This window comes from Chrysochloris asiatica, unplaced genomic scaffold (genome assembly GCF_000296735.1).
Source record: "Chrysochloris asiatica unplaced genomic scaffold, ChrAsi1.0 scaffold00184, whole genome shotgun sequence".
NCBI lineage: Eukaryota > Metazoa > Chordata > Mammalia > Afrosoricida > Chrysochloridae > Chrysochloris > Chrysochloris asiatica.
Window position 1 is genome coordinate 3,951,999 of NW_006408702.1, and position 55,105 is coordinate 4,007,103.

General features: G+C 40.6%; 1 protein-coding gene and 1 pseudogene across 1 annotated transcript; one reads left to right on the top strand and one right to left on the bottom strand.

Annotated features, from left to right (window-relative positions):
- The first annotated feature begins 16,839 nt into the window (after positions 1-16,839).
- LOC102833575 (putative GTP cyclohydrolase 1 type 2 Nif3l1-like) lies at positions 16,840-28,791 on the top strand. The gene is given in 8 exon segments (XM_006872158.1): positions 16,840-16,921; positions 25,119-25,337; positions 25,340-25,363; positions 25,366-25,674; positions 25,677-25,940; positions 25,943-26,021; positions 26,023-26,203; positions 28,663-28,791. Coding segments are annotated over 8 exon segments (1,287 nt in total).
- Positions 28,792-41,640: 12,849 nt separating this feature from the next.
- On the bottom strand, positions 41,641-42,303 carry LOC102820833 (annotated as a pseudogene).
- Positions 42,304-55,105: the final 12,802 nt, after the last annotated feature.

The window sequence follows — 55,105 nt, forward strand, 5'->3', positions numbered from 1 at the left end:
CGTATGATGTTTTTGATGTCATCCCACAACTTTCTGGTCTTCGGTCTTTAGTGTTTAATGTATCAAATCTGTTCTTCAGATGATCTCTAAATTCAAGTGGGATATATTCAAGGTCATGTTTTGGCTTTTGTGAACTTGTGTTCATTATCTTCAGCTTCAGTTTGAATTTGCATATGAGCAATTTATGGTCTGTTCCACAATCTACCCTTGGCATTGTTTTGATAAGGACCCTTTCCATCGTCTCTTTCCGCAGATGTAGTCAATTTGATTTCTGTATATTCCATCTGGCGAGGCCCATGTGTATAGTCGTGTCTTATGCTGTCTAAAGAAGGTATTTGAAATGAACAAATCATTGATTTTGCAGAATTCTATCATGTGATCTCCAGCATCATTTCTATCACTAAGGCTATATTTTGTAGTACTGATCCTTCTTCTTTGCTCTCATCCTTTGCATTCCAATCACCAGAAATGATCAATACATCTTGATTGCATGTTTGATCAATTTCATATTGAAGAAGTTGGTAGGATTCTTCTATTTCATCCTCGCTGGCTTTAGTGGTTGGTGCATAAATTTGAATAATAGTGGTATTAACTGGTTTTCCCTGTAGGTGAATGGATCTTATCCTTTCACAGACAGTGTTGTGAAGATCCTGTGGGCTTTACTCCCATGGGCTTTATTCCACTGGCATCATCACAGTCAACTCTACTTTGAGGACACAGCTCTTCCCCAGTCACATTTTGAGTGCCTTCCAACCTGAGGGGCTCATTTTCTGGCACTATATCTGACAGTGTTTCTCTGCCATTCATAAGGTTTTCAATGACTAAATATTCGGAAGTAGTTCGTCACTCCTTCTTCCCAGTCTGTCTTTGTCTGGAAGTTCATCTGAAATCTGTCCACCATGGGTGACCCTGCTGGTATTTAAAATACTGGTGGCATAGCTTCCATAATCACAGCAACTCACAAGCCACCACAGTGCGACAAACTGACAGATGAGTGGTGGGGGATTTTCTATATGTAAGATCATATCATCTGCCAATTTCTTCTTCATTGCTAATTTAGGTACCTTTAATTTCCCTTTCTTGCCTTATAGTTCTGGCTAGAATTCCAACACAATACTGAATAGGAGTGGTGATAAAGGGCATCCTTGTCTGGTTCCTGTTTGTAAAGTGAATGTTTTCAGTTTGTCTCCATTGATAGTAATGTTCACTGTTAGATTTGTTTATATGTTCTTAATTATTTATGTTAATGAATTTCCATTCAATTCCAATTTTGTTGAGTGTTCTTATCAGGAATGTATGTTGGATTTTGTCAAATGCCTTTTCTCCATCAATTAATATGATCATATGTTTCTTTTCCTTTTTTTTTTTTTAATCTTATGTTTTGGTATGATGGTTATGCTTACTTTATAAAATGTATTTGGGATTTTCTATTATTTTCTATATTGTGGAATACTTTGAGTAAAGTTGGTGTCGGCTCTTCTCTGCATGCTTGGTAATATTCATCAGTAAACCTCAGTGAAATTAATTAATTACAAAAGTACAAATATTGTATGAGACTATTATTATAAAAGCTTAGGAAACGATTTCCATAATAAAAGAAACAGTCTTTGATGGTTGCCAGCGTTGGCAGGGAGGGGTTAGGGAGGGTGGTATACAAAGAGGGGGAGGTGAGAAGACAGAGAGTGGCAGATGAACAGTGATGATAGGTGAAGACTTAGGAAGCTATGCTTGAGTTAAATGGGATAGAGGTATGTAGTGATTTATATGCAACCTTGGAACAGCAGTGTTCTGTGATATAGAGCTGGAAACAGTCTGAATGGGTAAACAGGGAGTGGGGGTGGGGTGGGGATGTTAAGATGCTTGACTGTCCTGTGGATATTGCTTTCCCCTGCCTACTATTGTAAAATAGACATTTAGGTTTGATAGAAATGAGTACTGGGAATTATGATTACAGAAGGCTTGTAAGCCCACTTCAGCGTATAACTGGCTAGGTTATCTTAAAGAAGAAATAGAATTTGCCTAGGGAACTGGCCTGTTGTTAAGCCTTTGTGGAGTAGGGAGTTTTAGGAGGAATCCTGAACCCCACCATGAACCTTTCAGGTGAGAAATTCCCACTTGAAAAGACGTGCAAACCAACCCAGAACAGCTGGGAGAAGAGAAGATTCTTATTGAAAGAAAAAGCAGCAGAAAGAAAAGCTGACGCTTTGTTAGAATATCAAGCATGCTGCTTGCTTTGGAGGCATCAAGGCAAGAAAAGTCAGCCCATCAGGGAAAACTCCCTCCTAAGACTGAGACTCAAAGGGAACCTGTGAGCGGCCTAGTATGCTCGCTGGTGACCACCTTGGTCTACTTGTAAGTGAAAGTGAGAGAAATGCAGCAATGAAGACATGGGTTGACATTTGGCCATGTTCCATTAATACCCATTGGCCTTGAGATGAAAGAGAGAAGAGGAGTGGCTGGTTGGTTTGAAGTTTAGGGAGATGTATAAACTTCCGAGCCCATAAGCACTGACCTAGCCACTGGGGACTAGACCTGAGAGTGAAATGGCCAGCTGGTCTGAAGTGCAGGAGGCATGTGAGAACTCCCAAGCTTGCAGCTAGTACCCGTTTGACCTAGCTTGGATGGCTAGCTGTCCAGAACTTGACCAGATGAAGATAAAGATGCTTGATACTGTGAGCAAGTGTGAATTGCTACAATTTGATGAGCTGGACCTTTGCTTATGGATGCAATTGCTTAAAATTCCAACCTAAATGGAGTCTTCATATCAAGGATCAAGCTTGCTTCCTCTTTACATTGGCTTGATAGGGATGGGAAGTTTAGACATTGGCTATCAAAAATGGGGGGTGGTGGTCTATAAAGTGGCTGGTGTACAAGCTATCACTAATGTGCTTAGTTTCAGAACAAGGTGCTTAAGGTAGAATCTCCACTGAATAGTTTTCTTTTTCCAGATGGATCTGGTGAAGGGGAATGGGGGATCATGGGTGATAGGATTTTATGATTCAATTGTGAGTAATTGCTGGCAGGATTACTTGTGATTATTACAGCTGTAACTGTAAAAGATGTATAACTAAAAGTGGTGAGTAGTTAATCTTTCATATCAGGAACAGAGGCGATGAGTGGAGCGTGAGATCCTACCTAGAAAAACAGTAACGGAAGCAGAGGCAGTGGTGTGGAGAGATAGAGCCGCTTTGGAGTTGAGTCCCATGGGCTGAGAAAGGCTGTGTGTATTTGGGCAGGAGGCTGGCTTAGAAAATACACGATTTGGACATTGAAATGAATATATGTTTTTGTTTTGTATGTGTACATCAAATATCTTTGCTTTGTTGATTTTTCAAAAATAAGTTATAAAAGGGAGGAAGCAGGTGGACTATTGTTGTAGGGAGGGGATTGTAATCATTTAGATGAAATAAAATGTATGATTGGTTAAAAGTAAAGCTGATGATGCTTTCTGTTAACCTTCATTCAATTCATAATCAAAAGTTAAAAAAAAAAAGCCTTCTGGGCCTGGACTTTTTTTGGATGGGAGTTTTTAAGTAACCTGATCATTTTTTTCTTTTGTTATAGATCTGTTCAACTTTTCTACTTCTCTCTGTGTTCTTTTATGTAGGTTGTTCTTTCAAAAAATGTATCCATTTTTTCCAGATTGTCAAATTTATTGGAATATAACTCGTCATACTATTATGTTACTGTCCTTTTATTTCTCTTGGGTCTGTTGTGATGTCACCCATATTGTTCCTTATGTGTGCTATTTGCAGCTTCTCCCTCTTTTGTTTTCTTAGATTTGTCAGTGGTTTGTCAATTTTATTAATCCTTTCAAAGAACCAACTTCTTGTCTTGTTGAATCATTCTATTGTTTACCTGTTTTCTAACTCATTTATTTCTCTTATCTTCTTTATTTCATTTTTTTCGGGTGACTCTAGGCTTACATTGCTGGTGCTTTTCTAATGGTTGAAGATATTTTGTTAATGTGTTGATTTGAGTTCTTTCTTCTTTTGGAATCTATGCATTTATTGCTATAAATTGCCCTCTAAGCACTGCTTTTGCTGTGACTCAAACATTGTGTTATGTTGTGATTTCATTCTCATTTGATTCAAAGAATTTTTATCCCATTTTTTAATTTGTTTTATTACCCAGTAGCTTTTAAGTAGGGTGATACTCAGTTTCCATGTATTTGATCTTTTTCCCTTAATTTTCATATTGTTGATTTCTAATTTTATAACATATTCATCTGAGGAGATGGCTTATTGTGTTTTGGTGCTTTTAAATTTATTGAGGCTTGCTTTGTAGCCTAACATATCGTGTATTTTGGAAAATGTTCCTTATGCACTGGGAAAGAATGTGTTGTTCTGTTGTTGGGTTGAGGGCTCTATATAAATCAATGAAATCAAGTTGATTGATTGTATTGTTTAGTTCCTCTGTGTCTTTGTTGGGTTTCATACTGGTTGTTCTGTCCTTCATGAAAAGCTACGTATTAAAAATCTCCTCCTGGTGTGGCGCTGTGGGTTAATGTGCCAGACTGCAAAGCTGTTTGAACTGCAAGGTCGGTGGTTCAAACTCACCAGCTGCTCCTCAGCAACCCTTTACAGGGTCACTATGGATTGGCATCGACTCAATGGCACTTTACAACAACAATTATTACTGTAGAATTATGCATTTCTTTTTTCAATTCTATTAGAGTGTGATTTATTTCGAGGCTCTTTTGTTGGAAGCAAAGATATTTATTATGGTTATGTCCTCTTGTTCAGTTGACCATATAATCATGACACATTATCCTTTATTGTCTCAGATGCTGGCTTTTGCCTTAAAATCTATATTTTATCAGAAATTAATATTGCCAATCCTGTTTGTTTGTATTTCCACCAGCTTGATATGTTTTTTCCATCCTCTAATTTTTAATGTATGTTTGTCTTTGAGTGTAAGGTATATCTCTTGTATACAGCATATTGAAGAATCCTTTTTTCATATCCACTCCGCTACTTTCTTCTTTTGACTGGTACATTTAATCCATTGTTTCAGCATAATTATTAATAGGTATCATTTGATTGCTGTGTGTGTTTTTCGTGATGTTGCTTGTTTCTTTGTTCCACATGTTTTCTTGTTTTGGGTTCATTTTATTTGTGCTTTTTCTTGTCAATTTCCTTATAGGTTTAATGTTTACAAAATGTTCATGGGTTTTCATTTTCTTAATTTGATGTGGAGATGCATTACGTTTCTTTGAGGTTACCCTGTAATTTATCTATTTCTTCCCCACTTTCAACAGTCTGTTTTATCTTGAAATCTACTTGCATTCCTCACCATTTGGAATTCTATAACTATAATGTTTCCTCTTTTTGCTAAGTAGTTGTCTTCATTATAGAGTGATATCTCTGATTCACTATTTACAGTCTTATAGTTTTACTTTAAGGAGCTCTAGTAGCATAGTGGTTATGAATCGGGATGCGAACCACAAGGTCAGCAGTTCGAAACTACCAGCTGTTCAGTGGGAAAAAGATGAGGCTTTCTGCTCCCGTAAAGATTTGTAGCCTCAGAAACCCTGTACAGGGTTGCTATGAGTAGGAACCGACTCCACGGCACATAACAACAACAACAAGTTTTACTTTACTTTGGATATGTATGTCAGTAGGACCCCTGGTAGTGTAGTGGATATGAGTTGGACTGTTAACCACAAGGTCAGCAGTTTGAATCTACCAGCTGCTCTGTGGGAGAAAAATGAGGATTTCTGCTCCTGTAAAAATTTACAGCCTTGGAAACCCAATATAGGGTCTCTATGAGTCAGAACCGACTCCACAGCACAAAACCACCACTACCATGTATGTTAATCTCCAGTTGTTTGCTATTGTTGGTTCTCAGTCCAAAGGACTCCCTTTAGTATTTTGGTAAAGTTGGCTTGTGTTTTTACAAATTCATTTTAATTTCTGCTCCTCTGGATATGGTCTAATTTCACTGTCATATTTGAGGGACAGTTTTGCTCTGTATATGATTCTTGGTTGGCAGTTTATTTGTTTCAAATTTTTGTATATGTCTCCGCATTGCCTTCTTACCTGCATGGTTGCTGCTGAGAAATCAGAGCTTAGTCTTACTGGTTTTCCTTGTAAATAAAATTTCATTTTTCCCAAGTTGCTTTCAGAAATTTTTCCTTATCTTTGATTTTGGAGAGTTTGATTATGATAAGCCATGGTAATTTTCTTTTGGAGTCTATCCTATTTGGCGTTCATTAAGATTCTTGAATCCTTATTTTCTCATCTCTCATGATGTTAGGAAAATTTTCTTCCAGCAGCTGTTCAACTATCTTTTCTATGCTCTTCTTTGTCTCTTCTTGTTCTGGAATTTGGATCACCTGGGGGTTATTCCTTGTCATGTTGTCCCACACAGATCTTAGGCTTTCTTCAGATTTTTCATTCTTTTTTCTGATTGTTCTTTTAGCTTACTAATGTAGAGAGATTTGTCTTCTAGCTCACCAATTCTGGCTTGCATTGATTCAAATCTACTCCTTTACCATTTCAGTTTATTGTCAATGTCTGATATCTTAGTGTTAATCTTCGGGATGTCTGTTTTATATTGTCTTCAATTCTTTATCTGTTTTTGTTTGATTGTTCCTGTAGTACCTTTTTGAATTCTTCCTGGTTTTCCTTGAACTTTGTCAATCATATTTGTGAGTTATATAAATATCATTCTCCTAAATTCTTTTTCAGGTAGTTTCAGTGCCTCATTTTTCCTCAGAAATACTTTTTCGCTCTGTCTCTTAGTCTTTTATTTGAACTACTCTGTCTTGTTTGTTTGTGTGTATAGAAATTGTCTGCTGCTTTTAAGGCATTGTGGTGTTGATGTATTAGTATTAAGTTTAGGAATGTATCATGGTGTTTTCTTAGGCCCCCACCAACTGCCTCCAGGTGGGTGTGATCAGGAGATGAGCTTGTACACCTCTCTGTTCACTGCTAATGCAGTTCAGTTCTGGGTGGATTCAGCTGATGTTGGTTGTTGTCATTTATCCAATAGATAGCAACTTGGCACTGTCTCTAGCCCAATTGGTGGGTCTGTAGAGGGTAATACAGACTGCAGTTGCTATCTCCCCAATGTTGGCCATGCCTAGAAATAGGAGAGGAATTCACCACTGGTACAGAAGGTGCTGCTCACATGTCTTTACTCTCTGAAGTCATCTACTGTAGACTTGTTTTATATATTTGTTGAAATTTGCTCTTAATGCTGTTGTGAATGATATCACATTGTTGTTTGGATTTGTACTTCTCTTATGGCTAACGATCACGAACATTTCCTCATATATTTGCTGGCTGCCTGAATGTCTTCCTATGTGAAGTGTCTGTTCATGTCCTATGTCAGTTTTTTAATTGGGTTATTTGTCTTTTTCTTGTAGAGAAGTTGTAACTTTCTATAAACTTTAGAGAGTATTCCCTTATCTGGTGTGTCATTACACAATAATTCTTCCCCATGTATGGTCTTCCTTTTTACTCTTTTGGCAAAATCTTTGAAGCACTAAGTACCTGGTTTTTAGGAGGTCCTAGATAGCCATTTTGCCTTCTACTGTTTGTGTTTTTTGAAGTAAATTTAATAGTGTGTTTATTCCATGTTTTGCAGTCTGTAAGTTTGTCCCTGTTTTTTCCATTAATGCTCTTCATTGTTCTAGGTGTTGTACATTTAGGTCTTTAATCCATGCTGAGTTTGTTTTTGTATATGGTGTGAGATATGGGTCTTATTTCATTTTTATGCAAATGGATTTTCAGTTTTATTAGTGCAATTTATTGAAGAGCCTACCTCCTCCCCATTTAATGTATTTTGGCCAAAAATCAGTTGACTATATGTGGATTGATTTATTTCTAGGTTCTCAATTCTCCTCCATTGATCTGTGTATCTTTCATTGAACTGCTTTGACCACTGTAGCTGTTTTCTTTGTATGGGTTTTGTGCCAGCATAGTCTTTTTATTCTTTCAGTGTCAAGTGATAATTATATTAAAATGTAATGGGATTGATTATTATGTTCAGATTATTTTAAAATTTATTTTGACTTTAATACTTTTTGTTATCTGAACAATAATAAGTTTTAAAACTTACTTCAAATTTTCACTCTACTTGATCATGCCATTATAATATTTTTGTGTGAAATCAATGACATCGTATCCTTTATGGCTTTAATACTGATATAGTAGTATATTGCTTTAATACATTTGAAATGTAATGATATAATTTAGGCACAGAAAACTAGGGAGAGCTATTGCTTTAATTTTTTTGTTAATTTCCTTTCCAAATGATCTTAAAATTCAAAGAATATTTGCTAATTTTTTCCCTGTAATTCTAATCTTTCTTGACATAATTTGCTTTAAGGCTTAAAATTTTGTGACAGTGTATTAAACTGGTACTGCATGATCAGAAAGAAAAGTATATCTTTTTAGAAATGTATATCTTTTGAAAGTTAACTAAAATTATGACATTATTGTACAGTATTCTGAATTTGTTACAAATAAGTTTTCCCATTAAAAAGGTAATAAGCAAAATAGTTCTTTCTTTGTAAAAGCATCTATTTTAGCATCCTCATGTCTTCTGGCTAGATAGGACCAGTATTTCCTTTAGTATTTGAGTTAACTAGCTAGCACCCCAAGCCCCTATATTTAGGAAATCGCACATTCTCTGTGTGTCTCCCCAAGTCCTAAGGATCTCTGGTCTAATCCTGGAGAAAGCCCTGCTCACCATGACTTCCGTTTTCTGCCTTCACTGAGTACTCAGGCTTTCTAGATCATGGGCGTCCCAGCACTCACCTCTGCCCACTTGCTCTAGGTCTCAGATTGATTCTAGGAACCAGTTATGTTTCACAGGCATGTAACACAGGTTTGGACCACCCTCAAGGGTACACGCAATACTTCCTGGGTCACTGTGATCATCATATTGTCAAATTCCATGATTGCTTCTTAGACTTCATGTTACTTAGCCTACAGCAATAGAGAATTGCATTCTCAATGTGGCTTTCAGTTCAGTTGAGTCTTAAGAGTTTTTCCCAATATGGTCCGCTAGCTGCTCCCTCTCGGATACTTTCTGGTGGGATACTCCAGAGCTGTCCACAGTCTTCCCCATCTATTCATGTTTTCCCTGTCATCCAACATTTTCCTTAGGATGTGGAATCATGTATCCAACTGCCATTTGAATGTCTAGTAGGTCTGTTGCATTTAACTCATACAAAGTAGAATTCTCTTGAGTTCTCAAGTTTCTTAACTTACTGCCATTTACTCAGTTGTCCAGGTTAAAAATGTCACAGCTGACCTTGGCACCTCTGGTTCTCTCACAGCAAAGGCCATCATGGAGACCTATTACCTCTACCTTCATGATATACCCAGAATTGAATAATTTTTCATCATCTCCATCACCACTTCCCTGAGCTAAGCCACTATGAGAAAAACATACTCTCTCTGATTCCATTTCTGCCTCTCAAGTCTCTGGGCAGCACAGAAGTCGCGAAATCTTTCTGAAACCTAAGCCATGTCATGTCATAGCCCAGTTCAAAGTTCTCTCATAACTTACAACCTCACTCAGAATTTTTATCTGAACTTCTTTGTATACCTTTCCTAGCCCTGTATGACTTGTCTTCTGCCTGTTTCCTTGATTCATCCCTTCACTCTGTCATTTTGCCCTTCTTGTTCTCCTTTGCACCCTCACATGCCCTTTATCTTTAGAGTCTTGGTACACAGTGGTCTCTCCACCATCTCTTCTTTCAGGCTACTGATCAAATATCAGTGGTTTGACAGTACATTTCTTATCTCATGTTATTTTTAGATAGCACAATCCATTTCTTACTTGTTTCTTTCTTTTTCCAACATTTGTAGATTTGCAGAGTGGGAATGGAGATGAGAATCTGGGAGGGAGGATCTATTGTTCACATGAGATTAAAAAAAAAAAAATTATTGCTTTTTCTTAAACAATAAGCCAGCTACTTGAAAAGATACAGGTCTCTTCTTTAATGTGTGAGAGCAGCTAAAGTAATTAAAAAAAAATTTTTTTTTGAATAGTAGTTTTCCCTTCTATCTATATAATAAATGAAAAGAAAGTTCTCAAGATGGTATTCTTAGGGAGGTTGGCCGAGGAAAGATGGGGTGTTGGGAGACACAGGGAAGAATGCAGAGGTTAAAGTGAATCGAGGTCAATGCTGTGAACTGTTGATACTCAGAGGGGATTGAACCATGTCATGAAGCAAAGTAGATGATCTGTTGAATGTAAAACTGATGATCTGCTCTGTAAACCTTCACTCAATTCACAATTAAAAAGAAAAGATGGTATTCTAGCTTCTATCCAAATACTATACAATTCTACACTGTTGTTGTGGTTAAGTGCCGTCAAGTTGGATCTGATTCACAGTGATCCTGTATAGGGTTTCCATGGAACCGCTGGTGGGTTTGAACTTCTGACCTTGCAGTTAGCAGTCCAGTATTTATCCTATAGTGCCACACTCCAGGATTTTATTGTTGTTGTGGTTGTTATGTACTGTCCAGTCCTTTCCGATTCATAGCAATCCTGTATAGGGTTTCCAAGGAGAAATACAGACATTTGGATTCAGTCCAGTGCTTACCCTGCAGCACCACACCAGGAGTCCACTCCAGAACATTGTTGTGGTAACGACTCATAGTGCCCCTCTGCACAACAGAACAAAACACTGTCCCGTCCTGCGCCAACCTCACACTTGTTGCTACACCCGAGCCCATTGCTGCTGCCACTGTGCCAATGCATCTTGTTGGGGTCTTCCTCTTTTTCTCCAACCGTCGATTTTACCCAACATGATATCCTGAGAATATGTCCAAAGTATGAGAGACCAAGTTTGGCCATGCTGGCATCCAAAGAGCATTCTGGTTGTACTTCTTCCAACAGATCTGTTTGTTCTTTTGGCAGCCTATGGTACTTTCAGTATTCTCCTCCAAAACCATAACTCAAATGCATCAATTTTTCTGTCGTCTTCCTTATTCACTGTCCAACTTTCACATGCCTATGAGGTTATTGAAAATACCGTGGTCGGAGAGGTACCTTAGTCTTCAAAGTGACATCTTTGCTCTTCAACACTTTAAAGAGGACATTGTTGTTGTTGTTAAGTGCCATTGAGTCTATTCCAACCCACAGCGACCCTCTATAGGGTTTCAGAGGCTGTAAATCTTTACAGGAGCAGAAAGCCTCATCTTTCTCCTGCGGAACAGCTGGTAGTTTCGAACTGCTGACCTTGAGGTTCGCAGCCCGATTTGTAACCACTACGCTACCAGAGCTCCTTAAAGAGGACATTAGTGGTCACATATTCAAAATTAAGATCTTTCCTGTGTTCTGTGATATTCTTGTGTCCCCTTTCCAGATTTATTTACTGCATTCTAGTATGTTATATGAAGTCCTGGTGTGCCACTGTGGATTAATTCGCTGGACTGCAAAGTCAGTTTGAACTGCAAGGTTGGTAGTTCAAGCTTACCAGCCGCTCCTTGGGAACTCTATACAGGGTTGCTATGGGTCAGAACCGACTCGACGGCCCTTAAATACAACAAGTATGTTATATTAAGAGCTCTGGTAATGTAGTGGTTACGAGTTACGCTACTAATCTCAAGGTCAGTAGTTCAAAACTACCAGCCATTCCATGGGAGAAAGATGAGGCTTTCTGCTCCTGCAAAGATTTATAGCCTCGGAAACCTTGTGTAGGGTTGCTATGAGTCAGAACCAACTTCAGCGCACATAGCCACCACCACCATCATTAGTATGTTATATGATGTCGTGTTGTGGTGGGTAGAACTGACTCAACAGCACTTCACAGCAACCAACCAACAAGTATATTACATAAGGGACTCTGATAGCATAGTGGATTACAAGCTGGACTGTTAACCCTAAGGTCAGAAGTTCAAATCTTCCACTTGCTCAGTGGAAGAAAAATGAGGCTTTCTGCATTTTACACTCATAAAGAATTATAGTCTCAGAAACCTTTTCTGGGTTGCTGTGAGTGAGAACTGACTCAGTGGTACACAGCTACCACCACCAGTATGTTATATAAGAAGCCCTGGTATATTGTAGTGGGTTACAAGTTGGACTGAAAACAGCAAGATCCGCAGTTAGAATCCACCAGCTACTCCGTGGGAGAAAGAGGATTCCTTCTGCTCCCATATAAGGCCCCTGGGACCATCAAGGGAGAAGAGCGGAGTGCAGGACCCTACCTAGAGAAGTAGTGATGCCCGAGATGGAGGCAGAGATGATGATGTGGAGAGTTGGAGTGGCTGGGGACTCTGAACTCAGGGAAGGAGAGGGGCTGTGTGCTGATGGCCAGGGGGCAGACTTTGGTTGTTTGATGATGTATGGAGGGGATTGTAATCATTGTAATTAAATGAAATACAATAGGATGAATGTAAAGCTAATGTTCTCCCATGTAAACTATCACTTAATTAACAATAAAAACTTAAAAAAAACAACAACAGTCTGTTTTATTCATTGCGGTATTGCCAGAGCCTAGACTATGATCTAGAATAATGAAGCATTTCTTCTGTTGAAGAAATGGATGGTTGGATGGATGGATGGATGGATGGATGGATGAGTGGATGGATGAGTGGATGGGTGGATGGATGGGTGGATGGGTGGGTGGATGGATGGGTGGGTGGGTGGGTAGATAGGTGGATGGGTGGATAGATGGCATGACAGCAAAGCCTAAAGAGCTTAGATGTGTGGCACTGCAGGATAATTATTAGACTGCAAGATTGTTTTGAACCACAGGGTCAGCAGTTCAAACCCACCAGTCACTCATTGGAAACCCTATACAGAGTCGATATGAGTTGGAATTGACTCGACAGCACTTGCCAACAACAAATTGGAAAAAATGAGTTAAAATTCTTTGTTCTCACGTGAACAATTACTGAGATTTATTATGCCCTGGTGTGCTGCTTTAAGATAAGGACTGAACTTTAAGATAAGCACCAGCCAATCTTAGATTTCCTTTTAAGGGTTGGTATGAGTTGGAACCTACTAGATGGCACATGAAAAAAGACAATTATGAGAAAGAACACAGTTAAGACCAGTAACTTAATATGCTTCTTTTGTGTACATTTTTCAAACAAAGAATATCTGTGTATATAAATGTGTACTTTATGGAAGTAGTCATACTGCTTAAAATGAAAGTTGTAGAGAGATGGGCCTGGAATGCCGGTGAGAAAGAGGCTAACCTTTCATGTATTTTTTTTGGTATAATTTGATGTCTTTAATCATGCTAAACCTATATTTTTGTTTTAAAATGTCAATGGGTTTTCAAGGTGGTGAAATTATGTGCTATTTAAACAATTTTTTCTTTATAGTTCTCACTATTCAGATAAATTGTTGCAATAAAACTGAAAAACAAAGTTAAATTTTATTTAACAAAATTAGAGAAATGCATGCTGTTTCTTATGGACTTTCTAGAAGTCTTGAAAGGTCTTGATTCACTGAATAAAGATTAGATGATGTTCAGTCTTTCTGTTTGCCAAGGCTAAAAAAATTTCCTTCATACCTTAAGTTTTCAGCAACCAGGGCACCTGCTGCTAGTCTGTAATTTCACTGTAATTTACAGTGTAACTGAATTGAAGTAAAACTAGTAAACAGATAATTTTTTACAATTTTATACTAAGTTTTATCCCAGAGCCTGTGACTCCAAATGTTGCCCTAAACTCATGGAGGAACGGTTGTCGTGGATTTAATGGTGACCTCCGGGAGGGCCCTGATGAGAAGAAGCCCAAGGAGTTTTGCTTGTTGTACTTTTTGTAGTTAGACTCTAAGACTAGGTCTGTGGCCCTTGTGCTTTCCCATCCTCCACATTCACTCAGCTGGTAGCCCCCTTTTACTTTCATCCCTTGCAGTGCAAAATAAATCATGTGTGATGCAGGGTTTGGCTGGCCTTCCTTTCCACAAGAACCTGGTGAGAAAACTGGAGAGGCAAAAACAATTTGAAAAATCAAAGAAGTTATGCAGGACCCTATCCAGAGAAGCAAGACACCAGAGATGGAGGCAGAGATGAGCACATGGAGAGAGGGAGCAGCTAAGGACTCTGGATTCATGGAAAGAGAAACGCTGAGTGCTGGCGGCCGGGAGGCAGACTTACAGAATGTGCCCTTTGGTGGTTTAAACGATTATATATTCTTGAGTGTTTTTGTGTACATCTCCCTTCAATAAATAAATAAATAAATAAATAAATAAAACCCCAGAGGGAATAGAAACAAATACTCTTGAATGATGATGCACGGAGGAGATTATAATCATTGTAGTGAAATGATGAGTGTAAGACTAATGTTCTCCCATGTAAACTATCACTCAATTCACACAAAAAGAAAGAAAGAAAAGAAAAGGAAGGAAAAAGGAAGACAAAGTAAAAAAAAAAAAAGAAGCTATTTTAGAAAATGAATTTGAGTACCATGAGTTCCAGTTTTTCCTCCATTTTTTTCTGGTTTAGAATTTGAGATTTAAGATGACCACTGACTGAAATTTAAATTGTCCATCCAATGAGGTGTGATGCTCAGAGTCAGGGTGGTGATGATTTTAGTATTTTATTCAGCATGTTCTGCAAAATCCTTAGCATGCTGGAGGCAAATAAGAATGAATTCTTCTAGAAGTTGATATGATTTAAACCCATTGACAGCCAGAATACTTTATCTTCCTGTGGTGCAATGACTTAATGTCTCTTCCAGCTACAGTTGTAGTGAATTATTTAATGTCTCTTCCTGCCATAGTCTTTGCAAACTTCTACAAAATGACTTTTTCTTGATGAGTCTGGGTAAAAGTAGGTGGGGGCAGGTGCTGATGGATTATGATTCTGTTGTGAGTGATGGTTAACAGGGATAACTGTGATTCTTAAAAACTCCGGAACTCTAATGCGGGAATAACATGAACCATGAGAAACAGGACAGGGAATCTCACTACTATAAAAGAAGAGCCAGCTATGGAGTGTGTCTGTTGACCTTTGAGATCCCTACCTGTTGGACCTCCTTGACCCAGGGACAGAAAGCTGTGACAGGAAGCATGACAAAGGAGCAGCAGCAGCAAAACCAAGAGCCAGAACATGAGCTAGAGCAAAGGGCCTCACAGTCCATGGAGTGACTAACGCTGAGTGACTTTGTGAAGGGTGCTTACTTGCTGAGTGGGATGGCTCCAGGCATTTAAATGGTGGAGCTGGGTTTCCTGAGCCACAGAGCTAAAGCTGAGTGTGTCTGGGTTGAGGCTTATAGCAGAGTGGAGTGCCCTTTGGGTATTTTTCAGCAGCCCTGAAAGAACTTTGCAACACTGCCTAGACAGAGAGAGGCCTGCTGATGGGCACAGCAGAGGAGACACTGTCCTGACTGGAACAATTGTGCTCTGACCATTTCTGACCATGAGTTGGACCTGCTAATTTCCCTAACAAACCATAGAACTGTGAGTATGACATCTGAGTTCTGTGGCCATTGCAATGCATTCTGGAACCCAGCCGAGTAGAGAGTGAGGTGGGAGGGATGGCTGCTGCCGTATTTTTACAATTAGATTTTCAAATGAATGAAAAATTCATGGAGAAGTAGCTCTCACAATAGCTTTGGAAGAGGCAGATTTGTAACCTTATCCTGCCTGCCAAATAGAATTAAATCCCCCTTTTTGCTCCTGCCAACCATTTAAATGTATTTCACAGAAAATACCAAATAGAAAAGGGGGTTGGTACAAGTAGGTTGTTACCCACAAGAAAGAAAAAATTTGAAAGACTTAATCATTTTTGAACATTCTGTCTTTGAATGTTCCCTTTTGTATGTTTGTTTGCCATTTATTTGCCAAATCAGTTATACAACCTTCATTTCCAAATGTCACAATGACAGAAGACTAGCTTCCAATTTGAGTTGTTTCTTACGGTGCACAGTTGTGTGCTAAGAATCCTGATTGGCTCAGGAGCTGAGATTGACTCTCGTGACGTCAGACCTTACCCAGTGTGCAGAGTGCAGTCTGAGCCCACTTGAGGAGAGGGAGCTGCTTCTACTTAGTCTTGTAACTACTGCATCAAGCCCACTCTAGCTCTCTTCCATATATCTTGCATTTGGGACTTGGGGCCCTCGGACATGTAGTTTCCTTTTTGGCTCCAGTGTTAGTGATGAAAAGGAGAGCAAAAGAGTCCAGTTTCCATATTATTGTCCTCAATTAACGCACGTTTTTTTCAGTTATATGTTTCTCAGACTTGTATGATGTTTTTGACTAATACAACCAAATTCAAGTAAGTGCTTAATGCTGTTCTATGATGATACCAACCAAAACTGATTTTAACTGTAGATCTAAGGGCCTTGGCGAGGTTTTTTCAGATAGATTCTGGACAGATTGAAAAGAAAAGATAATTAATGAAAAATTTAGACATAAAAATTACCATATTAAAAATCAGAGACAAAACCACTGCTGTTGAAGTATTATTAGTATAATCTTTTCTTTAAAAAAATCATAAGACAAGTGAAGAAATAAAGAGGAATAAAATTACAACAAAGAGATTAAAAGAAAAATGAACTGCCTTTCTTGGAAAAATATTGTGACTAGCCATGAAAAAATTACTTAGAATTATCAGGACTTGGGCAGGGGCCATTGCATAGGAAGGAAGGATGGAGATAAGTTTTATGTTGTGCGAAATACATTTTTAAAGAAAGGTATAATTTCTTGGCCTAGTAATGGAGCCAAGGAACCCAGACAATATGAATTGTGATATTCCTTACATAACTGCATACAGCCTTCGGTAAGTATAACATGTATTTGCCATTTTGTTTTTATTCCTGTTCTTCTTCCATGACAATGGTCATTATCTACATTCCCACTGCACTGAGCTGCTGGTGCTCCATAGCACATCTTCCTCTGTCTCTGTTTCTAGGAGACATGGTGATTGGAAGCTGGTCTCTGCCAGCTTTCGGCGCTAAGGAGCTGCAGGGAGCATATGTGCTCACTGCCATTATCTCAAGTCTGTAATTCTTTTTTTTTAAGTTTTTATTGTGAAATGAGTGATACTTTACATGGGAGAACATCGGTTTTACACTCATCATTTCACTGCAGTAATTACAGTCTCCTCCGTGCATCATCATTCAACAGTATTTTCTTCTATTTCCTCTTTTTTGGGGGGGGTGGTGTACACAAAAACAAATGGAAGAAATGAGGAGGTCCAAGAGCTGAACAGAACATTTCAAAGATCAGCTTGAGAAGATAAAGCCAAATATTACAACAAAATGTGCAAAGATCTGGAATCAGAAAACCAAAAAGGAAGAACACACTCAGCATTTCTCAAGCTGGGAAAACTGAAGAAAACATTCAAGCCTCGAATTTCATTATTGAAGGATTCTCTGGGCAAATTATTGAATGATGCAGAAAGCATCAAGAGAAGATGGAAGGAATATACAGAGTCACTGTACCCTAAGGAAATGGTTAATGTTCAGCCGTTTCAAGAGGTAGCATATGATTAAGAGCCAGTGATACTGAGGGAAGAAGTCCAAGGTGCATTGAAGGAATTGACAAAGAACAAGGCGCCAGAAATTGATGGAATCAAAATTGAAATCTCTCAAGAAAGTGAGGCGGCACAGGAGGCACTCACTCATCTCTGCCAGTAAATTTGGAAGACAACTATCTGGACAATTGATTGGAAGAGATCCATATTTGTGCCCATTCCAAAGAGAGGTGACCCAACGGAATGTGGAAATCATCAGACATCTCTTTGATATCCTATGTGAGTAAAGTTTTGCTAAAGGTAATACAGAAACAGCTATAATCATACATTGACAGAGAGCTTCCAGAGATTCAAGCCGGATTCAGAAGAGCCCGTGGAACGAGGCATATCATTGCTGATGTCCGATGGATCTTGGCTGGAAGCAGAGAATATCAGAAAGCTGTTTACCTGTGCTTTATTGACTACGCAAAGGCTTTCGATTGTGTGGATCATGACAAGCTATGGACAACATAGCAAAGTATGAATATTCCAGAACACTTAGTTATGCTCATAAGGAATCTGTACCTGACCCAAGAGGCAGTTGTTCTAACAGAACATGGGAACACTCAATGGTTTAAATTTTAAAAAGGTGTGCAACAGGTTGTATTCTTTCACCATACTTATTCAACCTGTATGCTGAACAAATAATACGAGAAGCTGGGTTCTATGAAGGAAAACGTGACATCAGGATTGGAGGAAGACTCATTAACCATCTGCGATATGCAGATAATACAGCCTTGCTTACTGACAGTGAAGAGGACATAAAACATTTACTGATGAAGACCAAAGAGCACAACCTTCGGTATGGATTACATCTCAATGTCGAGAAAACAAAAATCCTCACCACTGGACCAGTAAACAACATTCTTATGAACAGAGAAAAGATGGAAATTGCAAGGACTTCATTCTTCTTGGATCAACTATCAACACTCACGGAAGCAGAAGTCAAGAAATCAAACGACGTATTGCATTAGGCAAACCTGCAGCAGAAGACCTTTTTAAAGTGTTGAAGAGCAAAGATGTCAGCTTGAGGAGTAAGGTGCGCCTGATCCAAGCCATGGTATTTTCAGTTACCTCATATGCATGTGAAAGCTGGACAGTGAATAAGGAAGACCGTAGAAGAATTGATGCTTTTGAGTTATGGTGTTGGAGGAGAATGTTGAGGATGCCATGGGCTGCCAAGAGAACCAATAGATCCGTTTTGGAAGAAGTGCAGCCAGAGTGCTTCTTGGAGGCCAAGATGGTCAAACTTCATCTCTCATACCGTGGACATATTGTCAGGAGGGACCATTCGATGGAGAAGGATATCCTGTTTGGTAAGGTGGAGGGTCAGAAAAAAAGAAGAAGACCCCCAATGAGATGGATTCGCCAAGTGGCAGCATTGATGGGCTCAAGCGTTGCAACAGTAGTGAGGTTGGCCCAGGATCGAGCAATGTTTCATTATGCTGTGCATAGGGTCGCTATGGGTCGGTACCAACTCGATGGCACCTAACAACAACAATAGCAACACAAAAACTCTCAGGAATATATAATCATTTAAATAACCAAAGGGTACATTTTGCAAGACTGCCTCCTCGCCACCAGCACACAGTCTTTCTCTTTCCATGAGTCTAGAGTCCTCAGCTGCTCTATCGCTCCATGTCCTCATTTCTGCATCCATCTCTGGTATTGCTGCTTCCCTGGATAGGGTCTCACATTCCACTTGTGCTCTTCTCCCTTGATGGTCCTAGGGTCCTCTGTTCCTGGATTGTAAGATTAAGTAGTACTCCCCCATTTTTGTTACAAGACTCCTACCTTTATGATTGTGACAGTTGCAATTAAGTCATGATAACAATTATTCACTATTGAATCATAAGAATCTTATCCCCATCTCCTTTCACCAGACCCATCTAGACAAGAAGAAAAGTAGTCAGTGGGGATTCTACCTTGCCCCACACTCTGAAACTAAACTCCCTCTTGAAAATTTGTAAGCCAGAAGTCTGTAATTCTTGATGGTTTTATTTTCAACATTACTACCTCAGCACCTTCCAGGAATACCAGGTGGGAGAGGCGTGGGTGCCAGTCTCTGCCATTCTGGAAACCCTGTCTTCCTTCCATCTTCCAAGTCTTGGGGAACCCAGTTCTCCATGGTGCCAGACCCCTTCCCTCACCCTATCCTATCGGTACCTTACTCAGTTCTTCAGAGCCAATTCCAGCTTAATACTTGGAGAGAGCTAACATTTCAGACAGGACAGAAATTTGCAGCAGATGATTATTGGTTATATAAGCCAGACGGGGTGCGTTTGCAGAGCCCTGTCAAGCTTTGGGGGCCTCTGGGGGGTGCGCATTGTGCACTGCTAAAGAAAAGGTTGGCTGTTCAAGTCTACCCTGAGGTGCTTTGAAAGAAAGGGATTGCAGTCTACTTCATAATACTCAGCCATCGACAACTCTATGGACCACAGTTCTACACAGGCACACAGGAGGTAGCCATGACTCAGAATTAAATGGCATTTACTGATTAAATGCATTTAGTTATGGTGTTGGAGGAGAATATTGAAAGTGCCATGGCTGTCAAAAGAACCAACAGATCTGTGTTGGAAGAAGTGCAGCCAGATTGCTCCTTTGAGGCCAGGATGGCCAGACTTTATCTCTCATACTTTGGACATACTGTCAGGAGGTACCAGGCACTGGAGAAGGATATCATGTTTGGTAAGGTGGAGGGTCAGAGAAAAAGAGGAAGACCCCCAATGAGATGGATTGGCAAAGTGGCAGCATCAATGGACTCAAGCGTGGCAAGAGTAGTGAGGTTGGCCCAGGATCGGGCAGTTTCGTTCTGCTGTGCATAGGGTTGCTATGAGTTGGCACTGACTTGATGAGACCTAACAACAACAACAACAACAACAACAACAACACTGATAAAATGCAGTAATCAGCCATTATTGTCTAACATATCAAACCCATTCTTGAGATGAACTTTAAATTCAGGTGGGATATGTTCCATGCTACGATCTCTGAGGGCCTTCTTGAACTGACCCCTGCCACCTCTTCCTTCTCTCCTACTTCCTGGTGGTGTGGCCCAGTGGTCTGGTCATTCTTTCAGTGTCTTGGGACCTGGGCACCTTCGACCATCATCCATCACCTTCTTGGATGACATCACCAATTTCTTCAACTTCGAGCTGAAATTGGCCAATCTGTGGCCCCTAGAAAGGCAGAGCTCCCACTTGGCTTGGGGAACTGCATAGTGGCTCATTGCAGTGTTACTAAGGACTTTACCACACACACATGACAAATCACCTGTCAGACAACTCAGGCCTGGACTTTGAGCACATGGATACCTTGCCTCTTTTGTTGTTATTTTCAGGATAATTCTACATTCAATCTACTTTCAGAAGAAGCATAATATTTCCCATTAGTCTCTTTATTTTTCAGATAATCACAGCATTCTAACATAATCTTGGACTGACGGAACCTTCATTCTAATATTTGGCCTTTATTGTTTTATTTGTGCCTGCTTGGTTTCCCAGGTAACAAATGTCAGTGACCAGATAGGAGTCTAAGAAACATTTTGCGAATATCTACTTTTCTACCAAACCTTTCAAGTACACTGCACTTGAGCTCTATGTCAGCAAAAGACACTTTCGTCAGTTCCCCAACTTGGGGACCGAGGGTCCCTCCCCACTCCATTGCTGGCTTATAGCTGCATCAAACCTACCATTCCTGGCGCTTCACTTGAGATAGCAATCCTCTGTGGTAGGGTATCGACTCAGGGAAGGTAGAGTTGGTCACTCCCTTCCCCAGTCCTGGTCACTATGTTTATCCTGCCTCCTGCACAGCATGCCTTTGAACTCCCAGAACCCTGTTGCTATGATTTGTAAGTGCTGCTTTATACTTCGGGTTCCTAGCTGTGTTTAGTGTCCATGACCCTGATTCTCATTCCCGAGGCTCTGAGCTCTGGCTGCTGGTGTCTGTCCAGGCCTATGTGGTCTTGCCCCGTCAGGGGCTTTTTTTGAAGTGATGGGCAGGCTGATTCAGCCCACAACTCTTCTGGTCTTCAGTCAAATATAGTAAATCTGTTCTTGAGATGATCTCTAAATTCAGGTGGGATATGTTCAAGGTCATATTTTGGCTCTCATTGTTGTTGTTGTTGTTAAGTGCCATCGAGTTGGTTCCGTCCCATAGCGACCCTGTACAGGGTTTCCGAGGGTGTAAATCTTTACGGGAGTAGAAAGCCTCATCTTTCTCCCGCGGAGCAGCTGGTAGTTTCGAACCGCTGACCTTAAGGTTTGCAGCCCGATTCGTAACCACTACGCTACCAGAGCTCCTTTGGACGTGCTTTAATTTTCTTCAGCCCCCACGTTTACCCACTAGTTGCCTGTGATGCCCCCACCCTGCACACCCACAGCACCAAGTGGTACCCGCAGGGACCGGTCAGCAAGTGTGCCTCTTCGCCTTGTAGAACCGGCAGAATGCACAGTACTCCACAGGTGCTCTAACCTCGGCCACCCTCAGAGGGGAAGCAAATTCCTTGTAGATCAGAGGCTGTGACCCAAACTGTGACCAGTGTCCCCACCACCACCTGTCAGTGCCTGCCACCCCACGCTGAGTGCTTTGCCCCAATAGTTTTGTCCTGAAAGAGACCTGTTTAAAGTGTTTAAGTGAAACATTGTGACTTGGAGGACTAAGGTGTGCCTGATCCAAACCATGGTATTTTCCATCACCTCATGTGCCTGACAAATGGTACGCCATGCCTCTTGAATTTGTCATTCCTACATAGTAAATGATACAGGAGCTCTGGTAGCATAATGGTTATGAATCGGGCTACTAACCTCAAAGTCAGAAGTTCGAAACTACCAGCTGTTCCATGGGAGAAAGATGAGGCTTTCTGCTCCTGTCAAGATTTACAGCCTCAGAAAAACTCTGTGCAGGGTCACTATGAGTCAGAACTGACCACCACCACCACATCATAAACCATATGGTTATCAGATTCCAAATGGCCCATACCAGTGCATTTCAGCTCACTGGTGCCTTCTAGTATGTCCTCCTTTTTGCATTCTATTTCATCTTTGACAACTTCCAATTTTCCTAGACTAATAAATTGTACATTCCATGTTTTGATTATTAATAGATAGTTACCGGTGTTTCTCCTCGTTTTGAGTTATGCCCCATCAGCAAATGAAGGCCCTGTAAGCTTTACCCCATTTGTGTCATCACAGTCAACTCTACTTTGAGAAGGCAGCACTTTGAGTGCCTTCTCACCTGAGGGTTTCATCATCTGGCACTATATCTGGCAATATTCTGATACTGTTCACCATAGTTTCATCATCTGGTATTATATCTGACCATGGTCCACTGCTATTCATGTTTTTAATGGCTATACATTCAGAAGTAGTCTGCCTTTCCTCCTTCTTAGTATGTCTTAGCGTTGAAGCGCTGTTGAAACTTTCTTAGTATATCTTAGCATTGAAACTAGCGTTGAAACTCTAGTATGGCTTAGCGTTGAAACTTTCCTCTTTCTTAGTATGTCTTAGCGTTGAAACTCTGCTTAGTGTTGAAACTCTGTATTATATCTGACCAGGGTCCACTGCTATTCATGTTTTTAGTGTCTATACATTCAGAAGTAGTCTGCCTTTCCTCCTTCTTAGTATGTCTTCGCGTTGAAGCTCTGCTGAAACCTATCCACTGTGGATGACCCTGCTGGTATTTAAAATATCTGTGGCATAGCTTCCAGCATCACAGCAGCATGCAAGCCACCACAGTAGGGCAGACTGACTAGTGACTGGCAATAAAGTCATTTAAAAAAACTCTGAAGAAATAAAAAGGTCCTGGTCCAGACAGCTTCACTGTATTTTACCAAGCATTTAAAGTAGAGTCGACACTGATTCTACTCAAATGATTCCAGAGTATAGAAAAGGATGGGATACTCTTGAATTCATGTCATGAAGCAAGAATAACCCTAGTATCCAAGCCAGGGAAAGACATCACTAAAAAAAATAAAATTATAGGCCAACGCCTTTCATGAACATAGACATAAAAATTTCCAGAATTCTGTCAATAGAATCTAGCAACATGTGAAAAAATAATAATGCATCATGATCAAGTAGGATTTTACTAGGAATGCAAGGATAATTCAACGTTTAAAAAAAAAAATGTAATTCACCACATAAATCAAGAAAAAGAATCACGTGATTATATCAATTGACACAGAAAGGACATTTGACAAAATTGAACACCTTCTCATCTTAGGAATGCTCAAGGAGACAGGAATGGAAAGGAAATTCCTCAGCATAATTAAGGGTATATATATATATATATATGAAACCAATGGTCAGCTTTAGTCTCAATGGAGAGAGATTAAAAGCATTTCTCTTGTGAACTGGAACCAGATAAAGAAGCCCTATAACACCATTCCTATTCAATATTGTGCTGGAAGTCCTAGCCAGAGGTATAATGCAATGAATGAAAAGTAAAGACATGCAAGCTGGTAAAGAAGAATAAAATTATCCCTATTTGCAGATGATGTGATACCTTATATAGAAACTCCCAATGACACTAAAAAAATAACTGAATCTAATTGAGAGATTCAAGAAATTAGCAGGGTACATGTTTGGTAAGGTGGAGGGTCAGAGAAAAAGAGGAAGACCCCAGCAAGATGGATTAGCCAAGTGGCACCATTGATGGACTCAAGGGTGCCAACAGTAGTGAGGTTGGCCCAGGATTGGGCAGTGTTTCATTCTGCTGTGCATAAGGTCGCTATGAGTTGGTACTGATTCGATGGCACCTAACAACCACAACAGCAAATGTTCAATGTACAACAATCAGTTGGATTCTTTGATATTAATAAATAGATCTTGGATAATGAAATCATGTAAACATTATCATTTAAAGTAACCACACCAAAGATGAAATACTTAAGAGTAAATCTAACTGCAGAAACAAACTTTTGTACAAAGAAAACGCAGAACACTAACATAAGAAAAGAGACCTACATAAATGGAAAAATATACCATGCTCATGGATAGGATGCCATAGCCTGTCAATATTCTCACAAATGATCTACAGATACAATGCAACCCTGATCTAGATTCCAACATTGTTCTTTAGAGACAGAGAAAAATGAATCACTAACTAACTGTATATGGAAAGAAAGAGACCCTGGATATGCAAAACACTACTCCTGGTGTGGAGCTGTAGGATCAGCACTGGACTTCGACAGATCTGATCTTCCACAGCACCCATCAGGTGCTCCCTGGAAACCCTATACAGGGTCTCTGTGAGTCAGAACTGATTCAACAGCACTTAACAACAACAATAACTAATGAACGAAGTAGGAGTCCTCACACTTCTGCTCTCAAAGCCTGCCTACATAGTAATCATAATAGCCTGGTAACCTAGCCATGTTATTCAAAACTGGTACAATAATAATTCAGATCAATGGAACAGAACTGGAAACCTGTAACTAAATCCATTTACTTATGGACAGCTGATCTTTGACAAAAGCTCAAAATATTTTAAATGGGGAACAGATGCCTCTTAACAAATGGTGCTTGCAAAATTGAATGTCCGTTTACAGAAAAGATGAAACAAAACCTGTATCTCACATCGTATACAAAAATGAATTCGCTATGAGGGGGAATTTCCAGGGCCGACACTCATCTTTACCTGATTTCTGTATGTTATCATCTGGTATATGTCTGCTCCCCAGAAAGGTCCATCCAGATCATCATCCATTCCCTGATCTGCGCTTCTTCCCTTTCCTTTTTGGAGTTGAAAACTCTCCTTTCCTCCTTGAATAACTTTGCATCCCTCTCATTTGCTGAGAGTTGGGACAGTGCTGGATTACTGGTAGAGCCACGCCCACTGCATATTGTAAAACACACTCTTCCTGCCAATGACTTGACAGACGAAGTGATGGAGGAGGTGTTGTGAAGAGGGTGGATCTCATTCTCTCCTACCTATCTTCCAGCCAGTGAAGTGACTAACTTGAAAAACCTGGAAGGAGCACCTGGTGATCCAAAGTCTGGAAAACAGAGTTGGTATCTACTCTCCTCTCCTCATGCAGCCTGTGATGCTGCCCACCCCCCCAACCCCCCACAGGGAGTCAGTCAACAGCTGGTTGGTTAAAAACTTGGAGCTTGGTACCTTCTGCCCCTTACATCTTTCCAAAGTTGCCAACTACCCCACAGAGGGGACGCATCGAGTAGAATTCAGTAGTAACCACATCCTAGACTTGGATAAGGTCATGTCCACAGTGAACAGGATTGCACTTCCTTTCCTCTCAGGACTGATGATGAAGAGCACATACGGATCTGTCTGAATTGTACTCAGGAGGCCGTGCTGCAGGCAGTGGGGGCTTTTCTGTCTCCAAACAGACACCTTTATCAGAAGACTGAAATTCTATCACTAGAAAAGTCTCTGCTTCTTCTGCACACTGGGATGGGACGGATATGTACATGGGATGAGTCTGTCTCCTAGGCAACCATGATTGAGAGAATCAAGCAACACCTCAAACTGTTTCATGTCCGCCTTGTCTTGGGGTAGAGAGTACCTTAGAGTCCCAAATCAGAGCTGTGGCCCTGTGTGCTGGTTCTGGGAGCAGTGCTCTGCAGAGTGGAAGCCGACCTTTACCTCACAGGTGAGATGTCCTATCATGATGTTCTGGATGCTGCGTCCCAAGGAATACATGTCATCCTTTGTAAGCACAGCAATACTGAAAGAGGCTTTCTTTCTGACCTTCAAGATATGCTGAATGCTCACTTGGAGAATAAGATTACTATTACTCTGTCACAGATGGACTTAATGTCAACAGGATCAACAAGTTCATTCAATCAGTCTGCAGATTGATTGAATTCCACCTAAATTGTGTGACAGTCTTTGTCTTTCTGGAGGGTGTTAATTTTTCTTTTTTTTTTCTGGTGTATTAATCTGGTTCACCAAATGTTCAATAACTCATAGAGTGAAAATTTTAATGTGACTGTTATATTAAAGAGTAAATGTTCATTATAATCTCTAGAGAAGATTGACAAGAATCTGTGTTTCATATTCAGGGAAGTAGCTCAATTAATCCTCTCATTAGCTTAATTATACATGGGATGAGCCAATCTAGTTATCTCTGCCTTTGGTTAGTTTAAAAATATACTTAAAAAAAATTGTGATTGGAACATTTATTGCAAGTTAGTAGTCTCTTTGGGTTGCTACGGTCTGTATGTTAGCTCTATCACCATTCTCCCCTAGATTTCAGAATCACAATGGGATGTATCAATATTTAAATCCCCACAGAAAGGATCCTAGAGAAAGCCTGTGGCACTGATAGGTGTATGCACGGCCATATCCATCAGAGCATTAGTCACAACCAAAAGATAGAAACAACTTAAGTGTTCCATCAATGAATGATACCATGTAATGATGCAGAACACTGAATCTATGAAACATGTGAAAACATAGGTGAGTCAGTGGGGCATTATGCTGAGTGAAAGAAGTCAATCACAACAGGACAAATACTGTCTGAGAGCACTCTTATAAAAAGGTTTAAATGCAGAGAGAAACATTCTTGGATGATTACTAGGAAAAGGAAGGGGAAGGAGGAAGAAGTACTGACCAGACAGTAAACAAGAGTTCATCCTGAACACAATAAGAAAAAGACAAATAATCCAGTTTAAAAACGGGCAGAGGACACGAACAGACACTTCACCAAAGAAGAAATTCAGGTGGCCAACAAACAAATGAAGAAATGCTTGAACACACAGTTCTACATCTACTTCGGTGAGTAACGTCTGGGATCTTAAAAACTCCTTAGTGGCCATCTAAGGTACAATTATCTCTGTCCATATATGGAAGGAAAAAGAGTGATGAGTATTGAAGATTCTTAGAATCAGCTAGTCCTGTGAACATCAGTCTCCTTGACACTGAAGCCTAACCCTAGAACTAGATGTTGCCTGGCTTCCACGACCAACTTCTTTGAAAGGGATCACATCGAAGGCCTAGACACAATGGCAGAAAATGTAGAACAAAACTCAAAATTAAAAAAAAAAAAAAAAGACTGGGCTTGTTGGTCAGAAAGAGACCAGAAGAACCCGAGACCATGGCCCTCAACTGCCCTTCAGGTCTGGAAAGGAACTTACCCTCATGGCCCAGTTTTCAGCCAAGTAGTAGATACGTAGATAGTGGGGACAATAATACCTGTAAGATATGCTCACCATGGAATGGTCAATCATTCAAAATCAAAAGGGCAACATTTACTGGAGGACAAAGCTGAGGAGGAATGGGAAGGTGAGTGGATGGACTGGAAATAGGAATCACATGGAAGAAGTGTGGCCATGATTACACAGAGGGGTTGCTTTCACTGAAATGAAACAAAACATATGGTTTGTTGGATATAGAGCCTTTGAGATTGTTAAGTAAACCTTCACTTAATTCAAATAAAAGTCAAGAAAAAGATGCTTGAGATTATTAGTCATTGTTGTTAAGTGCCATTGAGTTGGTTCCGACCCATAGCAACCCTGTATAGGGTTTCTGAGGAGCAGCTGGTGAGCTTGAACCACCGACCTTGCAGTCCAAAGGGCTTTGCAGTCTGGTGCATTAACCCAGAGTGCCACACCAGGTCTCACAGATGCGAATCAAAACAGCAATGAGCTATCATCTCACCTCAGCATTAACAAAGTGAAAGACAAAACAAAACAGAAAACAACAGATGTAGCAAGGGTGTGGAGAGACTGGAACCCTTATATACTGCTGGTTGGACTGTAAAATGGTGCCTCCACTGTGGAGATCAGCATGGCACTGTTAGGGTAAGAGGACAGGAGGAGTCATTAAGGGGAAAAAAATCAGCAGTGGCAACAGCAAGAAAAGATCAATAGGACCATTCAAAAAAACTCCAAAAACAAAGAACAGAGGGGCAGGATGTGGACAAGAGATAGGATCTACACAAGATAAAACCCAGTGGAGTTTGTGAGCCCTCCTTCCCTATTCAGCTACACAGTGGGGTTGATAACCATCAGCTAGTTACCTATTAACCCTCCCTTAACCAGGAGTCCTGGTGTGGTGCTGTGGGCTAATGCGTCAGACTGCAAAGTCGTTTGAACGGCAAGGTTGGTGGTTCAAGCTCACCAGCTGCCTCTTGGAAACCCTACACAGGGTTGCTATGGGTCGGAATTGACTCTAAGGCAATTAACAACAACAACCAGCTTTCAATGCAAGTGCAAAATATCGCCCATGACCCTAACCTGATGCCAGCAGGGCAGACCTGGTACTCGAACCAGGATCCTAACAGAACTGTACATGCGTGGAATACCTCAGACACCACTATAATGGGTCTGTATCATGGACACCAAATGTGTTCACAAAGCATGGGAAAAGAGAAACAAGGGAGCAGCGCATGAAAGCAAAACTCCGCAAACTGGAAAACCCGACCCTATCTTTAACCCTGTATAGGGTTTCCAAGGAGCAGTTGGTGAGCTTGAACTGACAACCTTGCAGTTCAAACGGCTTTGCAGTCTGACGCATCAGCCCACAGCGCAACACCAGGACTCCAGGGACAAACGTAGGGGCCCTGAAATGTGGTATGAACAGAGTCGCAAACGTACTTGAAAGCACACAAACAGCAGAAGACAAACTAGATGAGTCGGTCATTATCTAGAATTAGACACTGAAAGAGTGATAAGAGAACCCACGGTCTGAGACATATGTCAGACAAGGAAGTAATCTCTAAAATTTATGGAAAACTTTGAACACCTCAACAACCAATTGACAAATAATCAAATTTTAAAATGGGCAGAGGATTCGAACATTCACTTCACCAAGACATTCATGCAGCCAACAAACTTATTAAAGAATGCTCTCAAATCAAAACAACAATGAAATATCATCTTACCCCAGCATTAATAACAAAGTTCAAAACAAAAACAAATAGAAAACATCGAATGCTGGTGAGAGAGCACCTGGAATCCTCATACACTCCTGGGGAGATAGTAAATGTTTTAATCACTGTGGTCAACAGTATGGGTCTTCCTTTACAAGTTGGAAATAGAAATAGCATATGTCCCAGGGTTCCAACTGGCTGGCATATTCCCTAGAGAGATGATAGCCTGAGTAGGAGTAGATACATGCACGGCCATGTTCGTCACAACACTATTCACAGTCGCAAAAAGATAGAAACAGCCAGAATGCCCATCAGTGGAAGAATGGATAAACTATGGTACACACACAAGGTGGAATACTAAGAAATGTTCAAGAATCAAGATGAATTTGCAAAATACCTCATAACATGGATGCATTTGGGAACATTTGATGAGTGAAATGTGTACATCACAAAGAAATAAAAATTGTATGAGACCACTATTGTAAAAAGTCAAGTAAAGGTTTTCACACCCAAAGGAACACTCTTTAATGGTTACCAGGTGTGGGAGGAGAATGGCAGATAAATCATTAAGAGTCCTGCTGTGAGCAATGAAGCAGATGGGTCTCTTGTGATACAATAGTGAATAGTTGTTATCAGGACTGACTGTGAGGGTTGGAAATGTAAAGGTGGACGTTTTATAGCAAGGAGGGGAGTGATTAACTTTTCAGTCTAGGAGCAGAGGTCCCTAGGACCATCAAGGGAGAAGAGCAGAGAGCGGGATCCTACCCAGAGAAGCAGTGATGCCTGAAATGGAGCCAGAGATGATGACATGGAGCGATGGAGCTGCTGGAGACTTTAGATCCAGAGAGGGAGAGCGACTGTGTGCTGAAGACCTGGGGGCACGGGGGAAGGATTGCATGGAGGGGATTGTAACCATGGCAATGAGACAGTATACGATAGAATGAATGTAAAACTAATGTTCTCCCATGTAAACTATCACATAATTCACAATAAAACATCAAAAAAAAGAGTTCTGCTGTGGCACAGTAAGATAAGTACTGGACCGCAGGTAGGTTTGAACCATAAGGTTGGTGGTTCAAACTCAACTAGCTGGTCGTCAGAAACCCTATACAGAGTTGCTATGAGTTGGAATGGCACTTAGCAACAACAATAAGCAGACACGTATTAAGTTGGGTGAAGGAGAAGGCAATAAACCATAAGAAGGAGACCAGCAACATGATGGAGGAAGGGAAAGACACAGCTAGGATTGCAAGCTTAAATATTGCAACAGAGGCAAATACTAGTATATACACAATCCAGAAATAAGTGGAGGAGAATATTGAAAATTTCATGGGCTGCCAAAAGAACCACCAGATCGGTGTTGGAAGAAGTGCAACCAGAGTGCTCCTTGGAGGCCAATATGGCCAAACTTCGTCATTCACACTTTGGACATACTGTCAGGAGGGACCAGTCGCTGGAGAAAGATATCATGTTTGGTAAGGTGGAGGGTCAGAGAAAGAGAGGAAGACACCCAGTGAGATGGATTGGCCAAGTGGCAGCATCGATGGACTCAAGCGTGGCAACAATTGTGAAGTTGGCCCAGGATCAGGCAGTGTTTCGTTCTGTTGTTCATAGGGTCACTATGAGTCAGTTTCAATTCAATGGCACCTACCAACAACAACAACTAGATGCAAGAATGTAGGTTGCCTAGGAGGAAGAGTTTGAGTATACACACACATGCATACATGAGGGTGTATCAAAAATGATCCGCACTGTGGTTATATTAAAATACCCATCCACGTCTATGGCTGATGACAACATTGAGCATGCATGTGAAATGATTGTCAAATGGACCAGTGACAGTGGATTCTGTGTAAAATCATTTGCAAATCACCCATGGCTCTGCCTACGAAATAATACATGACAGATTCGGGTTTTGAAAAGTTTGTGTGAATTGGGTACCGAAGCAACTCATGGAAGTGCATAAATAGAAATGTTTGGACATATGCTAATGAAATTTGGGCCGATACTCGAAGGAAGGTAAAAGTTTATTTCAAAAAATTCATTACTGGTGACAAGACATTGATTCAAGCCTGAGAGTAAACAACAGAGTGTGGAATGAAAACATGCTTTATCACTGACCAAGAAAAAGTTCAGAAGTCAACCATCAGCTGGAAAATTGATGCCTGCAGTTTTCTGGGATTCTCAAGGGCCGGTATGGGGACACTATCAAGAGAAAGGCTTAATAATTAGCAGTGCTCTTGGCTCTGACTCATAGTGACCCTGTATAGTTCTTGCGAGGCTATAAATCTTTATGGGGGCAGAAAGCCTCAACTTTGTCCCACGGAACTGCGGGTAGTTTTGAACTGCTGACCTTTAGATTAGCAGTCCGATTTGTAACCAGTACGCTACCAGAGCTCCTTATGTAAGAGATGGGTCTGCCTATGTGCTAAGCACAAAGCATCTAGTTTTCTTTTGCGCCCTCAAAGTAGGAAGATACTTAGAATTCTTAGTTTGTGAAAATATTTTTGTTTGGGGGAAGCATAAACTCATTTCATTTACTTCAAGATAGTCATGGTAAGGCACACAGGAAATATCAAGACATTCAATGAAGACCGGAGAATCAGTGCTAACCACGACAATGTTTGTCCAGTGATAAGAGTCCAAATCTTTAGATTTAGGCATTGCCTTTAACAAGACGGTTGGGAGGAACAATCAGCCAGTGGCTTGTCCTTGTTAGAGGACCCTCGTAACTAGGATCCTTGGCTGCCAGAGGTGGACAGAATCTCAATCCAGAGTCTGCCACTGGAGAGTCAATGAGTCAATAATCTAGGGCTTATATGTGATTTTTAAAACTTGACCTCACATAATAAGGACTAGATGATATTTTGTTGAACCAGGGTTGCAGATTGTCAACAAAAGACCAGACACATGGGCTCAATCCATGCGTGTCTTAACATTTTATGCATTAAAAACAAGAGACAGAGAGAGTGAACAATGGTCTCCATGACCAGCAGGGTTATCCCACATGTGGAGTTACAGGGTGGATAGTTATGCCCTCTCAAGCTATAGTCAAAAGACTATTCCTTCCCCACTGGGAAGAAATATAGAAATCAGGTTGACCAGGTGTTGTATGGTGCCCGAGATATGTAAGAGATGCTGTATGCCCAGACCGGGGGAAGGTTTCACCGATACGAGAAGAGACGGAGAGACCCACTTCCCAGCCTCCTCCTCAGATATTGTGTCTTTACTTTGGCAGTCAGGATGGCAGGCCATTTAGCAAATCATCCTTCAGCATGTTTAACGAAGAGAAGTGTGTAGTATAACTTCTCTCCAAGTCAGCCGTCGAAGCACTTCCGACCCATTTGTTGTTGTTGTTGTTGTTAAGTGCCATCGAGTCGGGTCCGACCCATAGCGACCCTGTACAGGGTTTCCGAGGGTGTAAATCTCTCTGACCCATAGCGACCCTGTATTAGGGGATTGTTTTTGTTTATATTTTCTTATATCACATCATTTCAGTGCCAAGTCAGCTTAGGTTTTTTACCTTGCTTCACATTCTCTTATTTTTCTATTTTGAACTGAGAAATTTTCTGCTTTTTAGTTATTTGTAAGTGACTTACACCTCTATGGTTTAAAAGCATTTTAGGAGCAAACATACCATATACATATTACTGATAGATACATACTACCTTATACATATGATTTTAGAGCATTACCGAAATTGCATAATACACATAACAGGAAATTACCAAATTCACTTGTCTACATTAACTGACATTTAAAAAAAAGTTTTATTGTGAATTATGTGATAGTTTACTTAGGAGAACATTAGCTTTACATTCATCCTATCATATATTCTTTTATTGCCATGGTTTCAGTCCCCTCCATGCATCATCAACCAACCAAAGGGTATACCCTGCAAATCTGGCCCCCCCTACCCCAACCACCACCACCGGTCGTCAGCACACAGCCTCTCTCCCTCTCTGGGTCTAGAGTACCCAGTTGTTCCCTCTCTCCACATCATCATCTCTGCCTCCATAACTGACATCACTACTTCTCTGGGTAGGGTCCCATATTCTGCTCTTCTCCCTTGATAGTGCCAGGGACCTCTGCTCCTGGACTGCAAAGTCAACCACTCCCCTCGTTTTGCTACAAAATGTCTATGTGTCGTTACTGTAGAGAAATCCAACTGATTTTTGTATATTGATCTTATACCCTCCCACTTTGCTGAATCTTCCAGTGAGGTCTAGTAATTTTTTATTGAGTCTTTGGGGTTTTCTATGTATAGGATCAGATTGTTTGCAAATTTTTCCTCTTTGCCAATTTGGATGCCTTTAATTTCTCTATCATTCTGTATAGTTCTGGCTAAAACTTCCAAAACAATAGTCAGTAGGGGTGGTGACAAACAGCATCCTTGTCTGATTCCCATTCGCAGAGGGAAGGCTCAGTTTCTCTCCATTGAGAGTGATGTAGGCTGTTGGTTTTGTATATATGCTCTTGATTATGTTGAGGAATTTCCGTTCAGTTCCTACCCTGTTGAGGGTTTTAAATCAGGAATGGATGTTAGATTTTGTCAAATGCCTTTTTTGCATCAATCGATATGATCAGGTGGTTCTTTTCCCTGTTCTTATTTATGTGGTGGATTACATTGATTGTTTTTCTAATATTGAACCATCCTTGCATCCCTTTTATGAAACCCACTTGGTCATGATGTATTATTTTTTTTGATGTGCTGTTGGATTCTGTTGTCTAGGATTTTGTTGAGAATTTTTGCGTCTATGCTCATGAGGGAATGGGTCTGTAATTTTCTTTCTTAGTGATGACTTTCCCTGGTTTTGATATGAGGGTTATGCTTGCTTCATAAAAAGTATCAGGGAGTTTTCTATCCTCTTCTATATTCTGGAATAATTTGAGTAGAATTCATGACAGTGCTTCCCTGAATGCTCAGTAGAACTCACCCGTGAAGTCATCTGGGCCTGGACTTCTGTTGGGTGGGAGTTTTTTGATGAGTTGATCAATTTCTTCCTTTATTATGGGTCTGTTCAAGCTTTCTACTTCACTCTGAGTAAGTTTAGCTAGGTCGTGTTTTTCTAGAAATATATCCATCTCTTCTAAGTTTCTGAATTTGTTGGAGTACAACTCTTCATAGTATTCTCTTATTATCCTTTTGATTTTGTTTGGTTCCATTGTGACATTGCCCATGTGGTTTCTAATGCGAGTTATTTGTGTCCCTCTTTCCTTTTGTTAGTTTTGCCAATGGTTTGTCAATGTGTTTAATCCTTTCAAGGAACCAGCTTCTTGTCCTGTTGATTCTTTCTATAGTTTTTCTGTATTCTATCTCATTTATTTCTGCTCTTATCTTTATTATTTCTTTTCTTTTGGTAACTGTAAGTTCCCTCTGCTGGTCTGCTTCTAATTGTTGGAGATGCTTTGTTAATGTGTTAATTTTGGTACTTTCCTCTTTTTGGATGTGCACATTTATCACAATAAATAGTCCTCTCAGCACTGCTTTCGCTGTGTCCCAAAGATTTAGATATGTTGTGTTTTCATTCTCATTTGTTTCTAGGAAGTTTGTGAATTCACGTTTTATTTTTTCTTTTATCCAGTTGCTTTTCAGCAGGGTGTTATTCAGTTTCCATGTATTCGACTTAACTTTATTTCCTTAGTTTTATTGTGGTTGATTTCTAGTTTTATAGCATTGTGGTCTGAAAAGATGCTTTGTAGTATTTTGATGTTTGTAAATTTATGGAGGCTTGCTTTGTGACCTAACACATAGTCAATTCTGGAATATGTTCCATGTGCACTGGAGAAGAATGTATATTGTGCTGTTGTTGGGTTGAATGCTCTGTACACGTCTATGAGGTCAATTTGGTTGATTGTATTGTTTAGTTCCTCTGTAAGTTTGTCGAGTTTCTTTCTGGTTGTTCTGTCCCTTTTCAAAAGTGGCATATTAAAATCTCCCACTATAATTGTAGGCTTATTTCTTTCTTTCTTTAATTCTAGTAAGGTTTGCTTCATATATCTTGGTGCTCTTTCGTTGGAAGCATAGATAATTATTATGGTTATGTCGTCTTGCTCAATTGACCCTTTGATCATGAGATAGAGTCCTCCTTTGTCTCTTATACTGTTTTTTTCTTAAAGTTTACTTTATCGGAGATTAGTATTGCCACTCCTGCTTGTTTATCGTTGCAGTTAGCTTGGTATATATTTTTCCATGCTTTAACTTTTAGTCCGTTTTTGTTTTTGTGTGTAAGGTGTGTCTCTTGCAGACAGCTTATTGAAGGGTCTTGTTTTCTTATCCATTCTGCTACTCTCTGTCTCTTCACTGGTGTATTCAATCCATTGCATTCAATGTAATTATCGATAGGTATGAATTAATTGCTGCCATTATGTTAGTTTTTTGGTTGTGCTGTTTGTTCCTTTGTTCTGCATGCCTTCTTTTGCTGAGTTTCTGTTTTTTTGTGTTATTTCTTGTCGGGTTGTTCTTAGTTTTCATTTTTGCTTGTTCTGCTTGGAAGTTCATTTCCATGGTAAGTTGTGAAGTATTAACTTTCTTTGGGGTTACCTTATAGTCTATTAAGTTTTCTGTCCATTTAAGAAAATCTGTTGTATCCTGTAATCTACCTGACATCCTCACCACATGGATCTCTTTTGCTACATTTATCCCTTCTTTGACATTGATATAATTTTGATCTTCAGTTGATCTCCCAGCTCCTTTGAATTCATTGTTGTAGTTTTGTTCTGTACTGGACTCTGCTATCTGTCAACTCAATTCCAGGTGGTGTTGCCATGCCTGTCATTCTCTGGTTGTTGTCTGTTCTTGTTGGTTTTCAGTCCAAAGAACTCCGTTTAGGAAGTTTTGAAGTTCTGGATTGGTTTTGATAAAATCTCTTAGATTCTGTTTATCCTGGAATGTGTGGATTGCACCATCGTATTTGATTGATAGTTTTGCTGGATAGATGCTTGGCAGTTTTTTTCTTTTAGGGTTTTGTATATGTCTCCCATTGCCTTCTTGCATGCATAGTTTGTGCAGAATACTCAGAGCTTAATCTGATTTGCTTGCCTTTGTAAGTGACATTTCTGTTCACCCTGGCTGCTTTTCGTATTCTCTCCTTGTGTTTGATTTTGGAGAGCTTGATTATTATATGTCTTGGTGACTTTCTTTTGGGGTCTGTCCTTCCTGGGGTACGTTCTGCTTCTTGAATGTTTATCTTCTCATCTTTTAAGATTTTAGGGAAATTTTCCTCCAAAAGCTCTTCAACTATCTCCTGGACGTCTCTGATTCTTCCTGTTCTGGAATGCCAATAATTCTTAAGTTGTTCCTCTTCATGTTATCCAGAGTGAACCTTTGACGCTCTTCAGATTTTTTTTTATCCTTTTTTCAGCTTGCTCTTTTATCTTAGCAGTATTGAGAGATTTGTCTTTCAGCCCGCCAGTTCTGGCTTCCATCTCTTCTATTTTGCTCCTTTCCCCTTTCAGTATATTGTCCATTTCTGATATTTTATTATTAATCATCTGGACCTCTTTTTGCAGGTTTTAAATTGTTTCCAATGCTGTATCAATCTTGTTTGATCCCTCTTATAGTACTTTCCTGACTTCTTCCTTGTTTTCTTCCACCCCCTTTCAGAGTATTTGAATTTGTCTCAATATCATTCTTTCTCGGGCAAATCTAAAACCCGCTCTTCCTCTTCTGGGGAACCTTTGTCTATCTCCAGTACATTTGTCTCAGTTACTCCTTTCTGTTTTTGGACATGTTTTGAGATCATTTGTTGTGTTTGTGATCTTTTGTTTGTCATTTCCTGTGATTGTGTGTGTTTTTTAATGCTTGAATTGATGTTTATTGTTGTGCTATTACGCTTACTGAGTGTCTCCTGGTGGATATGATCAGGAGATAGTCTTCCCTTTTTGCATGTAATGTTTGTTGCTGTTGTTGTGATATGCTGTGGAGTCGATTCTGAGTAGCTGTTAAATGGCTCTTGTTTCAGTGGTGAAATATTTGGGTATGCTTGTAGCTTAGCTATATGGCCATGATTGCTGTCTCTTCTTGGGTAACATTGGGGGGAAAAGCTACCTCCTCCAGGAAAAATGTGTGATGAAAAGGCCCCAAAGTAAAAGCAATATAAATGCTGAGACAAGAACCTCCACTTTGGAACATAGATAAAATTGTGTATGTGCACTGTAGAAGCCTCCAGTAATGGGTTGTGGTGTCCACTTGCTCAGGCCCCTCCCCTAGTCACCACCGTAGAGGTGTGCAGATAGATATTGTGAAGTTAGTGGGACAAACATTATTTACTATTTTTGTCTCTGAAGGCCAGTTAAGTATGTGCATGTGCACAACCTAATTCTTGAAATAGTTCTGCCTTTTTATGTTGGGGTTTTACAGATTGTTCATATGGCATGTCTTTCAGGCCAAACCTGATTTTTTTTCTTTCTAGATTGGCAGGGGTTAATTGTCCCACATAAGTTAACTTTAGGGCTGGGACCTCACAGGTAGAAGTCAAAAGTATCAGCCAAAGGATTTGCCCTTGGACCAATGGGGCACTTTCTCTCTGTGCTGTGGGAGAGCTGTGGTCTCAACCTTGGACCTTTTTTTTTTTTTTTTTTTATGCAGGGGTTTGTGCACCCACCCACCTGTAGGCATCTGCCTGGGCAAAGAAGGCATGGCAGGGAGGAGGAGGAAAAAAATGTGTAGAATCCCTCCACACATCCTTTTGCAAATGTTGCTTTGCTGCTTTTAGCACAGGTTCCCTGTGCCAGTCTGTCTGTAGTCCCGCCCTCAGACTTCCGCCTGGGCAGGATGGCTACAGAGCAAGCCCCGTGCCGATTTCTAAAATGCAATGTTTTCCTTTATACTATGATTTTTTCCACTCATAGTTGCGGGAAACTGATGCCCAGACCCTTATGCTAGGTCCAGAGCTCTGACGCAGTTTAGTGAGAACCATGTCACTCAGGTTTAAGCCCCTCACCCACAGAGCCTGTCCTACCTGACTCTGCTCTGCCGCTGCCAACCGGAAGTTTGATTGTAAAGTGTTTTGAAATATTTTATAATCATTTTTCTGAATTCCTTCTCAAGCATTTCCAAGGCCTGCCCTCCTTCCAGAATGTAGCCCAGGTCTACCTCTAGGTCATTTGTCTCAGACATTTTATATTGTTTCTGGACATGTGCTGATATGGTCATTTGCTTTTGCTTCTTGGACATGTTTAGTGTTTATCTGTGGCCTTAATACTGATTTGAGTCTGTGTTTTGGTATTTTTTTATGCTTTCTGATTGCCTCCAGATAGAGGTGATGAGGATGTGGGCTTCCCTTTTCACTCTTCTTATTACTCAACTCTGAGTAACTTTCACAGGTGTTGTCTGACTCCCTGGTATAAGGCAGTTGGTATTGGTTCTTGCCTGGGTTGTGGAGTTTTATAGGGTGTGATTGTAGCTTGACTATATGGCAGGAATTGCTGTCTCTTCTTGGGTAATATTATTTGGAGAGAAAGTGTCCCCCAAAGGTAAAATGTGGAATAAAAAACTACAAAACAGCAACAACAATAAAATAAGAAAAAAGAGAAAGAAAGGAAAAAACAACAACAAAAACTATATTGGATACTGTAGTTTATAATCACAGAAAAGGGAGAGGAGGGAGAGAAGAATTAGGAAAACAAATCTGTATTCTATATGCGTATGATTTTAATATCCTTTTTCAGCTTCATGTCTTTAAGGCTGCCTGATAAATTTTTAAGATATCATTGCTGGCTGTTATGCTGTAGCTCAGGAATTAATTTTCGGCCTGTTTTGTTTTTAAACTCTCTCCTCCTCTCCACACCCCTTGTTCTGGCCTTTTCTCTATTAATAAACAGTTCAGGGCTGGCTGCTGAGCTGCCAGTTTCTGCAAATACTGAGATTATCTATGTGTATGCATAGCAGAAGAACCCACAAGGGGTGGGAGTGGGGGGTATCTACTTGTTCAGGCAACCCCTCTAGTCACAAGAATGGAGGTGCACAAATAGCAGGGGCCAATGAACAGATACAAAAAAAAAAAAAAAAAAAGAAAGAAAAAGAACAAAGCAAAACTGGCAAAGTATTTTGTCCACCTTTGCTCCAATGTTCCCACAGCATTATTCTGTGGTGGATCTGATTGCTCCCCCGCTTGGTCTTGCTATTTGGTCTCTCCAAAGTTGTCGCCTCTAGGCCACTGAGCTTGGCAGATTCTAAAGTATGAGATTTCTTACTTCCGCTACAAGTTCCACTAGCTATAAGCCTTCAAACTTTTCAAATATTCCTGAATATGTGGTTCAGAGTTGTGGAGCTCTGCCCTGAATGTGCTTCGTCTGGTATTCTGCGGTACCATGGACAGAGATCTTCACTGTACCTCTACCCTCTCTGCCATCAAGCCCCGCCTCCATTAACTGACTTTGAAAGTGGCATTGTAGGATCAGCACTAGACTTCAAACCACAATGTCAAACCATGACTTGGGTCAGGCCCACCTTAGTCCTCAAACTGACATCTGGCATCTTTGCTCTTGAACAATTTAAACAATTCTTGTGCAGCAGATTTGCCTAATGCAATACATCCTTTGATTTCTTGAGCATTAATTGTGGCTCTAAACAAATGAAGTTTTAGACAAATTCAGTCTTTTCTCCACTTGTCATTATATTATTTATTGATCCAGTTGTGAGGATTTTTGTTTTCTTTACATGCAATCTGTAGGCTGTAGTCTTTGACATTCCTCAGTATTTCAAGTACTCTTTGTCTTCAGCAAACAAGGTTGTATCATCTGCATATCGCAGGTTGTTAATGAGTCTTCCTCCAATCCTGATGCCACATTCTTCTTCATATAATCCAGTTTCTCAGATTATTTGCTCAGCATACAGATTGAATAAGTATGGTAATAGGATACAACCCTAACATATACTTTTATTAATTTAAAACCATTCAGTGTCTCTTTGTTCTGTTTGAATGATTGCCTCTTGGTATGTATATACAGGTTCCTCATTTGCACAATTAAGTGTTCCAGAATACCCATTCTCAGCAATGTCGCTCATAGCTTGTCATGATCCACACAGTCAAAAGCCTTTACATAGTCAATAAAGCACAGGTAAATATCTTTCTGGTATTCTCTACTTTCAACCAAGATCCATCTGATGTCACCAATGATGTCCTTCATTCTGTGGGAATGTATATGTCTTTTCTTTCAAACAAATGTACAAATTCTATTCTGACCCCACTTTAGAGTTAAACAATAGTTTAGCTACCATGGCTTCCCGAAACAAAGACTTTCTAGCTTCCTTTTACTCCCTAGTGACACAAATACTTTTCTGGCCATTACTGCTTCCTGGAATAAAAGCGGGACTTTCAAATTCCTGGTAATATGAATTAGCCAGTTGGGTAAGGACACAGGATTGTGTGGTCAAAGCCCTAAACAATGGGTTGAGACACAGACTTAGACCTGCATCAGGAATAAAAAGCTGGTCTGTTCGCCCATCCAGTGGGTTTGCTGGTTTGTCCCTGTGCCGCTACACACCCTTCGGCAGAAGTAAAAGTTTGCCTTGCAGAGAGATTTTTTTATTTTACTGAGTGTTTGTTTGTAACATCAGTTCCACATCCTCATCGAAATCTGATTTAAATTTTTTTTTTTTTTTGGAAAGTATGTTGCTGTTTCAGGAGACTTTGTATTTAAAACATTCCTGTAAAACTTTTGAGCAAGCTTTCATTTTGATCAAACTGATCATCTTCATTTTTGTAATAATATCGAAGACTTATCCAGTAATTCTTTATGAATTTATATTATGGGGGGAAATCACCTAATAATAGTAACTTTTATTTACCATATTTACCATCATTAGGGTTTATTGGTTTTGAAGTACAGGTTCCCTAAATTCAAGGTACAATGCCAAAATCTTTGTTTTTAAACTATTTTCTCTCAAACTCTGCTGTGTCTTATTACTAAATGGAAATATACATTTAAAAAATTTGAAGATGCGCATCCATGACAAATCCTCAGTTTAGACAATCTTATGAGCTACTTGTGTCTGATAAGGAAGGTACATGCATGCTTAGTCCTGCTTAACTTAAAACATTAATGTATTAACACAGAACAAATCAGTCAAATCAAGACAGTGGGTAAGTTTGTATTGAGCCTTTTAGATTATAACATGAGATAAAATGAAAATCAATTGTTTAACCATATTTTACAGTTATAGTAAAATACTTTCAACTTCAAGGATTTATAATGAGATTACATTCCTCAAAAGGTGAGCATCAAGTAAACAGGATTTAATGAAACTCCTTGAATTTACTAGTTGACTCCTCCCTCAAACACAAAAGTAACCAGTTCTAATTAGTTACCTAAGAGTCTTCAAGTTCAAACCGACCTTGTCTTTAGACCTTGAACTGTTGCCATTTCAATTAATATCCACTATTTTTACTTCCAAAATGAGTTTTGCATTTGGTGGAATTTTGGCATCAGGCTGTCATCTCTTTCCATAAACCCATTCTGGTTCAATCTCTAGTCGAGCCTTTTCTCCCTGACTCATAGTCCATCCTCTGATGACTTTGCCAACTCCAACCTTAAAACTTAAAGGTTTGGCATTTTTCTTCTTCTTGGAACTTGTTTGAATATTAGTATCAAAAGCAGTTCCATCCTGAAGTGTTCCTGTGTACCAACAGTGAACAACATATCCCTTTTTGGGAAAGTTGGTTTTGTCTCCCTAATTTTAAGAATAGATTTTGTATATTTTGGTGGACCCTCTTCAAGAGCCTCTTCAGACTTGGTTTCTTTAGGTTTGTCATCATTAATCTTCACGTTTTTCACCTGCTCTGACACCTTACTTATACTTTCAGTACCTTTGAAGCGCTTAGTTTCAAAAAGATGGTTATAGGAAAGTAACCAAATGGTCCTTGTTAGCTGTTTTGGCCACCTTTTAAATATTTCCTCGTAGCTTGTGTTCTGCAAGAAATGAGTCTGAACCGTGTTCCTGCAGAAACTTGATAATGTCCTTCTTGGGCAGCTGCTCACTGTGCAGTTGTTCCAAGGTCCACACCTGCTGTGGAACGTTCGCCGCCATCTTCCCCCACTGCCTCAGTTCTACTCTGAAATCATTTTGAATGATCTCCAGTAAGATTTTGCATGTGATAATTGTATTGTTCTATGGACATTGCATTCCGTTGGGTCACTTTTCTTTGGAATGGATAAAAATATGGATCTTTTCCAATTAGTTGGCCAGATAGCTGTCAAATTTCTTGACGTAGCCTCTAGTGCTGCCTCAGTTTGTTTAAACATTTCAATTTGTATTACATCAGTTCCTGGATCCTTGTTTTTCGCCAAAGCCTTCAGTGCAGCTTGAACGTTTTCCTTCAATTCTGTTGGTTACTGATCATGCTACATCTTGAAGTGATTGAACATCAACCTATTCTTTTTGGTACAGTGACTCTGCATTCCTTCCATCTTCTTTTGATGTTTCCTGCATCATTAATATTTTGTCCATGTTGTTGCTGTTAAGTGCCATTGGGTCGGTTCTGACTCACAGCGAGCCCTCACAGGACTTCTGAAGAGCAGCTAGTGGGTTTAAACCACTGACTTTGTGTATTCCAGTGCTTATCCTTCTAGTGCCACACCAGGACTCCTTCAGTATTGCAACCCAATGCTTGATTTTGTTCTTTAATTCTTTCATCCTGAAAATGCTATATGTGACTTACAAATAATACCCTCTTGACCTGGCTTCAATGACTGGATGATCAGAGCTCAACTAGAAGAGGAAAAAAACAGTAATCTGATACAATTTGATGAACTTGACCTACACCTATGGATGCAGTAGCTCAAAAGAGGGAACAAATCTTTATAGCGAGGATCATTCCCACCCCCTCCACACACAGAGTAGACAGGAATGGGCAACTTGGACATTGGCTACCCAAAATGGGGGTGGGGGTGGGCTACAGCGTTAAGAAGTGACTGGCTTACAAGATTTCAAATAGGAATCTAGATCCAGAGGACATGGAGGAAGGTAGAATCTCCACCGAGTAGTATCCAATCTGTCTGGGTGGCGCTGATGAAAGGAGATGGGGACAGGTCCCTTGTGGTATAATAGTGAATAATTGTTATCAGGACTGACTGTGAGGGTTGGAAATGTAAAGGTAGATGTTTTGTAGCAAGGAGGGGACTGATTAACTTTGCAGTCCATGTTTTGTAACAAAAGAAGGGGAGTGGTTGCCTTTGCAGTCCAGGAGTGGAGGTCCCCAGGACCATCAAGGGAGAAGAGTGGAGTGCGAGACCCTACCCAGAGAAACAATGATGGGAGAAATGGTGCAGCTGGGGACTCTAGAACCAGAGAGGGAGAGGGGCTGTGTGCTAACGACCAGGGGGCAGTGGGGGGTGGCTTACAGGGTATACCCTTTGGTTGGTTGATGATGCATGGAGGGAATGTAACCATGGCAATGAGATGATGTACGATAGGATGAATGTAAAGCTAATGTTCTCCCATGTAAACTATCACATAATTCACAATAAAACATTAAAAAAAAAGCTATGTGTTTTCTTTTCCTTTTTTTGTTGTCTAATTTCAGTTCTTTACACATTTCATCATATTTGACTTTGTCTCCTCATATTACCCTTTGAAATTTTACATTGTTTTTACTTCCTCATTTCTTCCCGTTGCTTTGGCTTCTCCACACTCAAGAGCAAGTTTCAGAGTCTCTTCTGACAATAAACATTTTCACATTTTAATATGAGAGGTTTTTTTTTTTTTTTTTTTTTTTTTTTTTTTTACATACATGCTGATTATTGGGAAGTCAAAATTTTGAAATCATTTGGATTACATGTATAATTGACGTTATAACCTATCTTTTATTTCACCCTGGTCTCAAGAATGTTATGGGCCTGCATCTAAGGTGCAGCTATTGGTCTTTCCCTGTGCAGAAGAAAGAAGAGTGGTGAAAATCAAAGATGTTTGGAAATCATTAGCCCAATGGACCAATGAGCATGTGAATAGCAGTTTCCAGGACTCTGCAACAAGAAGAATGAGGTGATGCCTACCTACCACTCCCAGCTGCTCTGAAAGGGATCACATTAGGTGGAAAAAGAGAAAAAAAGACTGAGCTTTTGGTCAGAGGCTGGAGGAATCTGAGACTATGGCCCTCACCACCCTTCAGATCTGGAACTGAACACACCCTCATTGCCGTGTTTTCAGGCATGTGGTAGACAGGTTTTTAGGTGGGTATAGCAACACACTTGTAAGGTATGCTCACCACGGAGTGGTCGGCCTTCAAGATTAAAGCGACAACATTTACCTAAGGACAAAGGTGAAGAGGGATGGGAAGGACGGTGGAATGGAAACAGGAACCCCAGGGAGAAAGTGGGAAAACTGTTGTTCCATGGAAGGGATTGCAATCATTGAGATGAAACAAACTGTAGGATTTGTTATCAAACATGTCAAACCCGATAACCTGCTTTGTAAACCTCACTCAATTCATCATAAAAAGTTTCCCAAAAAATTAAAAAGTTCTGGGTCTGCATATGGGGTTGTGCATGCAGCACGTGAACCTAGCTTTCTTTGTCAGTCAACTATTAGGAAACATTTGGAGGCAGCTGGAAGAATTGGGACCAACATTTCCTCAAAGTATTTTGCTAAAGTTGTTGAGAATTCATTCCCTGCAAAGTAGTTTTATGTGAAGGTGTCTCTATTGGTCTAGAAGTTAAAAGCTGTGATACATAAAAAACAAAGTGAAGTTAGGAAAGTCATTGTTTTCACACCAGATGCTTTGGGAAATGCAGGATGCGCCTACTGTGCCAACTTGTAAGAAAGAAGGAGCCAGGCATTGAAGAAATGCTATTTTCAGGATGGGCTTTTGATTTTTTTTCCAATTTGTGTATGATGCTTCCTTTAGAAATCTTTCATATAATAGTGTTTTATGACTGAAATAAATAGTTCACATCATCCTTCCTGCAAGTGAGGGGTTGAGGCCTGAGCAATGAAGTCTTCTCCACGTCCCAGAGGAAGATGGTGGTGAAACAGGAAGAAAACTGCTTTCCCTAAACCATCCAGGGACGTTTTATATGTACATTAATTGCCTAAAAATATCGAAACATGAAGTTGTTATTTAAAGAACAGACTCTCCTCTGTTGTGGTTTATTGATTTTACTTTTTTACGTAATTTTTTTTTACTTAATGTAATACATATGGTGAAACAGCAATTTCTTACATTTCCTGTGGGAATGTTGAACTCGCTCCAGAAAATAATGTAGATACATATATCAAGAACCCTAATATGTCCATAGCCTTGTTTTGAGTGTGGTTTGAGGGTTATTGGAGCTGACTGCATAGTTGGTACTTGATGAAAGCTTTCTGAGAGATTGGTTTACAATTAAACTTTGTAATTTAATAACGGATTTGTGATTGTTAGTCCAGAAAGTGAAAACCCTCACTACACTGACTTAATGGTTGTCAATGTTGTTAAGTACCATCGAGTCAGTTCCGACCCATAGTGACCCTGTATAGGGTTTCCAAGGAGCAGCTCGTGAGCTTGAACCGCCGACTTTGACGTTCAAACCGATCTTGCAGTCCAGCGCGTTAACCCACAACGCCACACCAGGATAGTTTGATTAGTGTTTTGTCTTATCTCATTAGACTTTAGGGGAGCAAACGATTAGAAACTTTACCTTGGCCTTTGTCAAGATCTTATTTTAGAACCCGCTTTATTGAGATATGATTAACACACCATAGAATTCACCTGTTTAAAATACACAATTGAGTGGTTTTTTAGTATATTTACAGACTTGTTCAACCGTCACGATCATCTAATTTTTAAAAACATTTTATGACCTTAAAAGAAATCTGCTGATTAGCAGTCATATCCCGTCGCCACTTGGTCACCCACGAATCGATTTTGTTTCTTTAGATATGCCTATTCTGGACATTTTATAGAGAGAATCACACAATATGCATGGTTTTGTTTGTCTTTCCCTCAGCATAATGTTTTTAAGATTTAACCAGGTTGTAACATACAGGAACCCTTTATTTGTTTTGATGTGTATCGCTGAATAATTTTAGGAGTATTCCATTGTGGAGGTATCGTGTTTTGTTTATCTGTTCATCAGTTGATAGACATCTGGATTGCTTCTAGTCTTCATGCTGCTACGAACATTCATTACAAGCTTCTGTGTGGCTATGTATTGTCATTATTCTTGGGTAGATACTTAGATGGGTTATTTCTGGAACCTAAGGAGCTCTGGTAGCGTAGTGGTTATGAATCGGGCTGCGAACCGCAAGGTCAGCAGTTCGAAACTACCAGCTGCTCCACGGGAGAAAGATGAGGCTTTCTGTTCCCATAAAGATTTATAGCCTCAGAAACCCTGTACAGGGTCACTATGAGTAGGAAACAACTCCACGGCACAAAACAACAACAACATGCTGAGCCTTTATTTAACATTTTCAAATTACTCAAAGTGGCTGGCCCATTTTATATTACTGCTTGTGGCGCTGCAGTTAAGTGCTTGTCTGTGAACTGAAAGGCAAGTGTTACAAAGCTCTTTGTTGTTGTTGTTGTTAAGTGCCATCGAGTCGGGTCCGACCCATAGCGACCTTGTACAGGGTTTCCGAGGGTGTAAATCTTTACTGTCCATGCCCAGAGGCACCCAACTCTGCCGTCATCCTTGACCTGAAGGCACTCAGCCTTCCTGCTTCCTGGGCGGGTGGTTTCAGAGCCATCTCCTGTTGGTCACCTGCTTCTGTTGCTGCTTCCTGGTGTCTCCAGGGTTCCAGCACTCACTTCCTTCTGGGCCCTCACTATAATTACCTCTGATGGCCATTATTCCACCAACAGGCTCTTCAGGCAATCTAGGCTTTTACTACTGTCAAGGGCCACTCACAGCGACCCTGTCTGGATAGGGCTTTCAAGGAGCAGCTGGTGAGTTTGAACCACTGATCTTGTGGTTCAAATCAACCTTGTGTTCCAGTGCTTATCCTACAGCACCACACCAGGACTGCAGGCTTTTACTATTAGGTACTGGTATGGGTTAATGGGTTAATGCACTGGAACCACAAGGTTGGTTTGAACCACAAGGTCAGCAATTCAGATTCACCAGCCATTCTTGGGGACCCCTATACAGGGTCACTATGAGTCGGAATTGACTCAGCGGCACTTAACAACAACAACAGCCTCTACTCACTTATTACTCAACACCAAAACCACTTCCACATTATAGGTAACTGTTAGGGCAACACCCTACTCTTTTGTACCAAATTCTTAGTTATTTAGTGCTACTATTACAGAAATGGAGTCCTGGTGTGGCGCTGTGGGCTAATGCATCAGACTGCAAAGTCATTTGAACTGCAAGGTCGGTGGTTCAAGCTCACCAGCTGCTCCTTGTTGTTGTTGTTGTTGTTAGGTGCCATTGAGTCAGTACCGACTCATAGGGACCTTATGCACAGCAGAACAAAACACTGCCCGATCCTGGCCCAACCTCACTACTGTTGCCATGCGTGAGTCCATCGATGCTGCCACTTGGCCAATCCATCTCGTTAGGGGTCTCCCTCTTTTTCTCTGACCCTCCACCTTACCAAACAGGATATCCTTCTTCAGCAACTGCTCCCTCCTGACAATATGTCTGAAGTATGAGAGATGAAGTTTGGCCATCCTGGCCTCCAAGGAGCACTCTGGCTGCACTTCTTCCAGAACAGATCTATTGGTTCTTTTGGCAGCCATGGCACTTTCAGTATTCTCCTCCAACACCATAACTCAAAAGCATCAATTATTCTATGGTCTTCCTTATTCACTGTCCAGCTTTCACATCCATATGAGGTTATTGAAAATACCATAGTTTGGGTCAGGCTCAACTTAGTCCTCAAGCTGACATCTTTGCTCTTCAACACTTTAAAAAGGTCTTGTGCAGCAGATTTGCCTAATGCAATACGTCATTTGATTTCTTGACTGCTGCTTCTTTGAGTGTTGATAGTTGATCCAAAAAGAATGAAGTCCTTGACAACTTCAGTCTTTTCTCCATTGATAAGAATGTTGTTTATTGGTCCAGTGGTGAGGATTTTTGTTTTCTTGACATTGAGATATAATCCGTACTGAAGGCTGTGCTCTTTGATCTTCATCATTAAATGTTTTAAGTCCTCTTCATTTTCAGCAAACAGGGTTGTATCATCTACATGTCTCAGGTTGTTAATGAGTCTTCCTCCAATCCTGATGCCACATTTTTCTTCAGATAACACAACTTCTTGGATTATTTGCTCTGCATACAGGTTGAATAAGTATGGTGAAAGCATACAGCCTTGTCGCATACCTTTCTTAATTTTAAACCATTCAGTGTTCCCATGTTCTGTTCGAACAACTGCCTCTTGGTCCATGAACAGATTCCTCATGAGAACAATTAAGTGTTCCGGAATACTCATACTTCGCAGTGTTGTCCATAGCTTGTCATGATCCACACAATCAAAAGCCTTTGCGTAGTCAATAAAGCACAGGTAAACATCTTTCTGGTATTCTCTGCTTTCAGCCTAGATCCATCAGACATCAGTAATGATATCCCTCATTCCACGGCCTCTTCTGAATCTGGCTTGAACCTCTGGAAGTTCTCTGTCAATATATTATTGTAGCCATTTGTGTATTACCTTTAGCAAAACTTTACTCACATGAGATATCAAAAAGATTGTCCGATGATTTCCGCATTCCATTGGGTCACCTCTCTTTGGAATGGGCACAAATACGGATCTCTTCCAATCAGTGGGCCTAAAACAGGGTTACTCTGGGTCGGAATCGACTCGACGGCACTTAACAACAACAATGTAACAGAAATACCACAGTGAATGGCTTTACCAGAAATTTATTCTCTTACAGTTTAGGAGCTAGAAGTCTAAATCCAGGGCCCACCTCTCAGAGAGTTCTTTCTCTGTGTGCTTTAGGGGCAGGTCCTTGTCTCCTTTCTGCATCTGAGGGCCTGCAGCCCTGGAGATGGCCATGCATCAGCATCAGTGCCCCCCTAGGTCTTCCCACCTCCCGCACAGGAACACCAGGAGCAGAGGACAGCGTACTTTCTACTTGACTCCTCTCTCTTGGTGGTACTGAGGGCCCCTCCCTTTGCTCACTTCTCTGCCATTTTGTCTTTTCTAAGATGAAAGGTGATTCCGGCCCTGCCCCAGGAAAACTCCCCTGACATCTGGTCCAGCTGTGACCCGAGTAAGGGAATTATGTTCTAACTTGTACCACACTGTATAGGCTTTCCAAGGAACAGCTGGTGGGTTTGAACTACTGACCTGTGGTTAGCAGTCCAGGGCTGATGCTACAGTGCCAGTCCAGGATTTGGCTAATCATATCAGACCACAAAATGGGGGGACAATTACATCGTTATATAACTAACAAACCACTGAGAAGTGTGGTCCAGCCAAGTTGACACATTTTAGGGGGACTCAGTTCCATCCCAATCGTCCCACCCTCTGGCCTCCAACATTTCATGTCCTTGTTAAAGGAACACACTTGCACCCCATGTGTCATCCCAGAAGTCTTAACTCCATGACCAAATTCCATTCTGGGGCAAAAATTCTCATCTGTGAATCTAGAATAAAAGTGATCTGCTCCCAAAGAACAATTGTTATGAGGCAGACATTACACCTGGGAGAAATTGAAGGGGAAGAAGAGACAATGTGCACCAAGCTAGGAAAACACCCGCAGAACCATCTACCTGTGACCTCTCAAGGCTTGAACATAATCCTATTCTATGAGACCGTCTAAGCAATGGTCCTGCCTCCAGACTCGGGGTGTTAGTCAGGCACTCTGGATTCTCGGTGGAAGCACCTCAGCTTGGGACTTCAGTTCTGCCGCCCAGGCCCACAGGGATGACAGCTCAGCTCCCTCCGTTTGGGGCAGCCCCATTCACCTACTCTAACTGGATAGCCCACACCCGGTAGCTCTGCAAGCTCTGTCCCGCTACCCTTTGTGCAGGGCAGTCCATCTCTCAGCTATGAGCAGCAGATCTGGTCCATTGCCCTGGTACTTGTGAATGGCAGCTCCACACTCCAGAAACAAGTTGGCGAACATCTGACTCAGAAAACTCGGAGGCCACAGCACCAGCATTGGAGACCCATCAGGTTGTTGTTTCACCCTTTGTGACCCCTTCCCTTTGAGACCCAGGCCATGCTCCACTCTCTTGTGTCTGCTTCCAGGTCTCTTGGTGTGGCAATGTAGGATCAGCACTGGTCTTTCAACTACAAGCTGCTCCTTGGGAACCCTATGCAGTCTTGCCATGAGTTGGAACCGACTCAATGGCACTTAACGGCCTCCTTGGGCTGGCCCAGCCTCCTTTCTACTTGGGCTATTACAGAGTTCTTCAGCAATACTGATCCATGCGTGGAAGCACCCAACACCGTCAGTCAGTCAGCGTAGGTCCAAAGGCACACCTGTCTCTTTAGAGAGTGGGTATTCCTTTGCCTGTTTTGAAATGGGCTATCTTTTTATTACTGAATTGTATTGTTTCTATAGTCTGTCTGTAAGTCCCTTATGAAATATGGGATTCACAAATATTTTTCCCAGTCTCTGCACTATCTTTTCACTTTCTTGATAGTGATTTTGACATACGTTTTTCATTTTGATGATATCCAAATTAACAATCTTCACATTTGCCACTTCTTTTTGTTGCCGTGTTTTAGAGATTATTACTTAACCAAAAGTTTTGATGATGTGCTCTGATGTTTTCCTCTACATGTAGTAACCACCAGTTCCTAGGATTCGTACAGCCTCTAGTCTCCCTCGGCATATGATTTCATTTCTCTGTGTATGATTGGTGTCTTCTTCAGAACCACCAGCCATGAACACATGGATGGGATCTTTATCTGTTTCCAGCAATCCTACATTTATCTCTAATTCTTTTTGCTTATTCTTTTCAATTTCATCCTTTTTCAGTTTTCTCAAATTAAAAAAAAAAAGTTTTTATTGTGAATTATGTGATAGTTTACATGGGAGAACATTAGCTTTACATTCATCCTATCATATTTCGTTTCATTGCCATGGTTACAATTCCTTCCATGCATCATCAAACAACCAAAAGGTACACCCCGCAAGCCTGTCTCCCAGCCGTCAGCACACAGCCCCTCTCCCTCCCTGAGTCCAAAGTCCCCAGCTGCTCCATCTCTCCAAGTCATCATCTCTGCCACCATCTCTGGTGTCACTGTTTCTCTGGGTAGGTTCCCGCACTCCACTCTTCTCCCTTCATGGTCCTGGGGATCTCCGTTCCTGGGCTGCAAAGTCAACCACTCCCCTCCTTTTGTTACAAAACATCTACCTTTACATTTCCAACCCTCCCAGTTAATCCTGATAGCAATTATTAACTATTGTACCACAAGAGTCTTATCCACATCTCCTTTCATCAGCCCTGTCCAGATAGAGTGGATACTACTCAGTGGAGATTCTACCTTCCCCTGCACCCTCTGGAACTAGGCTCCCTCTTGAAAGCTTGTAATCTAGTCACTTCTTGCCTTTATAGCCCCCCTATTTTGGGTAGCCAATGTCTAAGTTGCCTATCCCTGTCCACCCTGTGTACCACGGGGGTGGGAATGATCCTCGCTGTAAAGATTTGTTCCCTCTTTTGTATCAAACCATAAGTATAGGCCAAGTTCATCAAATTGTAGAGGATTACTCCTTTTTTCCTCTTCTTTCTTCCTCTAGTCAAGTGCCAGGTCAAGTGAGTACTATAAGCCTGTCTCGTTTGTTCGTGTCTGGGTACTGGCTTTGTCCATTCTCCTTTATGTCCTTTTTTTGTCCTGTGGGTATACCTCTGCTATGGGATAAAGCAAAGTCTCCATAGTGAGACTTCTGTCACTTTGTGACAGGCAACTAGTGAGGAAATGCACTGAGTTAAACATGGAGACCTGTGCTGTTAAATGCTTTACTGTGTGTCCGAAATCATTTGAAACTGCTTTCTGTGGGTATAAGATGCCAGATTAGTTCACATATGCTTTCTGTATAGAAACGTATATGTCATTTGTCTCTCCTTTGACCTTGCCAGCTAAAAAAGGAACATGTAAGCACAGTCTGCAGCCACAGAACAATGCCAAGAGACAACAAAAAATGTCAAATTGTATTCCGATCACTTCTTGCTACTTTCAAATAACCTGATAGCTCAAGAACATGGTTAGACTTACCTGCTCTAACTCTGCTCCTTTGAAATCAAGTCTCACGCCTTAGCACTATCTTTTTCTTAAACCAGTGAGTTTGATTACTGAGTTAGTCAGAATTGATTCATTTTCAAAAAACAGGAGCTAACTCAAACCAGTTAAAGTCAAAGATTTTTACTGGCTCCAGTAACTCGTTATCCGCAGGAGTCTGACCTTGAACTCTCTAGACCTAAGGATTATATGAAAGCATTAAACTGTCTCTCCATCTCTCAGATCTTTGAATTAACTACCCCATGAGGCAGGTTATTCCAATGTGATGGCAAAGATCTCTAAGCTTTCATCACCCCAGCATGGTGGATTAGAGGAAGGAGAACTATGTATCATCTGGAAGAATGCTGGCTGGACTTCCAAACCAGTCACTGTGGCTGGACTGGGTCATATGCACTCAAGAAAGGAAGGTAGAGCCAGACGTGTAGGCCTCTTGAAGATGGGAATAGGCAGTTTGTAAAGGGAACATACACAGGACATGTGTGGAAAACTCAGCCAAACAAAAAAGAAAGTTAGAAGCCACTATTTAGACCTTGCATCTGTTTGGGTTTTATTTTTTTTTTTTTTAATTTTTTCTTTCTCTGGTTTTAATTTTAAGACTCAATATACCTTAATGATTTTCTTAAGTTAGAGGCCCTGAGAAATTAGAATATTTACATTTTTTAAATAAAATGTATTAAGAGCTAGCTGTCACCTGGTGCGTTGTTCAACGATGGTCAGCAGTTCCAACCCTGCAGCTGCTCCTATATCAGTTCCAACCCGATATAGGCTCACTATGAGTCAGAACCCACTTGACAGCACTTAACAGCAACTCAAGACTAGAGTCTGGTGTAGTGTGGTAGGATAAGCACTGGACTGCTAACCACAAGGTTGGTGTTCAAACCCACCATCCATTCCTCAGAAACCCTTTACAGGGTCCATATGAGTTGGAACCGACTTGACAGCACTTAACAACAACAGACCCAAAGGCAATATTTACAAACACATATCCAATAATAGGAGGAGCCCTGGTAGCACAGTGGATTGTGAGCTGGACTGTTAACTGTGAGGTCAGCAGTTCGAATCTACCCGCTACTCCATAGGAGAAAGATGAGGTTTTCTGCTCCTGTAAAAATTTACCCCTCAGAAACCCTATACAGGGTCCCTATGAGTCAGAACCAACTCCACGGCACACCACCATTATCATCTGATAAAAGACTTGTACGCTAGATATATATACACATATACACATGTATGTATACACGAGGAGCTCTGGTAGTGTAGTGGTTACACGTTGGGCTGCTAACCTTAAGGTCAGCAGTTTAAATCTACCAGCCGCTCCCCGGGAGAAAGGTGAGGGTTTCTGCTCCCATAAAGATTTACTGCCTCGGCAACCCTATACTGGGCCACTTGAGTCGTAAATGATTTGATAGCATACCACCACCACCATATATACATGCATACGTATACATAGGGTGGGGGGAGGTGATGTGCTGTGGAGTTGGTTCTGTATAGGGTTTCCAAGGCAGCAAATCTTTACGGGAGCAGAACACCTCATCTTTCTCCTGCGGAATGGCTGGTAGTTTCAAACTGCTGACCTTGCAGTTCACAGCCCGACTCACAGCCACTGCTACCAGAGCTCCATATAAACACACACACGGACAAGAACTCTTGGTGTGGCTCTGTGGAAGTGATAGACTGCTAACCACGTTGGTGGTTTAGATTCATCAACTGCTCTTTGGAAGCCTTACACAGGGTCGCTATGAGCCACAACGGACTCGATAGAACAGAACACCAAATATATATAAACTTTAAAGCTAGTGATAAGAAAAAGGTTCATACTTTTCATTTCAAATATTTATAATAATAATGTAAATTTGGTTTATCAATTGACAGGAATGCCAGATGATAACAGGAGAAACTGTATAGGGATTGTTGTTTTTAAGTGCCACTAAGTCGATTCCAACTCACAGCACTCCTGTATAGGGTTTCCAAGGAGGGGCTGGTGGTTCAAACCAACTTTGCAGCCCAGCGCATTAACTCAGAGCACCACATCAGGGTGTACAGGGGTAGGAGGGCATAAAAAAGAAATGTGTTCTTTCCGCACACTTCATTAATAAACTTAAATCAGCTTAAAAAAATAAAGTGTCGTTAAAAACACCTACCAAATTGAAGAAGAATAGTGTTGCAATCATTGTCAAAAAGAACATACCCAGATCAGTCATGAGGTACAACACTGTCTGTGATAAGATAATATCCATGCACCTACAGGGAAGCCCAGTTAATACCACTATTATTCAAATGTACGTACCAACCACTAAAGCCAGTGAGGATGAAATAGAAGAATTCTATCAACTTCTTCAATCTGAAATCAATCAAACATGCAATCAAGATGTATTGCTCATTACTGGTGACTGAAATGCCACGGTTGGGAGCAAAGAGGAAGGATCAGTAGTTGGAAAATATGGCCTTGATGATAAAAATGATGCTTGATAGAATTCTGCAAAACCAATGATTTGTTCATTTCAAATACCTTCTTTAGACAGCATACGAGATGATTATACAGTTGGAATACACAGAAATCAAATTGACTACATCTGTGGAAAGAGATGATGGAAAAGCTTGATATCATCAGTGAAAACAAGGCCAGGCAGACTGTGGAACAGACCATCAATTACTCATATGCAAATTCAAACTGAAGCTGAAGAAAATGAAAACAAGTCCACGAGAGCCAAAA